The 72,089-nt window shown below is 41.9% G+C and overlaps 3 protein-coding genes and 2 long non-coding RNA genes across 6 annotated transcripts in view; 4 read left to right on the top strand and 1 right to left on the bottom strand.

The window, feature by feature from the left end:
• Positions 1–5,634: 5,634 nt before the first annotated feature.
• On the top strand, positions 5,635–8,843 carry LOC122651876 (laccase-12-like). The gene is made up of 6 exons (XM_043845438.1): positions 5,635–5,738; positions 5,829–5,980; positions 6,564–6,808; positions 7,260–7,388; positions 7,544–8,503; positions 8,597–8,843. Exons 1-6 carry the CDS (start codon positions 5,643–5,645, stop codon positions 8,725–8,727), a joined length of 1,713 nt encoding a protein of 570 aa, XP_043701373.1. The 5' UTR covers positions 5,635–5,642; the 3' UTR covers positions 8,728–8,843.
• A 3,005-nt stretch (positions 8,844–11,848) lies between these two features.
• On the bottom strand, positions 11,849–12,961 carry LOC122651878. The gene is made up of 2 exons (XR_006331527.1): positions 12,874–12,961; positions 11,849–12,105 (listed from the first exon to the last, which is right to left on the bottom strand). It is a non-coding gene; the product is annotated as an uncharacterized LOC122651878 (long non-coding RNA).
• An 8,448-nt stretch (positions 12,962–21,409) lies between these two features.
• LOC122651877 lies at positions 21,410–38,866 on the top strand. Its single transcript, XM_043845439.1, has 3 exons — positions 21,410–22,335; positions 23,127–23,211; positions 38,557–38,866. The coding sequence occupies exons 1-2, from the start codon at positions 21,445–21,447 to the stop codon at positions 23,172–23,174; spliced, it is 939 nt and encodes a 312-aa protein (XP_043701374.1). The 5' UTR covers positions 21,410–21,444; the 3' UTR covers positions 23,175–23,211; positions 38,557–38,866.
• An 11,353-nt stretch (positions 38,867–50,219) lies between these two features.
• LOC122652888 lies at positions 50,220–66,513 on the top strand. The gene is made up of 3 exons (XR_006331664.1): positions 50,220–50,385; positions 63,802–63,807; positions 66,502–66,513. It is a non-coding gene; the product is annotated as an uncharacterized LOC122652888 (long non-coding RNA).
• A 2,802-nt stretch (positions 66,514–69,315) lies between these two features.
• The window catches only part of LOC122651809, a 9,088-nt gene continuing 6,314 nt past the window's right edge, over positions 69,316–72,089 (top strand). For both annotated transcript variants that reach the window (XM_043845357.1, XM_043845356.1), the window contains exon 1: positions 69,316–69,569. The gene's annotated coding sequence lies outside the window, so the exon portion shown is untranslated. The remainder of the gene's footprint in view (positions 69,570–72,089) is intronic.

The following is a 72,089-nucleotide window of genomic DNA, read 5'->3' as shown; positions in this document are numbered from 1 at the left end:
TGGGCCGCTGGTCCACTGGGCATGAGATCTGAGTTCCTGTCTTATTCCTCCCTCAAAGATTTCTGCCTTGCTACCTTGTTTAATTATAAGCTTGACAAACAATCCTTGATATGATTTTTTGGGGTTTTTGTTATCACTTGTTATTTTATTTGGTCTGCTAGAAACAAGGTCGTGCTTGGTCTAGGGAAGGCGGATCCAGTATGGGTAATGAAGAGTATTGAAAAATAGATTGTTGATTTAGACTTATCTCCCCCTTCATTTTTGTCCCATGATGTTCTTTCTCATAATAAGGAGCAGTTGATCTTATCTACTTTTTCCCATTTGTTGAAATTCAATTACCTTGTTTTAATCTGTGCAGGATATCAGATACCAGGAGTGAATTCAGCAGGATGGGCTTATATATTTTTGTTGGATGGAAAGTTTGCTTTGCTTGCTGCAGGGAGTTTTAATTCGTCTCGTAATATGGAACCAGAATTAGTTAGTATCCAGACAGGTCTCCAGCATGTGTCCAGTCTAGGGATGAAGGTGAAAGAAATGTGGTGCTCCAATCTACAGATTGTCGAGTCTCTTCCAACTCCAACACATACTCCTTGGCCTTGGCCACTTCTCAAGGAATTTGTATATATAAATACCATAGGACAAGACATTACATTTAGTACTACAGGAGATCCTTTCTGTTTTGCGGTGGCTTATAACCTAGCTAAAAATGCTCAAACAAGGAACTACATCTTTGTATCTTTTGCCTAGTTGTAATATATTTTATTTTCTCATCAAAAAAAAAATACCATAAACATCCTAAGTGGTTTTTATGGAATTGGTTCTCATTTCTAAACCAAAATATGTTATTCAAACAATGCAATCGAATAAACTACATTTTAAAGACGACTGCTTGCTTAGTTGGTTGGTACCTTGCCAATAGAGTGCAAGCTCCTAGGAGGTCATGGGTTTGACCATCCAAGCTTTACCTTGTGCCATTTGCTACTCCCCCCCCCCCCCCATCTCTCATGTAGTTGTAGTTAAAGTTCCATTGAGAAGTTCGATAAGACAAATCAACAGAACTACAACTACCAAGGGGGGCGGGAAAAAGTGCCCTTTTAATTGCACAAATGTGACCAGGAGAGTCGAACGGGGGGGGGGGGGGGCAAGCACTTCAACTAGCAAGCCTCAAACCAACTGAGTAAACAACTGTTCACTGCTAGCATATACTTCATTTATGAGATTGAATTTAAAATGATTTTACCAAAAAATTTCAAAATGAATATCTCTTCATCTTAGAGACCACGAGAAACTCTACTCTTGAAATTTGTTCTAAATCTCAATTATAAAATAGTAATAGGGAAAAAGAACGCTACCTAATTGTGTGGCCCCTGCGTTTAGACAGAGAAGCACATGAAAGTACTGCACTGCCCCATGGAAAGGTGGAAATCCTGCACAAAGCGATGCTTGCACGTGCACTCCCATTGGCCAGCGCACCCGTGCAGGCTTGAGAGGCCCAAGCAGCGATCTCTTTCCCATAGTAATATTAGATTGGAGAACATAAAACTATTAAAGATAAACTTTTAATGCAAAAGATTCTAAATCAATGTCTGATATATGTTTCAGCCAAAATTACCAAAATGCACTAAAATGACCAAAATAAAGAAACGGAAATAAGTAAAGCTGAGAAACGGAAAAAAAAATCACTGAATCAGCTGTATCTAACCCAATTCAATTCATGCGGTTCTTGGATCTTTTTGGTTGGGCATGCATGTGTATGTTGAACCCAGTGTGCCTTGTTTACCAAAAATGTCGTGTGTTGTGGCATGTACTTGCACCCAGACACAGCCAGGTGCAAAATGACCGGCACACCCTGCCTTTCCATGGGGACAGAGCGGTTATTTCGCACCCGGTTGTGTCTGAGTACAGGTACACGCTACAACACATGATCGGGTGGCGTTCTTTCTCCCATGTCCTGATATTCACAACATTTCTCTCTCTCTCTCTCTAGGAGAAAGTTTTCCTCCACCGTGAGTGTTGGAAAAGTACAGTTATAAATAATCGTAAATGTTTGCCCCCTATATATGAATGATCAATAATACCCCCATTATTCCCCTATACATTATAGACATCATCCGAAGCCATCGGTCTCCTTTGCACGCAACAAAGTACCAAACAAGCCCCATAATATTTTTTGGCAAAGGGTTCCCTGAAGGTAGCATGACCCTTCACCAACACAGGGCCAATGGAAGCACATGCAAAAGCATCAACTGGGGTGGGATTTTTGCCATTCATGGATTTTGCACCCCTTTGTGTTTGAGTGCGGCCCAGGTTTATGTATGAGAACTATCTCATACGCCCCTGAGCCAACCTGATGGAACCCACAAAGTAGGGGCGTACCATTTCTCGTATGTGAACCTGAGCCGACCCCTTTGTGTGTAGGCGCAGGGGCCACACAGCTTTTAAGGTTCTTTTTCCCATGTGTTTATATATATCGTTTTCCATCTTAGGTTGTTAAGTCTGTAACAAAAGCTTCCATTAATCTCACCTAATTTACTCTTTGTTCCGTTCTACTTCACCCAGCCATTCTCTCTCTCTCTCTCTCTCTCTCTCTTAGGTTCCTTTCAAAGAAAGAGATATAACGGTCGCCACCCGCTTATATATAGACATCCTCTGGTCAGACAGACTAGGCTTGATGAGAATCAAACTACCTTGTGAATTAAGAAATTTTTATAACCTCAAATCAGGAAGAAATAAAAAATGATAATCTCATAACTGCTACCTTTTTAAAATTTCTCAACCATCATCAGGTTTTTAAAATCTTATCAAAAGATTATGCACACACCAACAAATTTAGCTTTGACTATTTAGCTTCCTTTCCATTTAGACTTTTCAGTATATAAATTGTTTTTTAAGCGCAGTCTGGGCCTAAGATTGGTCAGGCCCACCAATTTTTGGATTGAAATTATCTGATCACATGTTTTGGCATTCTCATAATGGGCCTAATGGGCCCTAATGTTGTCCTTACAAGTACGTTAAGACCGTGTTTGGTTGCATAGGAGGAAAGACCTATCACGAGACACTCTCATGGTGCCCGTCGTGCCTGCTTGCCGGTCACGAGCATTCGGGTGCCGATTCCTTTTCTTCTTTCCAGTCTATAACTAGAAAGAGTATCGGAGGGCATCGGCTTTAAAGCCCAACACCTACCCATTTGTAATGGACCCAAAATTGTTGCTAAAAATGGACCTACAATGAATTAAAGCCCAACTAGACTTCTAACTTCTTACATATTTGGATCACTAGGGGAGAGAAGTTTAGAAAACGTTGAAAACAAGTGACCAAACCAAAACTAGAACACTTGTGTTCCTAGAAAAAGAAAGAAATCTAAAAAAATTCTGAAAATCATAACCAGGTGTTCCTTTGATAGGCTACCTAATAATAAGAAAAGGGTATGAATTAGTAGATGGGAATCAATTTAGTGTATCGAATCGGGTCGTTAGCTTTAGGCACCTATAAATCTCTAACTAACTACTAACAATAAGGGGCTTTGGAAGACGATTGAGACAGTCAAACGTCTTAACATAAGAGAGAAAGATAGAAGTCTTAATTGATAAAGATGTTCACCTGTTCTTGTCAAAATTAGACAGGATTTGATATAATAAGCTTTGCTTTAGGCCCCTTGGAACCCAAACCAACAGACTCTATATGATGTATGATGTGAACGTGAAGAAAAAGTAAACCGGTGGAAGGAAAGTGAACTGTCAAAACTTCCTCTCTCTTTTTATTTTTGGGCTAAAAATTATCCTGATGGGATAGTGGTGGGATCGTCCTAACATATGCCTAGGGGTGTCTCTCATTCGGTTCGGTCCGGTTGAACCGGTTCTAATCTAATACTAAGCCAAACTGTAAGTAAAAAAACAGTTTTATTTTAGTCCAATTTGGATCGGTTTTATTGGGTTTACATAATAGGTTCTCATCGGACCATTAGCGGTTTGGTTTTGGTTTTTCATACATATACAATTAAAGAAAGGGGAAAAGAAAGCAGTCAGGTTGCGTGCAACATGGGGGCCGATGAGAGTGCATGAACAGGCATCTAACAGGAACTAGCCTGCTAGGGCAGGGTGGCCATTTCACCATCCTTGTGTCTGGGTGTAGAGGCCACACGACCTGACAACGATTCCCCACCCTTAAAAAAGGAAAGTAATGCCTCGTTATGAAAGCAGGGGTAAGGCTGCGTACATTATGACCCTCCCCAAATCCTGCAGTGGCAGGAGCCTCGTGCATTGGGTACACCCTTTTTTTAATGGTTTTTTTATTATCTCTTTCCAATTTTATTGGTTACGGTCTAGGTTTTATATTGCGGTTAGTTCGGTCCGATTAGAAACTGAAACAAAACCGACAAGGATTTGGCCTGGCTCGATTTGGGTGGAACCGTTGCTATAGATCGGTCCAACCGGTTCATGCTGTAAATTGGCAACCCTATATGTGCCATCAGGCAAATAAATTTAAGTGAAATCCAAAACACAAAAATGGATGTGGGGCCCACCCATAATACTCGTGCCTAATTTCAACAATTTGGCTGGTCTTATTGTCCTGATCTATGTGGCTTAAATCAAGCCCTTGATCTTTTGGACCTTAAAAAGTTAGACCAGGTTAGAACAACTACACCTAAAATGCAACCAACTTCCGACCCATGGTTTGAAACATGGACTCAACCGACCAAGCCTTCAATCAATTTGACCGGAGGGCATTATGTTCTGTTTGGTTTTGTTTACAAGGCCTACCTACTGAAAGGACAAATGGACAATACGATAACTCAATCCAAAACAGATTTAGGAATGTGACCCACATGTAAAGGGTCTCCCAAAACAGATAGGGACAGGGACAGTAGTAGTTGTACTCTACTGGGTCCACCATTTGTTACAAAGAACTAAGAAAAAGACTACTACCCCAGACAAGGGAGGGTAGGGTCTACTACTAATACGAATCAGGCCTTATACTATACTAAATATTACATTGACTTGGTTGCCTTTCCCTTTCCTGTTTAAGCCCATTGAAAGGTCAAATGGCATATTATAGAAGAAATCAAATATGAACCGCCTTCCTCCTTTATCAACCCTAACCAAACACTGACCTTATACACTTTTTCCTTTCTTCAAGAAACCACCTTGATCATAGATTTTTGTTAAAAAAAGGTAAAACAAGTGGATTTAGACTTGTGTGCTTTCATATGAGATTAGAAACTGAGCTAATTTCTCTTTAATTTCCTTTTCTGGGTATTTGAATAATAAGGCTTTAGTGTTCATTCTTATAATAAAAACAATCTCATAATTATGATATTTTCTGTTGTAATTCAAACCTAAAGAGACTTGTGAAGCAAGCATATATAATTCTTGATGAAATAGTAATCTTTCTGATAAACTAGTGGGTGCACCAACTCCTTCTAGTGTTAGACTAAGTTGTCAGGAACCTTACTATGTATGCCTTGGAATTAAAACCTAATCTGCCAAACTCTAAACCACCTTTCCTCACTCATCCATCCATCCCTTATTCCCCTATATAATTGAAAGAACCCTCTTTCCTTCAATTCACTCTTGCATTACCACTTCAACCTCAATTGCCTTACAAACCCTAATTAGTAGAGAGTTAGAGAGACTTCAAAGATAATGGAGGCTTACAACATTATTCTCCTTGGCCTTTTGCTTCTCTTTGCTTTGGCCACTTCTTTTGTTGATGCAAAAGTTCATCACCATGACTTTGTGGTATGTATATATATATATCTCTCTTCTTCTTCTTCTTCTTCTTCTTCTTCTTCAATTGGATTTATTTCTAACTTGTTTGGTTGGTTTCAGGTTCAAGCAACAAAAGTGAAGAGATTGTGTATGGCCCATAACAGAATTACAGTGAATGGAATGTATCCAGGGCCAACCTTGGAAGTCAATAATGGAGACACTCTGGTTGTGAATGTCATGAACAGAGGAAAATATAATGTTACCATTCACTGGTAAATGCAGACTAGAGATACACTTACTCTAATTATTAGTCACATACGTAGCATGATGGGTACATCATGTACCCATGCATATATCTTTGTCTTGGTTGGTGACGATAAAGTTAATTAATTATTATATTTTGTTGTGGATGATGCTTTAGTTTTATCTCATTTTTTTACGTATGTTTTCTTTGTTTAAGTTTCTCGTTCTGTTGTACATGAAGCTCACCTTTTAGCTAAAGGCACCTCCCGTTTCTCTCTCTCTCTCTCTCTCTCTCCTCCCCCGCCCTCGCCCTCCTTCCTTTCATTACCTCCTATAATTCTTTAGTTTGGGATTTATCCCGCGACAGACAGATTTTGACAAAAAAAAAATAAAAAAAAGAACTTGTGGAGGGGACATGCATGCATGCATGTCATGTTGCCATGAACATACGGAAAAATATATATTGGGAAAGGAAAAAGGTTGTCTAAGGCTGAAGGGTACACTAGCACCCTATCTTTCTCTCTCTAGTTTTTTTTATATAAAATGATGTCTCTGTGTTTTATATATGAAACCGTTTCATCGCTCCTTATTGGTGTTCTTATTACTCTTCAGGCATGGTATTCGACAATTGCGATCAGGATGGGCGGATGGGCCGGAATTTGTGACACAGTGTCCCATCCGGCCGGGTGGGAGCTACACATACCGATTCACAATCCAGGGACAAGAAGGGACATTGTGGTGGCATGCTCACAGCTCATGGCTCAGAGCTACTGTTTATGGAGCTCTAATTATCCATCCACAAGAGGGTTCTCCTTACCCATTCACTAAGCCCAAGAGAGAAGCTCCCATTCTTCTTGGTAACTACTAACAACCCCCTTTGGTTCCTGTTTGTGATGGTTCAAATTAGAAGCAATAGGATTTTTTGTTTTTTTTTTTGGTAAGGAGAAGCAATAGGATTAACACTAACAATTGTAATGATCCATTCATCCATTGTGATCATGGTTTTTAAGTCGATAAGATATCGATACAGTATTAGCACAGATTGGCTGTATCAGATAAGTTTACCCTTGATTTTCCTTAAAAAATGAGTTCTTTTTACTATATTACCCCTTATCTGTATCATTTCACGGATATAGTATCGGCCATATATCGATATCGATGGCCTTCAAAATTGTATAGTATCGGCCGTATCGAGCGATCGGGGCAAGATCCGATATCTCAAATCATGATTGTGATAGAGCTTTTTTCGTGAAACTAGTAGTAGTTATGATGATGATGATGATGATGATGATGTGTATGAATTATCAGGAGAATGGTGGAATGCCAATCCCATACATGTTGTGAGGGAGGCGACCCGAACAGGAGCAACTCCAAACGTATCCGATGCCTATACCATCAACGGTCAACCTGGTGACCTCTACAACTGCTCTAGCCAAGGTCAGCTTATAACAACTATTTGGCTATTTCTTTCTGTCTATCTAATATCATAATCTAAAGTTCTAAACCAAGTTTTAATTTCAAGTTAAGTAAGATTATCTAAGCTAACTACTCATCATGTATCCTGTATGTACATAAATGCCACACAACAACAGATACAGTTGTAATTCCGGTGGATTCCGGCGAAACAAACCTTCTCCGAATCATCAATGCTGCACTCAACCAGGAACTCTTCTTCACTGTTGCCAACCATAAGCTGACAGTGGTAGGTGCTGATGCTTCCTACACAAAGCCTTTCACCACTTCAGTAATCATGCTTGGACCAGGCCAGACTACAGATGTTCTCATCACCGCCGATCAACCTCCAGCCCGGTACTACATCGCAGCTCGTGCCTATAACAGTGCTCAAGGGGCACCATTTGATAATACCACCACCACTGCCATCCTTGAATACAAATCTGCCCCTTGCCCAGCCAAGAAAGGCCTCTCTACTCCTCCCATCTTTCCATCATTGCCTGCTTACAATGACACCAACACTGTCACTGCCTTTGAGGCCAGCTTCAGAAGTCGCACCAAGGTTGAAGTCCCTACTGATATCGATGAAAACTTGTTCTTCACTGTTGGCTTGGGACTTATCAATTGTCCGAAAGGAGTCAGAGCACGCAACTGTCAAGGCCCCAATGGTACCCGATTCGCTGCTAGCATGAACAATGAATCTTTTGTTCTTCCATCCAATTTCTCCTTACTGCAAGCCCACCAGCAAGGAATCCCTGGAGTTTTCACTACAGATTTCCCTGCAAATCCACCATTGCAATTCGACTACACTGGCAATGTGAGCCGCTCGCTCTGGCAACCTATTAAAGGGACCAAGTTGTACAAGCTGCAGTATGGTTCCAGGGTACAACTAGTATTGCAGGGTACAAGTATCTTCACAGCAGAGAACCACCCCATTCATCTTCATGGATATGATTTCTACATCATTGCACAGGGTTTTGGGAATTTCAATCCAAAAACTGATACTTCCAAATTCAACCTTGTTGATCCACCACTAAGGAATACTGTTGGAGTACCTGTGAAAGGATGGGCAGTGATTCGATTCATAGCCGATAATCCAGGTAAAAATGTTATAAACTTAAAATTTTTTCTTTTCCTTCTTCACCCCATCCCTATTTATCATATAACTTATGCAACTTTCTGATATCTAACAGGAGTTTGGCTGATGCATTGTCACTTGGATGTTCATCTCAACTGGGGTTTGGCTATGGCTTTTCTGGTTGAGAATGGGGTTGGAGAGTTGCAGTCTTTAGAGCCACCTCCAGCTGATCTGCCTGTATGTTAGTGTCTTCAGTTATGAACTTCCCAAGAGTAGGGTTTCGGCTTCAGACGGTTTCTAGTCCTTAACCTTATTTAGGTCGATGCAAGTTCTTCTCTGTCTTGTGCTATTAGTCCCTTCATTCATTGTCATGTTTTCCACTTTTCCTTTCCCAATTCTTTTTGGGTAGTTAGGCTGTGTTCAAAAAACAAAGCATCAAGGATGCAACATTGAAAGCACCCTGTGGACACAGCATAGTATTGTTTTAGGCCGCTTCATTTTTTCAAGGATTGTAAGAGATGGATTAAATTTTGAACATTAATTGTTTCTGTGTCATTCCTATTATATATTTGATCAGCAATACAAAGCTAAACATTGATTTCCTACCTCAAGTGCCTATAAATTGGAAGTAATGCACATTCAAGTCGATAGCTTCTACAATTCAATTAGTAGGTCCTTCACTTTCTTTTCCCACCTAACCACATCACCTTAGTGACTAGAGAAAACAATCAGGTGGAACTGAAGAAAGGATACTCAACAATCTAATAGGTAGGTCTTGACTCTTGACCAATGAGTTCTAATATGTACATCAAGTATACGAAACCAATGGATTTGTAAAATACACTAATACAGTTCCTCAAAAAAGATTACAACTGGGTTTTTTTTTTAAGAAGAAAAAATGAGGGAATGGGTAACAGAAGGTGTGCCATGATTCAGTGTTATTAACAACAATGTAACTCATAAAGAATTGAACTTTACATGTATAGGCATTTGATAGGCCTGGTACACATAAGGTATGTATCATTCACTGTGAATCTGCAGACCTGCAAAAATGGTGATGTTAAGCTTGGAGTTCCCCCTGTGGCCCTTAAACAGAAAGGAATGTACATTGGGTGGCAAGGATTCCAAATTCACCTGTTTTGCAAAGGAATGAAGATGAGGTTCAACAAAATGACAAACTCAAACAGGAATTTTTTTAACTGCAGAGCATGTACAGAGTCTCCCAGCTTCCTGCAAGAGTTCCTGGAATGTTTGTGGGGCCTTCTCGAGTGCTTTTGCCTGCCGGGTTTTTTCATTTTGTATTCTTAGAGTGCTTCTTTTGTGTATATATTATACCAGGAAGAAAATGGAAAATAACAAACAAAATAAAAGCAAAAAAAGATAACATGGAACAGATTTTTTTAGCAACTATGGAGGACTTGGGGCAACTTCTTTAAAAATTAATACAGGCAGTAGAAGGTGACCCACAGGTGCAATTCTTATCTTGATCAACTATCCACGATTAGTGGGTTTGTTTGTCAACACCCGTGATCATGAGTAGAAAATGAAAATAAAGCCCAAGTCATAACAAATTTACAGAGTCAATGTAGCTGCAACAACTCTATTGTGAATGAGTAAGCCAGATATGACTTTGATCAATTATCCAACCATCAGTAGATTCTACAAGTCAACACACGTTGAAACAGAGAGAGAATGAAACTTCAGTTATATCAGAGTTTGCAGATAGTCAATATTGTTCATAAAATAAAGTTACAGACAGGTCAATACAGGTCCAACAATTCATGGATGGAGTGGTCAGCCAGTCGAGCTTGAAGGATGCAGAAAACAAACTTAAATACAAAACCAATTCTGCAGTTAAAAGAAACTTAAGCCAATTGATTTAGAACTGCAGGCATTTTTTCCCATTTCCTATGGATTGCTTTCTAATATGAAAATTTTGAATTTAACAAAAGACATTATTAGGATAAGAGGTTCCTGGAATGGTGAAGGGATAGCACACTTAGGGTCAAGTCATTATTCAATAACAGATAGAGCTGTTGTATCAAACTTAGTAAATAAACACACAAATGATATTCCAATCTGGGCCTATGATTGGCAGAACATATCAACCCAACCATTGGCCTAAGGCAGATCCAAGACATCAAGACTCACATATCTGCAACATAAAGGCCTCAATCAAGGCTCCATAATAAAGGCTTTAGTATCCTAGTGGTTTTGATTGGTATGGAAGCCTCCATTTACCCACTGAGACTGAACGTTAACCGGTCAAGAGAACTAGCAGAGAGCAATGACAGTCCATGGAGCCACACTAGCTACGAATTAGTAGAAAAACTGGTTGTGTTCTGTTTCTCACTTGAATCATGGCATCCGTTAAGCAGAGGTGAGGCTGATACATTGCTCTAGAATCCAGTTCTGGTCAAGTGATTCTGACAGTATTGAACAACTTACCAAAAGGACTTGTATTCATCCATGAAAGAAAATTTTCAAAATGATGAGACAATGTGACCATGCATCAACTGAGTGTCAGAATACAGTTTTTAAGGTATCATACACATAACATAACCATGCTCAAATCTGTTTGGTAATGGTTTGTGTGCAATATTTTTCTGCCAAATCACAGAATACCAAGTATTCAAGTTTACTGAACGAAGGGTTTCATGTGTTCACCTCACCATCTCCTCAGATGGCAAAGTGTCAACCTGGTACCCTCCCATCATGTGTAATAAAGAGGTCCCTTTTCTTGCTAATTTTTTCTATTAAGTGAAGAAAATATTTAATAAGGGAAAACAGATTCTATGATTGGGGTATAGGGTGAGCTGGAAAGAAGACTATACACAAGGTTGATTTGGAGGTTCCATGCAAGATGGGTGATTTTGATTGGCCATGGCATCCTCCACATGGCTGAAACAGGGTTGTAGGTTCTGCAGAACCAATAGAAAGAATTTTTTCTTAGAAAATAGTTGTAGCAAGCTGCTAAAGAAACCAAAATATGGCAGGGCAACCTCTTTATGTAAGATGGAATACATTCTAAGTTAGAACAACTTGAAAAGGTGGATCCAAACACCCTCACAAGTAGCCACCTTTCAAAACTTAATGTGGTGTTTACATTGTCATATTTTATGTTTGATCGTTTTAGATAGCTATTTGGTGCAACACATAAATACTTCCAAAGTTTTATAAAAAATGGTTTTAATACATACATATTATGAAAGGGATTTAGAGATAGGAAAGCAAAATATGCACCAAAAAATATAGTCAGGATCAAGACCCAGATCATCAAAAGAGAATTTTATGGTGAAATTCTATAAGGAATGTGCAATGAGAATCTCCAAGTATGAGCCGCTGACAGTGAAAAGAAAACCCAGTATTGCACACTGAAACCTTTCTTTTATTTACATATTTAACTTTGATTTGAATTAGTACAATCAACTGTATTTCATAAATAAATTCTAAGGGGCAAATCCTATACAGCAAGGGCTTCTGTTCGAGAGATGGATTATACATTTTTTTAATCATCACAAGAAAGAGAACCAAAGAAATAACAAAGCTTTGGTCTTCTTCCTAACTTGCTCTGAACTGACTTGTCTTCAAAGATATATGCTTGTTAAGCTGCTTCCATATCTCCTGCCCAAAGTGAAAGGAATTAAACTACATTTCACCACTTTGCAAACTATGATTGGTTGATAATTTATCTGGATTCATTCATTAGTAAATAGATGAAGAGATTCACCAGATTTATTCAAGCAGAAGGTGATACAAACTTAGCATAAACTCCACTAGGGTTAGTGCATCAGTTTGGCAGCCGGCATCATATAAAACATTAGCCAAATCCTTTCGCATGGATCCTATAAGTTTATATTTTCGACCTTATACTAGGGCATACCCCCGGAAGCGATGAGCTGCACTATAGCCAACCCCATTTAGTAGGGAGAAGACTGAGTTGAGTTGTAAGGTGATAAAAAAAAACCTTTTTTTTTGGTAAGAATGGTGATAAAAACTTGAATGAGAAATAAGAGTAGCAGATGTAACCAATAGGATGAATGGTACATCAGGTCGGAGTCCTCCTCCATGTTTGATAGTTAAACCCTTTTAGATGTAAATTACTACAGATCCTATTTATGGGTTGCAATGTTTTTCATATAGTTGCCTTGACCATGATTCAAAAATTGGGATGCATGCTGGTCCTGCATTTTTATTTTCCAAAGCTTCAAGAAAAGGCAGGGTCTCCTAAAGAACACATTTCCAGGAAATCAGTAAACATGTAGAGGAAGAAAGAAATCCTATGAATTAAACTGACAGCGCTTCCTTTAGGATGTGAAAATGTACAAAAGACATAATTATAAAGAAAACGAATTTAAATTTGGCATCTTCGATGAAATGAAGAGCACTCACCTGCATTTGATTATCATGGCTCAAAAGGGCGGCAACCATTTTGGAGGCGACCTTCCTCATGGGCTTGATGTGCGAAGAAACGAACCAGTGCTTGAGTCGGTACAAGATAAGGCTCAGAATTTCAGTAACGGTTAAGGAATGAAGAAAAGAACAAATTCACAAACAATAGTAAACTGAAACTGAAATAAACCTTTCAAAACTTTAAATATCCATTGATCCAGAGTTTCTTCTTAAGAAAAAAGAGAAAACAGAAACAATCAAATACATATTAAAAAAGAGAAAATGGCCACTATCATTCAGGGTGGAAGTCGGCCAGGAAACGAGGTACACATCGTCACACCACTGTTCCTTTTGCCATCGGGGAGATCAAAGCGTTATTTCACTTTAGATTACATGGAAAAGTAAATGAATGAAAGCCAAAGAACTACATCAACTGCACCTTAGGAATAGTAAGGTAATTCCCCATCGGAAGTGTTTTCAAAATCGCCTTTCATCATAAAAACCTGAGCAAAAAAGAAGAAGAAGGAATACTTCAGTGGCAGAGCATCCTCAAGAACACTTACTAGCGTACGACAAGGTGAATACAACTTGCACCCAAAAAAACAGACAAGGTGAATACAACGTTCATTGACCAATTTTATACGGTCAACCTTGGAAAATAATCTCTTCAATTCCCTAAAGGGTGGAGTACGGCAGTTCAGGGTGGCGATGTTGATACTTGGCAGCTCGGACGTCCAATGGTATCAAGTTCGAAAAGAAAAAAAAAAAAAAAAAATTTGTTGGATGTCTGAGTTGTCAGGTGTCAACATCTCCACCTCGAATTGACGCACTACACACTTTTAAGGAATTGGAGAGGATTACAATCCGGTCAACCTATCAAACATAAGGCCTTTGAAAAAATTTGGTCCTTAGAATGTTGCAATTTGTCGAACCAAACCTTTATCGATTTACAAGAGGCCTATAAGAATCTAAAGCTGATCCTCAAGGTTGAAGAGCTTTTCTGGTTACAGAATTCTAGGCAATCCTATATCTCCGACGGAGATAAAAATACCAGCTGTTATCACTCTACTGCTAAACAGAATCTTCGATCCCAAAGAATTTGTTTTCTAAAAGACTCTGCAGGGCATCCTAACTTCTGCTCCTGCAATTCCACACTGTTTTGCTACTCACTTTCAGGAAATATTAACCTCTTCCAATCCACTTGACCCATCTTTCATTGGATGTTTATTTTCACCGATTCCATCCTCTCAAGCTCTCCACTCCATAGCTTCTCTGCCAACTGTGGATGAAATAAAAAATGCAGTGTTTAATATTGGAGCCCTTAAATCCCCGAGGATTGATGGAATGTAGGTTTTTTTCACCATTGTTGGGACATAGTTCATCCTGAAATTACCAGATATGTGCATCATTTCTTGTCTTCAGCTTATATTTCCCCAGGCATAAATCACACACTTCACTCTTATTCCAAAAAAAGATAATGCTTGTTTGGTAGAGGACTATAGACCCATTAATCTGTGCAATGTTTCTAACAAAATCCTTTCAAAACTTCTTGCCAACAGACTAAAAAGCTTTTTACCTGACATAATTTCCCCTTCTTAGTCTGCTTTTATCAAAGGTCGACAGATCTCTGCTAACATTATTATTGCCCAAGAAATTTTTCACTACTTGAAAAAGAAAAAGAAAGGGAAACAGGGTTTTTTGGCTCTAAAATTAGACATGTCCAAAGCTTATGATAGAGTTGAATGGAGTTTTATCATATCCATTTTGAAATTCCTTGGTTTTGATCGATCATGGATTAACCTTATTTCTTCCATTCTGAAGTGCTCTTTTTCTATTAAACTTGAGGGGAGCTGTTTTGATTTTTTTGAACCCCCTAGAGGACTCAGGCAAGGTTGCCCCCTTAGTCCTTATCTATTCATCATTGCCATGGAATGCTTATCTCGTATGCTTAAGACCTATAGAGATCTTGATCTTTTCAAAGGTATTAAGATTGCATGTACTGCCCCTGAGATAACTCATCTCTTCTTCGCAGATGATGCATTACTTTTCTGTCGTGCAAATCTTGATGATGTTCATACCCTGAAATCTATTCTCAATCTATTTGAGTCCTTATCGGGGCAACAATTGAACATGTCCAAAAGTGGAGTTTGCTTTAGTAATAACACCCTCAAATCCTTTCAAAGAAAAATCTGCAAGACTTTGGAAGTCCCAGTGATGGGTGACTCATCTAAATACTTGGGTACACACATCTTCCCTCATCGTTCCAAACGGACAACTCTTTCTCCTCTGATTAATAGAATTCAAAATAAGCTCTCAGATTGGAAATGTAAATTTTTTTCCCAAGCAAGGAGATCTCTTTTGATTAAATCAGTGCTTCAAGCTATTCCCACTTATCAAATGTCCTGCTTCCTATTCCCAAAAACAATTTGATAAAAATTAGACTCCATATATTGTGGTTTCTGGAAGGGTTTTACTACACCACATAAAAGATTTTCTCCAATCTCTTAGGAGAGTATTTGTAACCCAAAAAAATATAGGAGGTTTAGGAATGAGAACTCATTGGAACCATAACAGAGCTTTAATTATGAAATCGATTTGGTGACTTTTTACTGAGCTATCACGTTTATGGGCTTGAGTTCTCAAAGCTAAATATTTCCCATCTTCACCCCTTTTGTCTCCTCTAAAAAAATTTAAATTTGGCTCTTGGACATGGAACAGCATCCGAGCTCTTCTCCCTACTTTTAGACATATCACTCGTTGGTGCATTGGCAATGGTCACAGAGTTAATATCTGGGTTGATCCATAGATCCCTGCTAATCTACCAAATAGAGTTATGTCTCTTCTCGGTTTCCAAAACTCTTATTTCTCTACTGTTGACGAGCTCATTTCTAATTGCTCATGGAATACAGCTTTAGTTTCTTCATTATTCCCCAATCCAATTAGCCAATGTATCATCAGCATTCCACTCTTGCAATCTCCACATGAGGATAAATTCGTCTGCACTTTATGAAAATTCGGCAGGTTTTTCACCAAAGTGGCTGCTGCCTTCCTTACAAATGAGTCCACGGTTAATCATCATAATGACACCTTGTGGACCAAAATTTGGAAGTTAAAAATCCATCCAAAATTCAAGTTATTTTTGTGGAAATTTTTTAGAGATGGAGTGGCCACCAGGGATAAACTCCATTGGATGAACCTTAGCTCTCATTCTTGCTTGATTTGCCAGGATGCCAATGAATCACCTTGGCATATTTTCTTATCATGCAATTTGGCAAAAAGGATTTGGCTAGTAGGACCTCTTGGGTTGCACACAGAATTCCTTCATGGTGATACCATCAAAGAAGCTTTCTATAAATTAACCGACAATCTATCCTTATCCAGAAGCGATGTAGATCGAGTTCTTTGCATTGCTTTCAGGATTCCCAGAACTTAAGTCCTATTCCTATGTTGACTTCTCATCCCATGAAGTTCTATTTGGATCTCAATACCTAGGATAACATGATTTTGATTACAGACGGAAGTTATAACCAGAGTTCGAAACAAGGAGGATGGGGATTTGTACTTATCTACAACTATGAATTATATGCATCATCTATGGATTATGGAAATGCAGGAACAACACAGGAAACGGAGCTCAAGGGACTCAAAGAAGGGCTCAAAAAAGCACTTCTATTGGATTGCAAGAAGCTGACTATCTAGGCAGATTCTAAGGAGCTGAAGAACCGGACAACATGCCAGGAACAGTATCCTTGGCCAAGGAAACTCTTTCATCTTTTGACAGATATTAAAATCTTTATGGATTCATTTCAATCTGTAAATATTATTAAGCAAGCTAGACATCTGATACAACTAGCTCATAATCTGGCAAACTAAGCTAGGATAGAACATTGTTCATCTTCCTGCATGACATTGAATATTTCTATTATATTTTAATTTATCTTTATTTCATTAAAAAAAAAAAAAAATCCGATCAACCTTACCTCCAATGTTTAGATCCTTGGACTTCATCTTGACCCCAGTTTAGTATTCGTGCTTTGATATTCTCATGTTAAGTAATTAAAAGATTCTAATGGTCAATGGAACCTTCTTCTCATCTCCTCCCTCTTCTTACCTGACATTGTCACCTCTATGCTCAAAGTAAAACTCTCACCCGATGTTACTCTTCTGTCCCTTCTCTAAGACTGGGCTATTCCTCACAAAAATTGTTGTATTTTGTCTAGATAATCTACAAGCTAATCGTCATCCTGCTTTTCTCCCATTTCAGACATCTATTTGGAAGCTATTGTGGAAATTAAAAATGCATCCAATGTTTAAACTTTTTCTGTAGAAATGTTGCCACAATGGTCTTCTTACCCGTAAATTCATTGACAAGTTTTACCCTATTGATACCAAATGTTTACTTTGTCAATCAGAGGAGGAATCCATTTGGCATTTAATTTTTGAATGCTCATTCTCTCGAATAATTTGGTTTGGTTGCCCTTTGGGATTACAAATTTCCTCTCATTCAACTAACTCGTTTGCTTTTCTGTTTTCAAGTCTTCTAACTTCTTCTCCATCAAAGCATGAAATTAAGTATGTCTTGGAAGTTACCGCTTTTGTTTTATATTTCATTTGGATGGAAAGAAATCATATTTTTCATGAACAGGATCAACCAAAACCCCATCGTGTTCTCTACCATATCAACCAATGGGTGTCCACCTTAGACCACAAATTAGCTACAGTTCAAATTGTAGTTTTATCTCCATAAGATAGAAATCTCACCTTATTATGTCCCACAATCTTGTCGACTACATTCCTCTCTTCTTGTCACTCAAAAGATCATGCAATCTTTCTAACCGATGGGAGTTTCTATTATGTATCTACACAAGGTGGATGGGCATCTATATTAATGATTCATACATATTTATTTGCCTTCTCTTTTAATTATGGTAACCTAGATTTTGCAAATGAAGTAGAAGGAAAGGCAATCGAACAAGGAATTTGGACAGCAAGAGAATAAGGCATCTAATGCCTAAAATTTGGACAGACTCGAAAAACCTCGACATATGGTTGAAGAAAAACAACTCTTGTAGACGGTCATGGGAGCTTTATCATATATTATTTTTTTTTATCATTAGTCTTTTTTACTTTATTTATTTAGTGGTTGTACATAAGGTAAACAAGGACAACATTTTATCTGCCCATGCTTTGATCACTAAGGCATGTACATGGAAGTTAGTAGACAGGGGTATTTCGTAATCTCTCTGAAATGTGTTCTCTATTTTAAGTTTATTTTAGTTAAAAAAAACTTATCTCCAATGGGAATGTCTCACTTTTCAATCATCCCAATAAGGGTTTTAAACCCCAAATCCATGCCGAAATCAGTCCCTACAGATTACTGATTCAGATCGGATCAGAATCGGCCAGAATCGGTCCGATTAATCCTAGAAATGCCTGAAAGGGCATAAATCAAAGAATCTCAAGGTGAATGTTCTTCTTTAGAACGGCAAAAATTGGAATTGATCCCAACCGATTCTGATACAAATCGGTCCCGACCAATTCCGATATGAATCGATCAATTCTCGACCCGATTCACCGATTTTTTAAACCCTAATCCTCATGTGTCCCAAGACCATGCGATCCCAGACATGTAGGTCAGGAACAAAGAGATGAATACCCTTGACAAGTAGGGGGAGCAGAGAAGTTGGTTTATGTTGTATGATTGGTGGTGAGAAAGAGAACATGATTATATATAAATTTCATATGCACATACGTGCAGGTGCACGTACGTGTGAGAGGTAACCACTTATCCCATTTTTGTCATTTACAAGGGGAGGAGGGGTATTAATGGAAACAAAAAGGACAAGTGGTTACCTCTCACATGTACGTTACCTGCACGTATGTGCAAATGATCCATTCTCTAAAAAGAGAGCATGATTAGAGAGCAAACTATTGAGATAAGGCATTGGACAAAGACAAATTGCGAAGATCAGAAATGGTCAAATGGTAAGAGGATACGTGGAAACCTAAGGTCGATGTATCTGAACCCCTCCCTATCCCAGACATGATATCCAACAGAAGAGAGAAAATCTCCCATGACCAATGAGATGAGGAGCAATTATCCAACCAGTCCAAATGTCTATAGTTCATACTTGTGTCTGCTAATGATTTTGCATCTTGGAGTCCTTGGATAGAAGGGAATGGGGGGCAACAATGTACAAGTTGCAAAGGAATACTTCAAGCACCTCATGATGCTCGAACATGACACACTCAAATAAGTGTAGTTGATGATGGCCTTTCGAAAACTCAAATTCATGAGTTAGATTGATACAATTTAACCCACGGGATTGAATTGGACTAATTTGTAGCCATTGAGTTGTAGGTCCCAAATGGGTTCAACCTAGCTTGGCCCATGTACAATTATCAGTGTATTAGCATAAGAGTGTCAATCTGGGACCAGAATCGAGAACTATCCTATTAAAACCTAGTATCGGACTGTCCCATTAATAAACGGGATGATAACGAAATTTGATATTGATACCAAATAATAAATGGGATGGGACGGTTCTGAGATGGGATTCCCAATGATACCAGTACTGAAATACCGGTTAGGTACCAAAACTGCTTGTTGTTGTTGAAATCCTCCTGAGGTTAACCAACACATGGAAAGCCCAACAACACAACGAAAGAACTAGTTGGAGTGAGCTCGAGGGGGGGGGGGGACTCTCCGATGCTTAAGTCGGATCTCAAAGAAACAATAGTGAAGACAGAGTCGAAAGAGCAATAGGCTTAAGATTGTATGATGTCACCTGTATACTTCAATCACTATAGTTTTATTTATAGGATGAGGAAGGAATCGTTGAACTTTAGATCATCTGGTCCTGAGCTTATGTGAAACACGTTCTCTAGGGTTTAGGTGGGAGATCTGAGCGGGAACTGTTGAACTGAATTGCAGCTAGCATCGTGGAGAGTCCCAAGTTGGTTGGCCACGTGGAAAGTTCCAATCACAAGTTTGGTGTGAGGAATCTTGGTCATAATGGTTTTCTCGTGACCTCAAATTAATCACGTGCAAACTTGCTTATGTGTCTTCAGGCTTGAGTCCCTACCACATGACGTTTATCTATTAGAGAGTTGATCTTACACATATCACCACTTTTTATGATTGTAGTTCAATATATTTGGGTCTCATTTTCTCTTAGGAGGTTTCACCGAATAGACCTTTAGTTTTGTTTCAATAAACTTCTTTAGTGATGACACTGAAATCATTTATGAGCTTGTTTATTTGGTCATGATTAATTCTTATTTATCATTTTGATAAGTTTACATGTAATCTTATGGAGTTTGAAGAAGTAAAACCATGAAATTCATTATGATTTCGTTTTCTAAATTGCTTTCTAATGTAAGGGACACCTTAGATATCACCACGGTGAAAGATCCAACAATAATAATGGAATAAAGTTTTACTCTCTCTCTCTCTCTCTCTCTCTCTCTTCTACGATGCTTAGAACTGTTTATAAACTAATACCACCAGTCTTGTCCCATTAATAATCGGGACGAGGTCCTAGGTTTGGTCCCGTTGACTAAATGGGACAGGTCTGGATTGAAATTGGAAGTTTTGGTATTAGTTTTTGGACAAAGTTTTTCTCCACCTGTAGAGGACGCTTCACCCACCATCTTAGGGTTTTTATTGTTCCAAAATACCCTCCCGATACCCATTCCCACCCTCTCCCGCCCCTCGGTGAATGGGATCCTATTTACTGTGGTTGGAGGGTGTTGTGGCGAGATCCGAGCTAGCGTTCTCTTGGCTGACCTGTCCTACACAAGAGAACAACACAAGACAAGGGAGTGTTGACCTGAACCGGATAGAACGCTCCGATGCCTAAGTTAGATCTCTACAATAGATAAAGACTCAAATCCAAAGAGTAAGAAGTGAGAGACCCCCTTACTTGGAGTAAGCCTTGGTATTTATAGGGTAGAGATAGTAGATCGGTGTATGGTTTCCTGGATTGGGGACGGTCGAGAGCGTCCCATATAGGGTTAGGTGTTGGCACCAAGGTGAGACACCTGTTGATTTGAGAGTCACATGGATGGTGTGACCTTAACTGACTTTGTACTCTGGTCAGGTCTTTACCGATGCAAATCCGGGTCTGCCCGTATCAACCCAAATCGGTTGATTTTACGCTTAGTTTTCGCTAAAAATCAGTTTATTTTACGATTTTACCCTTGATCTGATACAAATTCCCGATCCAAGATCTGCCAGATACCGATCTGATCAGGCCGATCCGATACGAATAACTCATTTCACGCCAGTACGGCAGTACCAGACTACCATATGGATCAGGATCCGAATACCGGAATCGTCCGATTGACACCTTATAGCATTCTCGTGACTCGTCCAGCACTTACTACACCATCTGCAGTCAGCACAGAACAGCTAGGCTTCCTGAATTAAATCCCGAGTCCTGTCTCCTGACCGGTTTACCATTCTTGACTCTTCTCTCTATTTGCTTTGGCTTCCCCCCCACCCACCAAAGCACCCCTTGCTTCTGCTTGCTCTCTCTCTCTGCTCTGCTCTGCTTCTGTGACACGGCCATGGACGACCCTCCGTTACAGAAGATCGCCATATCGGGCCCCACCCTCGCCTCCATAATCCAACGTTTCAACTCCTCAAATGGAGACGTGGACGGCCTGCTCTTTGGCCACGTCACTGACCTCACCCCCTCCGATCTGCCGGATGACGACGGACCTGACCTATCTTCGTCTCGCTCGGACTTGCCCACTCTCGTCGCCACCATCACAAGCTTCTTCTGCTCCGGCACCGTTAATAGTTTCTACGATTCACTGGGTCGAGTAGACCTTAATGCTATCCGCCGATTTCTTGATGACGGAGGACCTGGCCGGTCCTTGATCGGGTGGTTCATGGGGAGGCGCAGAACCCCTCTACGGCCCTCCATGCGAGAATCTTCAGTCACGGCCTCTCTCTCAAACAAAGCCCTTAACCTGGTTTCCCATGTCGATCCACTCTCTTCTAGTCCCAATTTTCCTCCTGGCGTCTTCATCGTCTTCTCGACGCCCTTCTCCGATCAATTGATTCACACACACGATCACCGAGCCTTCCAGTTTCGTCAATCGACTGGTGTCTTCGAGCCCAAATCAGTGGATGTCGTCAACATTGGACCGGCGTTTCGGGGACATTACAATGCGTTTTCACCTAGCTCGCCCTTCCCATGGTTGTCTTGTGGGTGGAGCCATTCGGAGGACAAGAGTAGCGAGAGCTTAAATCAGGTGACACGGATATCGAAAGAGCAACAGGGTTTGGATTTATGTGCTGAGGGGTTCGAGAGCGGGAGGTTGAGTCGTTTGATGGGTTCGGAGGCGGCCAACTATACTTCCGAGTTGGAGGGTTTATATGGCAAAATGCTTGCGAAGCTCGAGGGATTGGCACGCCTCGTCGAGCAGAGTTCGGCTAGGGTCCTTGAACAGGTATGTTGGGTGAATAATTTGGAGAGCTTTTCTTTCTTTTATTGTTTTTTATTTTTGAACAAACGCTCTTGAATTGGCTTGTTCTTTGCTATGCCTCTATTTGTGATCCAATTTTGATTAAACCTGCTTACTACACGACCATTCATTTCTTAAGATATTATCATATCTATCTCCAACCATTCGACTTAAAAATGAAAGAGGGGATGGGTGATGAAAGGATCATTTTTCTCTTTGAGATCTTTTTTGGATGCTCGAGTTACTATTTTGGTTGGGACCTAATATGGGTAAGCATTGAAGTTGATTGTTTTGCCTCATTTTTGAGGCCTAATTCTTGAACTATGAATGGTTTAAGGATTTCATTGATCTCTTGGGCCATTTTCTGTTTTATGTATACTTTTGGGAAATTAAGTTGGTCTTAACAGGGCCATTATTGTTGTTGTTGTTGCTTTCTTCCTAAATTTTTGTAACATTTCAAAGACAACTTAATTATATATAGGTTGTTTAAGTGAATGTATAGAACTAATCATCAACCAAGTTTTTGGTGTATACCACATTGTCTTACAAATATTGTGGCTTTGCTACTTTTTCTTTTTGTTTGGTTACTTCTCTCTTCATTCTCTCCGTGGTGCTTCTTCTTCCATGTTTTTTGGATTGTAGATAACAAATAATTCTTATTCAAGATTCCCTGAATATTTTAATTCGGGCTTTCATCTTAATGCTAGAAAAATTAAAGTGGTTTAATGACAACCCCCCTCCCCCCCCCCCCCCCATTTACTTCCAATTTTGTACAGGAAAACCGAACTGTAAAGTTACGGTTGAAAGTCGCAGGCTTGGAATAATATTGGGATCCTGGGATGACCTCTTTTGTTGTGTCAGGTAATATTTCCATTCCGTATTTTACTAAGTTGGCAGTTATATTTTATCTCATTTGCATGCTTACAATTGCAATCTCACTTTAACTAATCTCCGCTCTTCTGATTAAAGAAAAAAATTACACGAATAGTTTCTGTGTTAAATTGTGACTGGCTGATCCAACATTTAAGCTCTTAAGGTTTCTCCTTAAAAAAAAAAAAAATTTTGAACAAAAAGCTAGCAGAATTTTCTTTCTGGAGTTGATATAATCTGGTTTCATGTTGTGGACTGTGGAGGATACGTCTCCCTGATTATGCTGGTTAGGTTACAATTTACAATACCAGTTGGACTTAATCCACGTGTACTTTCCTTATGTGGTTCTTGATTTGACTCAGAATAGCCAACCGGCTTTAAATCAGGTTGGGTCAGGGTAAAGGCCCTGTGCAACCCAATTCTATCTAAACTCAGATTCTTGTTTCTGGTTTAAATTATCGTGTATTTGAATCTACGATGGAATGGAAAACATTGAAATAAAACTGGGCTTGTTTGTAGAAGCCTTAAGGAGGTTGTGTGTTACACCTTTAGAATTAAAATGTTATTCACATTATTTATATGCAAGTACACACGAGAAACCATCATTCGGAGGGCGGGCTTTTTAGAGGAATTTTATCTGTTGCCTTTTAAAGGTAGATAGGGTGACTGTCTTAATTCGATTCGACTTGGCTTGATTAGTCTTCTGATTTGTTCTTTGATAAGCCCAAGAGAGTGCAGAAGGAACATAATTCAAAAGGCCTTTTACACCCAAATTGACTCATCCTGACTGCCTTAAGTCTACCTCACTTGGCTTGGTTAGTCATCTATTTTGTTCTTTGGTAAGCCCAAGAGTGCTAAGGGACCTTATTCAAAATAACTTTCCTCTTGGACTCAGCTGAATTCAATTCAAGGGCACTTCAATATCGTTTTCAACTCCAGTGGCTGCTCTGACAATCTCCCAAAGAACTCCATGTAATAATGTCGCATGATTGCTGCCATGTTACACTTCAGGAATAAATGAGCTTGCTGTCTACTCTTCCTTAGACATATTGGCTGGCAGCTTGATCCTGCGTCTTTAAATTGATTCATGTTAGCAATCTGTGTAGGGACAGAACTATATGTTCTGAAAGTTCTAAATCATGAGTTCATGAAGCAAACTGAATGTTCTAAGTACAACTTTCATATCATGGTCCCTCAGTCTGATGTGGAGTTTCAGGCGAGCTTGAAGTTGTCCTGATGTAACATGTAAAACATATATCTTATAAATGTACTTTATGTACATTATCTTTTTATTCTAATTGTACTGAGCAGTGAGCACTTCAATAAAAATAATCATATATACCAATGAGTTGGTTTTGTATTTCACTTTTCATTTCTACTATGCAAGAACTCCATTTTGGAGCATAGACCTAGATGTTGGTGTACTTTGTATTGTTGGCAATCTTGATACCGTTGGATTCTATATTTATCATGTATATCATTTTCAATTGCCAAAAACTGTTAGTTAATCCTTAGTCCTGTCGGCCATTCTATTCCCTGTCTTTGATAGAGAAGCTACTATTCTAATTTTGTCTCTCAGCCAGCCTCAATATGTGGTTGTAGAGGCATTTAGAAAGCCTTTAATTTTCGAATAGTGAGATATATGAGAACCAAGAGCAAATAAATCACTACTAAGAGAATGGTGGTTGTTTTACCTCCTAAATCACCAATTGCCTATGTTACACAGATTTACCCCTACCCTGGACGAATTGCGTGTCCATATGTATAGATATGGATCTGCATGCAGCATGGAATCGAAAGGTTGGTTTGTCCCTTGCCAAGTTCCTCTATTTGTCATTAAAAGGGGGGAAAATGAAAGCAGGGACACAGAACTCGAGGAGGGAAGGAGATAACAGAAAGCAATCAAGTAAGGAGGGTGAGGAGGGAAGGACACATGCTAGAGATGGAGAGGAGGCAGAGGAAGAGCAGCAGATATTGGAGAGGAGAGGAGGAGGAGGGGGGATGAACCATATCGGCGATGGTGACAACAGTGAGAGACCAGAACTTCGGAGTCGGAGAAGATGCTCCCTTCGTCTTTGTCCCACACCATTTACTCTCTCTCTCTCTCTCTCTGCAATATGACTATTAAAAGGGGAATTTTATATGCCAAGGACCACAACAAAGGCTATGGACCTCACTTTAGCTGCATGGTTTGAGAATTTGAGTATCTTAATTCTTACATAGCTTTAGTTCCCTGCATGATAGAACAGGGCATAGGTTCCACACCCAAAGTGGTGGACCTTTACTAAGAACCCTTAATCTTAAATCTTTCCATGTAATAATGAAGATCGATAAAATATATTATGTTTTGAGTTTAGATATTTTTAAACTTAATTTGTCCTCCTTAGTAGCACCTAAAATAGAGTTTTTATAGTATAAAATAACTAATACTTGCCCAAGTCCATGAATCCTATCATTTGGGATTCTGACACACTCACCTGCTTCCAGGTAATATAGTTAGTTGCGCATTTCAATTAATGGAAACATCTAAAGGTCCAATAATATTCTGTTTTTCCTTGATATCATCGTACATAGTCATTACCTATCAATGTATTAGCTGCAGATTGGCGGTAAAATACTCCAGGATGCCTCCAACTGCCTGACTTTTAGAATATGTTCCATCCTCCCATGCGAGGTAGCCTACCTCATGAATGCTACATTTGTGGATCGTGATTCATGTTTATGGTAAGGGTGTAAAATTTTGTTTTTAATAGAACGGGGTGCTGAATTGTTTTGGTTGGGGATCAACATTTCAACATTACAACAGTCCAAGGTGTATTAGAAATATAGAGGAAAAATTACCCTGATCTGCTGGATTGTGAAAGTAATTGATTAAATCACCATACTTTGAATTAATTTACTAGGACACTGAAGGTAAGCAAACTAATCACCTACAGCTCTACCCTGTCTTACAGTTGTGTTGAGGATTTATGTAATTGTTTCTTGGCAAAGGTTTCCTGAATAGCCTGTGGGTGATAAACTTATCCAAACAGCAAATATCTTCCACTTGGCAGATTGGATGGGCCAAAATTTTGTGGACGGTAACTCCAAGATTGATGCAGGAGCACTTCCTTGGACCAGCCCAAACACGTTGGGGAACCCAGACTGAGAACCGGATCCAAATTGGGTCTTTGGTCTAGTAGGATATGGTTTATTTATTTATTTTGATATATTATATGGATTCATCTTGTAATTGTTTGTTTTACTTTGAATAGGCTAGGTAGCGGTGGAGTTTGATTCCATTATAGTTTAAAATTGGTTTGAGAATTAGGAGATGGAGTTGGAATTTACTTTTATTTCAGCATTAGATTACAATTAAGAAACTTTCAATTTCATTTTATAAATATGCTTGTAACCAAACTCAGTTTTTAAAGTTGAATGAATAAAGTTTGCAGTTTACCTCACAGGTTGTGAATTGTGTGTGGCCAGGTTGGTCAAATCCTCCTTTTGCCCTCCTTATTCCCTCTATTTCCCCTGCTTCTCCTTCTTTGTTCTTCTTTTTGTCCCTTTTCCTTGTTCCTGATTGTCTTCTTCTCTCTTATTCTTCTTTTCTGTTGGATTGTTTCACTTTATTTATTGCTGCCCTGTTTCAACATGGGTTTGGGAACCCATAGAAATTGATAGAACCTTCTGGTTGTAAGACCGTTTGATTTGAAACTTTGAAATTAATCTCGGTACCCTAGGGCGACCCAACTCCTAGGATTTGTCCTCCCAAATCATCTCTGTGGTGAGAATCGCAACCTGCAAGCAGACTCTACTGAGTTCTTCCACCAGAGTTAAGTTCAGCAACCTAACTTCACTCAATGACTGATTAATAGGCCTGAGTGTTACTTGCATTCTAGAGGTTTATGAGTGCAGAACCTCCCTTTAATAGGCCGACTGTTTAATAGGCCTGAGTGTTACTTACATTCTAGAGTTTTACGAGTGCAGAACCTCCCTTTAAAACTTCAGATCGATTAAGCCCCTTTGGAGAGAGAGTTTTCACAATCTGAAGAAGCCTTAGTCTACTGTCCTGGTTCCTATCGTGAGAATGAAGGAGATGAATAGTTATTAAATTCCAAATAAAGTAACAATTTTTTTTTCCAAGCTTCTTAAGTTCCAGATTCATCCTTTTCTCCTAATTTTATATACCAATTTGCCTCAACTCCTATTTTTCTCTTCAAAAAGAGTCTTAAGCTGTTCTGAATATTTATGAACCTGCCATTGCAACTTCGAAAGTGATTTCACTTGTCATTTGTGGGCCCATAAGCGAATCCAAAGGGGTTTTTGTAACCCAGGTTCTGCATCAAAGTTCCTCTGCCAATATATGTCTAGTTTCAGCTGCAATGGTGTTTGCCTAGTGACAAAATAAAGCTTTGAAAATCTAAAGATTATAGCAAGTGTGTGGACGTACATGGACAGATGAAAAATACAAGGATGCATAAACTACATGAGAGGGTATTGAAATTTGAGCCTTCAATTTAACATATGGTTAATTCAAAGTGGGTACAACTAATCTAATGGTCAGTTGGCCAAAACCAACTGTCCACATGGTTCAAAGTGGTGGGCTGTTCGGATAAGGTTATTTGAATAGGCGTGTAAATTAAAATTTTCCTTTTTGAACATTCCCATTTTACCTGCATAGCCCAGTCTACCAATCTCTATCCCATCATGAAACTATAAAGATGCAGGATAGGTTTCTTTCCTTGTATAGCTGTAGATATTTTGAGTAATATTTCTTCCCTTGTATAGCTCTTTCCTTGTGTAGACCTACCTTCTATAGGTCCATTTTGTGAATTCAGCTAGAGGGGGAGGGTGAATAGGTGAAATTAGTAGGTAATAAAATCTTTTGCGGAATTATAAGTTATTAATACAAATTAAAACAATTGCCCAAATAACACAAAGATTTTATAGTGGTTCAACCAAATCTTGCCTACATCCGCTCCTCTCTAACTTAGAAAGAATTCCACTAATTAAAACAATCTTGATAGAGAGCAAGAGGACTCTTACACAACTCTTGATTCCGAGCAAGAGAACTCAAACAACTCTTGATTCTGAGCAAGAGGACTCAACCAATCTTGATTCCAAGCAAGAGGACTTAACCAATCATAAATAACTACTAAGTAAAAGTGTTACCTCAATCTTAGTAGAAGTGTGTGCTTGGTATGAAAGATTGAGTAAGTTTTTTCTTGAAAATGGATTTTTGATGGGGAATATTTACACAACTTTATTTGTTAAAAATAAAAGAAATGTTTTAATTATTGTTCAAATTTATGTAGATGACATAATTTTTGGTTTTACAAATGAAGTACTTTGTCATGAATTTAGTCAAACTATGAGAAATGAATTTGAAATGAGTCTAATCGGAGAATTGAACTTCTTTCTAAGACTTCAAATTAGACAAACCCCTAATGAGATCTTCATTAGTCAAACTAAGCATCTTAAAGAACTTTTGAAAAAGTTTGACATTGTTGGACAAAAATCTTCTAGTACTCCTATGAGTACATCGGTTAAAATGTCCAAAGATGAAGATGACACACCTGTTGACCCTACAAAATATAGAGGTATGATAGGAAGTTTACTATACTATTCAGCTAGTAGACCAGACATAATGTTTAGTGTCTGTGCTTGTGCTAGGTTTCAAGCCAAACCTATGCAATCCCATTTAAGTGCTGTAAAGAGAATGTTCAAGTACTTGAAAGGGACTCTAAGCAGTGGCCTTTGGTATCCAATGAACCAAGACTTTGACCTAATTAGCTTCTCCGACGCCGACTTTGCCGGGTGTCATGTTGATCGGAAGAGTACAAGTGGGACTTGTTACTTCCTAGGATCGTGTTTAGTCTCTTGGTTTAGCAAGAAACAGAACTCTGTTGCTTTGTTAACCACTGAGGCCGAATACATGGCAGCCGGACGGTGTTGTGCCCAAGTGTTATGGATGAGGCAAATTCTCCAAGATAATGGAATAAAGTTTGACACTTCCTCAATCAAATGTGATAACACAAGTGCTATCAATCTCAGCAAGAATCCCCTATTTACACTCTCGAGCAAAACATATTGACATTCGTCATCACTTTTTACGTGACACAGCTCGAAGAGATGAAATTTGATTTGATTTTATCGAGACCGAGAAGTAACTTGTCGACATTTTCACTAAACCCCTAAGTGAAGAAAGATTTAGCATGTTAAGAAGAGAATTGGGCATTTGTAACCCTTTTGAATAAATATATTTATTAATTCTGTCTAAAAATCTGAAATTTTTTGCTGAAATACCCTATTCGGTATACCGGATTTGGAAACGGTATTCTGTTTCACAGTTTTTATCAGATATATGTTTCTCGAGAGGAAATGGCGCACGCCGGATTCTGATTCGGTATACCGAATCGCAAAAATTAGCCGTTATTCTATCCGTTAGGCACTGTTTTGGGCCTGTAAAAGGCATTCTCTTGCTCATTCTTTTGCATCTTTTTCACCCTCTTATCTCCCTTTGAGATTAAATTGATCAATCCTCCTTTCGTCCTATTTCTTTTACTCTCTAACATCTCTACCTCTTTATTTCTTTTAAAATGAGTAGAAGAGACAAGTAACCTTTGGTTGAAGAAGATCAACCCTCCAAAAGAGGTCGAACAGGAGGAAGATTCACTCAAGTTCGTGGAGGTTCTTCAAGACATCAAAGTGGCACTATTGAAGATCAACCTATTCAACTCTTTCCTTCACCCGATTTTTGTGAAACTTGGCCTCTTTTTCTCTCAAGAAAAATTGAAGAAGGACGAGAAATTGATGCTTTTTCTTTCCATAGTCTTCGAGTTGAAAGAAATTCAAAGACATCAAATGGGACTCTCTCCTTCATCTCATGGAACCATGTTACCCCACTCTTGTCAAGTATTTCTACAACAATCTTCGATTTAGTGGATCGGAGAGAACTTTGAAGATCACTTCATTTGTCAAAGGAGTACACATGGAAATCTCCATTGATGATCTTACAAGGATTCTCCGCATCTCAAGTGAAGGTGAGTGTATCTTTTGAACTCCAAAGAATACCAATTTTGGAGAACTCATCAATCATGAAGAAGTCTACTCCATCATTCTTGAAGAATATCTTGGAAATGAAGCCTCCGTTCCCATTGGAAGGCTCAAGTTAATTCCTCATGTCATCTCCTATATCATTCAACACAACTTCATTCCAAGAGGAGGTGATCGAAGTAAGTGTTTGACTCTTCAAACTTACCTTACTTATTGTGTCTTTACAAACACACCTATGTGTCTTCCATACTTCATTATGTGGTATATGGAAAAGATTGCTCACCCTCAACGAACAACAAATCTTCCATATGGGTGTCTTCTTACCCGCATTACCGCATATTCAACGTCTTTCATATTAATCTTGATCGTGAAGTGGAATCCAATTCAACTTCCCTTCTTATAACTTGGAATTCATTTCATACCATCAACATATCGGATATTCATGAGCTTTGTGAAGAAGGCAATGATGAAGATTCAAGCAATGAAAACAATGAAGAAAGAGAGCAGTCACCTCCAAGAAGGCAACGTCAACATCGTTGGGCACTAGAAGCTTTTCAAAATTGGGTTTCCAATATGGATGAATACATGGAAGAAACAGATACAAGGGTCATGGAACTTGAATTTGGGTAACAACAACTTCAACATGATGTCACCTTGTTGCGTCAAGAAATGAAGACCGGTTTTGAATCCATGAATTCTAGACAAGATAACATTCTCAAAGCTGTCCAAAGTCCAAACCTTGTCTCTTAACCTTGGTTTTGTCTCACTTGATACTCCGGGTGCTACTCCTCAAGCTGCTCCAACTCTAGGCTTTACTCCTCAAGGTTTTCGACCACCTTATAGGGCACCTTTTCCCGGAGAAGCATCTTCTATTCCTCCATTTCCCGGGATACCTTCTCAAGACCAATTTCATCCCGATGCTCATAATCCATAAAGTTTTTGCTTGCATCACCCCGCTTTTTGATAATGCCAAAGGGGGAGAGAAGATGGATATGTAGTTTTTTTTTTATGCAATGAATTTGAATCTATTTTTTTTTATGCAATTGATGTTATGAAATTGTGCAAGCACACATGTATTGAAACTATTGTTTTTGCAAATTGCATTATTATTGGCTAGTATTTGTCATCATAAAAAAGGGGGAGATTATCAAGGAAAAATCCTCACACAAACTCCATCATCCATTGTGATGATATCAAAGTTTTGATGATAACAAATAAATCAAATTATACCAACTCTTATTTGAGATGCATAGAATCCCTATACAAGAGCATGGCATCAAGTGAGGGGGAGCACTCAATTCAAGAGATTGATGATCAAAGCAATTGAAGCTATAGTCCAAGCTTTCAAGACATCAAAGAATCATGAAGTAAGAAGAACACATCATAAAGACAAACACTCAAGCGAAGCAATGAAGTTCAAGACTTGAAGTGTATTGAAGACTTAACTTTGTATTCATTTATTAATTTGTTCTTAGGTCACAAATTGATGTAATGCACACACATGGGCATGCATACATATAGAATAACCTTAGGAGGTTTATTTGAACCCATTCCATATGGCCAAGACCAGTGGAATCACCCTTAGTCAGTCCAACAAAGGACTTGAACTTTTTTAGCAAAAATGCTGATTCGGCATACCAGATCCAGAAACGGTATACCAGTTCTATATATAACCTTAGACATGATTTTCCCGAGAGCAAACAGCTTGCTCTGGATTGGATCCGGCATACCGGATCATAAACTCATTCCGAATCATGATCCAGCATACCGAAACTGAGAATCTGACCGTTGAACCAACAGCTGGATTCCTAAGTGATTTTGACAATTTGGCATACCGAATTGGAAATCGGTATACCGAATTAGTGCTGTTTTTTAATCCGAACTAAAAAACAGCTCACTATTGGTTTGAGCTCTCAAGTCTATAAATAGACACTTTGCTCAAGCTCAAAGAAAGGCTATCACCATTACTAGGAGACAACATCATAAGCACTATCATTCTAAGTGCCATAGTCTCAAGTGAGCATGCACTGATCGCAAGCATTCATTGATCACAAGCTCACACACTCAAGCTCCTCTACCACATCAAGCTTCAAGCTTCAATGTTGGAAGGTAGCACACACTTTTACTAAGGTTGAGGTAACACTTTTACTTAGTAGTTATTTATGATTGGTTAAGTCCTCTTGTTTGGAATCAAGATTGGTTGAGTCCTCTTGCTCGGAATCAAGAGTTGTGTAAGAGTCCTCTTGCTCTCTATCAAGCTTGTTTTAATTAGTGGAATTCTCTCACTGGTTTCTCCCTAGTTCGAGATCGATTGCAGCCAGGATCAACACGGTAAGGATCTATTAATGGTGTGTAACAACAGCAAATCTCATCCTAGTTGGGAGGAAGGATGCTGAGATTAGGATCTTGGAAACAATAGCAGAGATTAGGAAACTGATGCAGATGCAAGTGTGGAAAGTAGTCTTCTTATCCTCTGGACAACAACAACAGATTCAATTGTTGTTTAGGATGCTTTCTAGGTCGTCCCAGATGTAGTAGTAGGTAGCAGCACTTGATTGCAGTCACATAACCGCAGGAACAGTAAAGAATTGAATAAGAGAAGAAGTAGAAGATAGGAGAAGGGACAAGGAGATTTGGCTCTCTCATCCAGGCTCTTTCGGCCCTAGGATTTTGGCTCTCTCAGCCAGGCCCCCAGCCCTTCATGTCACAGCCATTGGACAAGAGAATCTTTTGCTTCAAAGCAATCTTTTCATTCAACTATTCAAATCGTGGGGAGGCTGAGAACAACCTTACAATTAAAAAGGAGCAAAAACTTGCTTCCCAAGAAAAGACAGAAATAGAAACTAAGTATTGACTAAATCTTAAGAATTAGAAACTACTCTAACTAGGACTGAAATAAAATTAGAAACATAAGAAAATCTTCTAAATCTTCTTAATTCTTCAAATATCCCTTGTGGGACCCACTTGGATGACTTAATTGTTGCAGCCGAAATCTCCAGCCTATGGTCCCCATCAGTTCAACTTATTAGCTTTAGAAGAATGACAAAAGTGCCCTTCACTTCAGGACTTGAATAACTAATACTTAAAAGACTAATCTGCCCCTACAATTTTTTCAAGAAATATTCTCATCAAACCAAAATAAGGGGCTGTGACACTGTTCACGTAATAGTAACGTGAACAGTGTTTTGGCCTATTCTTCTTCAGGTATTGATCTACATCAAATTCGGTATGCCGAATTGCCAAAATCACTTAGGAATTCAGCTGTTGGTCCAACAGTCAGATTCTCAGATTCGGTATGTTGGATCATGATTCGGAATGAGTTTATGATTCGGTATGCTGGATCCAATCCAGAGCAAGCCGTTTGCTCTCGGGAAAATCATGTTTGAGGTTATATATAGAACTGGTGTACCGTTTCTGGATTCGGTATGCCAAATTTGCATTTGTGCTGAAAAAGTGTAAGTCCTTTGTTGGATTGACTAAGGTCGATTCTACTGGCCTTGGCCATATGGAATGGGTTCAAATAAACCTCCTAAGGTTATTCTATATGTATGCATGCGTGTGTGTGTGCATTACATCAATTTGTGACCTAAGAACAAATTAATACAAATTTAAGTCTTCAATACACTTCAAGCCTTGAGCTCCATTGCTTCGCTTGAGTGTTTGTCTTTATGATGTGTTCTTCTTACTTCATGATTCTTTGATGTCTTGAAAGCTTGGACTATGGCTTCAATTGCTTTGATCATCAATCTCTTGAATTGAGTGCTCCCCCTCACTTGGTGCCATGCTCTTGAATAGGGATTCTATGCATCTCAAACAAGAGTTAGTATAATTTGGTTTATTTGTTATCAACTTATCGTCAAAACTTTGAATCATCATAATGGATGATGGAGTTTGTGTGAGGATTTTTCCTTAACACATTTTTGTGTATTTGTATTTCCTTCTACATGAATGCAAGGAATTTTACCAACTTACATGGTATCAAAGCAGATCTTCATCTCCGGCAGTGACAATCTTCGCTGTGGCTCTCCCCTACAACCTTCTGCAGCCAAGCTCCATCGCCACCCTTGCAACCCGTGCTCCATCGCTTGTTGCCCCTCGTGCGCCTCAACCCTCCCCTGCAACCTGTGCTTTGTCACTGCCCCTACATCCGTGATCACCAGCATCATCAACCCTAATGCTTCACTCCCCTGTGACTCAACCCCCTACGCCAATGACACCATTGCGCCTCAACCCTACTGCAATGAAACCCCTGCGCCAACGAAACCCCCTGCTACATTGAACCCATCCACCAAACCTCCCTGCGCCAACCCCCTTCCACCAAACATCCCGCACTGTCAACCCCCTTTGCTCCACCGCCCTCCCCAACTCTACTGATCTGCTCGAGTGATCCCCAGTCCTTCTGTGATCTTTCCTGTGACCTTTTGGGTTGAGGCAGCTCCACTGCAGTATTTTTCATTAATTTCCTTTCATCATCTATATTACAAAAACAATCTCATTATTGTTTATTTGGTTTTATTCCTGACTAATCTTTAATTCGGGTTTTTGGTTCTTTCTGTTTTGTTCACTTAGCTCCGCATGAATGGACCAAATCTTCTCCTCAGGACGCTATGCGTGTGTTTGTGAGGCTATAGTTCTGAGCATAAGGATTTTTTATGTTATGATCCATCTCTTCGTTGCTAGCGCATCTCTCGTCATGTTGTTTTCATGGAGCATATTTTTTTATTACACTGATCTTATACGTTCTCATGTTTTGTCTGTTTCCTTTCTTCCTGTCTTTGATCTCCCTTCCTCTTCATGTGTATCAACACCAACGACAACGGACGACTCTAGTTACAATGCCCCTGCCTTTGCCTCTGGTGCTTGGATATGCTCCTACATCATCATCAGTTTCTGCTTCTGAGGTAACTCCTGTTGATCCTAATATTTCTTCACCTATTGTTCCTCCTGTGGATCCTATGGTTTCTTCTTCTAATCCTGTTTTATGTCATTCCACCAAGGTTTCTAAGCCTCCTCATTGGTATGGATTTTCAGCAATCACTTCTCTTGATCCTTTTACTTCATTTTCTCCGTTTTCTCCCTTGGATCCTATTACTTCTCTCTATCTCTTTAGATCCTGTTTCTCTTCCTAAATCTTACCAGCACGCATCTCATCTTCCTTGTTGGTAAGAAGCTATAGATTCTGAACTTCAAGCTTTAGTGGAAAATGATACTTGGGATCTTGTGCCTACTCCTCCAAATACTCCGGTTGTTGGGTGTCATTGGGTATATTCTGTGAAGCTCAAGTCTGATGGCTCTATTGATCGTTATAAAGCTCGTCTGGTTGCTTGGGGAGATAAAACAAGAATATGGCATTGACTCATGTTGCTATGACAACCGTTCATGTAGTCTTAGCTCTTTCAACTGTCCGCCAATGGCCTATTTTCCAAATGGACATTAAGAATGCTTTTCTTTATGGTCATTTGAAGGAAATGGTTTATATACACCCCCTTCTTTTCTTTCTTATGATCGATCTATGGTGTGTAGACTGAATTCTTTATATGGTTTGAAACAAGCTCCTAGGGCTTGGTTTGAACATTTTTCAGGAGGTGGTTATTCATGTCGGTTTACTAGGAGTTATTATAATTAATCATTGTTCATTCATTCTTCTCCTAAAGGTATGGTGTTTTTTCTGTCGTTTGTGGATGATATTCTTTTTGCTGGAGATGATACTGAGGCTATACAATGCTGAAATCAATCCTGAGTTTTTCTTTCAAGATGAAGGGTTTTGGTCCTCCCACATATCTTCTTGGACTGGAGGTTCACTACTCTAATTGCTGTTACTTGGTTAACCAACACAGATATGTCTAGGATCTGATTGAACTGGCCAATTTGACCGATGATAAAAAGGTGGATACTCCTATGGAATTTAATGTTAAATACTCTTTGGACGCTGGAGAACCTCTTTTTGATCCCATTACATATCGTCCGCTTGTGGGAAGCCTCATCCATCTTACAATGGCTCGTCCTGATATTGCTTATGTGGTCCATATTGTAAGCCAGTTCATTTCATCGTCTTGTCGGTTGCACTCACTGCTGCTCACTGTATTATTCGCTATTTGCGAGGTACACCAACCCAAGGTTTATTTTACTCATCCTCCTCTTCACTTCAGCTGTGTGCATATGTTGACACTGATTGGGCTGGTTATTCGGATACTCGGCATTCTACTTCAGGATGGTGTGTTTTTCTAGGCGAATCTCTTGTTAAGATGTGTACCCTGATAGGGACACTCCCCCTATTGGGGTACACATCTTAACCATAGTTGTCACGGCGTCTCGGCGACCCAAGGCGGTGGGGAGGATCCAAATTTCAGGCGACACCAACTAGGCGACCAAGGTGTCCTAGGCACCTGACTAGGCGACCAAGATGCCCAAGTCGACCAAGGCACTTGGACGCCTAGGCACGCCTTGACAACTATGATCTTAACATCTCTTATTTCTTGAAAATGTAAGAAGAAACATACACTTTCCAAGTCTTGCTGAGATTGGACATTGTTCCATATCTTCAGTTTGTAGTGAGATTGTTTGGCTTCATGTGTTATTCCGTGATTTCTCTATTTCATTTTCAAGGCCTACACCCCTCTATGCTGATAATACCAGCGCCATTCACATTGCTTCCAATTCCATATTTCATGAGCGCAGGAAGCACATTGTGGTTGATTGTGACTTCATTCGTGAAAAATATCCTAGCGACCTCATTTCTCTTCCCTACATAGCTTCTGCTCATCAGATTGCAAACATTTTTATCAAAGCCATGTCTTCAGCTTGCCATCAATTTCTTGTAACCAAACCTATGTTGTCACTTGTCCAACCAGCATCAGTTTGAGGGAGAATGTAAAGATGTAGGATAGGTTGGTTTCCTTGTATATCTGTATATATTCTGTGCAATGTTTCTTCCCTTGTGTAGCTCTTTCCTTGTGTAGATCTAACTTGTATAGGTCAATTTTTGTGTATTTGAATTGCCTTATAATGGATACGAGAGAGAATTTTACCAACTTACAAAAACTACTTAATATACTGCTGCCAGCTGCATTAGAAAAAAAATAGATTTAACATCTGAAGTATTATACATTCACCTGACTGTGAACCCTCTTTTTTCCGCTGAGTTACAATTTGGCAAAGAAGGGTTGGTTCATCCAAGTCTCTGTTATGGGAATGATGTTCCTTTATATAACAGTTATGGCAGTTGTTTTTTACAGCTGTAGTGCTTGTATCCTGGCAGAGGACCTTTTGTTTTGGTGGGTGTAATACTAGCAGTTGAACCCATTTTTTCCTTCATAGATATTGTCAATGTGTATGGATTTTGAAGTGAGGCTTGGTCAAACCTGGTAATTAAGTGGGCCTACTTTGGGTTAGATTTAGATCAATGAGCCAGCCTTCTTTGGTTTAGATTTAGGTCAATGAGCCATTTCTTGTTTAAGAGCAGCCTTAACCATATTTTTCCCCCCACCAGTGTTGGGGCAGAGAGGGACAAGTGTGCTTAGACCAAGTGAGAAGTGAGAGTGACAAGGCTATTTTTGTTTCTTGATCCCAAGATCATTTTGGTTACTTCAGTCAAACTTAGTCTGGTTGTGAGTAAAGCAAGGTTCCAAGACATGAGCATTCTTTACAGGAACTTTACAGTGTTCCTTCTTCAGAAGTTTTGAGAATACAAAATTGTATTTTGCTGCTGAAATTTTATGCCAGCTTTTAAGTTGTTGTAATTTATAGTGCCCTGCGGATTCAAGGAGGACTGTAGCTATCAGTTTTTCCTTATTTTTCGTAAATTTTATCGTTATCTAAATAGCTGCTTGGATTTCTAAACAGATTGTTTTTGTTTCTGGTCTTCTCATTTGTAACCTAAACACAAAAGTATCAAAGCATGATTAGAAAAAGAAACCCATTTATCCTCTCTATGTAATACCGTATCAGAACTTTTCATTGTTCGCTTTTAAACTCAAATTTCTTTCTGAGTTGTTCCATACAACCTCTCGAATAACGTCCAACCAGTCAAGAATTAATTACACCTACATACCCCTTCATTCTGGCTCTTTGAAAGTAATGGGACAACATTATTGTCTGTGTGATGAGTATTGATGTTGATCATAGTTAGCTCTTGAAAATAATTGGATGCAATTTTAGTAAGACTTTTTTGGGGTCCAGATGTCCACATGACTAATGATCAATAAGATGTTACTGTGCTGTCATGTCCTTGATTTGGATTGCATTATTGTTGGTTCCCTTTTTAATGTTGCAGAGCTCATCTCTTGCTTTGTCTTTCAGCTGGTGCAGAATCCAGTGTAGTGGGAAGAGTGCTAATAGGCCTTTCAGTGGTTATGTTTTTTGTGTTATGGCTCTGCATTCTGAGATCCTTGGCCTGTTGCTGGCTATATTCAAAGATTAGCATCAAGGTTAGATCTATGATGTGTGAACATTGACAATAGTGAGAAACCGAGACCGGTGCTGTCTTGGACATGGCAATCACTCAAAATCAAGAAATGAGGACAAGCCTTTGTGTATTTGATTGATCAGTTCTGCTTGACATGTTTTTGAATATCGGAAAAATGGGGAACACAAGTTCCTTCTTAAAAGTTAAACCTAAAACATTCGGAAATCAATGGTAGAGTACATTTTTATTCTCTTGCTTTTGTGAATGTTGGATGACATTATAGTATGAAGGTGAAAAATAAATCACACTAGCATATGTATGGAGAAAGCAAGTGAAAGGAAACAGCCAATAAGAAATTCAAGATGGAAAGCATCCAAGTAGGCCCATTTTGATCTAACCTGTAGGTAGGGGCAGGGTTTTAAGAACTGGGGTCAGATCGGCCGGATCAGGCTCGTCCATCTGATCCTTGTATGGAAATTAGGGTTAGGATATTAAAATACTGATTCTGGTGCTGATCCAGGCCGATTCTGATCCTGTTTCAGTTTCCGAGTTTTCAAACCCCGGGTAGCGATAACCACTAAGTACTGATTCCTCCAATGAGGAGAGCAGCATTAGGCACTTAGCAGGGGGAAACCTCTGTTGCTATAACATGATAGTCATTCCTAAGACATACTAATTGAGTCATCCTGCTGGGCTCAAACATTTCTACTCTTATCTATACTCCCAACACCCTTCTTCTCATATTTCATGGAAGTTGTGAAATGTGAACTACTGAACTAGTTTGTAAAAAAAAGCAGTTTTGAGAGTTAGTTACATGGAAATATGATCAGTAATCCACATCTCATAAAGTCATAATGATCCTTAGGTCTAGCAAAACATAAACATACAACTAAAACATTTTAGCCATTCAAACTGAAAACAACTCGTCCATGTTGGAATCCTGATGGGAGTCTTTTTTTTTTTTTTTTGGTGAATGATGGGAGTCTAGTTATTATTACATCATATATAAAATCTTATTGTGAGGGCAGGCCTTGGTGCAGCGGTAAATGTTGTTCCATTGTGATACGTTCAAGTTTGGAAACAGCCTCTTTGTGAAAGCAAGGGCAAGGGTAAATCTGTTAACAGATGAGTTTTGAGTGTGAATTTTTCTGGTTTTTTTGTTTTTTTTTTTAAATCCTTGATAATAATAATAAAGCAGAGGAGATGAGGAGAGGATCCTATAACATGTTCCAAGTCTTCCCATGCTGTCTCATAATATAGGAACTGTGGATTGAAGTCATGTGCGTTGAGTTTAAGGGTGTCAAAACAAAACCGAAACCATTTATCGAAATCGAACCGAACTATTTAAACTGGAACCGGCAGACAGTTTAAATAAATGGTCTGGTTATGGTTTCAGAAATGCCACCGTTTAACTAAATGGTTCGGTCTGATTTTAACCGATTAATCCAACGGTTTCAGGCTGTTTAATCCAATTACAACCGATTATAACTGTTTAAACCAAACATCAAAAGATTCAGAACCTAACAATAGCAACAACTAAGTACTAACCACTAAGTCACTAACTTACTAAGTCACGTTTCTTCAATAAATGATTTCTTTTTTTCAAAAAAAATAAATAAATAATAATTTCATAATTAATAACTAATTACTAATAATTAATTAGTATTAGTAAATAGAAGGTAAACCGTTTTCTACCCAAAAGAAAAAAAGAAAAATGGGTAATTCATGGGATCCATTGAAGGTATTACTAATTAAACGAGATGCACTACAGGCTACAACCCATTTTCTATTAAAAAATGCAGGAGGTTTGGTTTGAAAACTATTAAAATTATTCAGTAAATCAGGGATGTTATTCATAACTAGCTAACCCAAACCATGTAAAACCGTGTAGAACCATTTAACCGAAAAATCGTGTATAACCATTTAACCGAAACCGTTTACTAAACGGTTATGGTTTTGGATATGCAACCGTTTAGCTAAACGGTCTGGTTATGGTTTCTACCCTTAAGCAGTCAAAACCGTTTAACTGAAACCGGACCGTTTAACACCCCTAGTTGGGTTCCTCTTGGCTGATACTGATCCAGATCGCTCCGTATCGGACGGATATTCCCTTAGGTTCATTTAAAAATTATTTTTTTTACCATTTTACCTTTAGCCCGTACTAATTCACTGTTATAGAATCAGCACCTACCAATACCGTAATGATTGATCCAACCGATTACTAAAAGTCTAAAACCATGCCTTGACACAAGGATGTCAAAATCAAACCGGAACTGTTTACCGAAATCAAAACAAACCGTGAAACCGTTTAATAAAGGGTTTGGTTATGGTTTTCACAATTGAGGCCGTTTAGTTAAATGGTTTGAACCAAACTAAACCGTTTAACACTCTTAAATGTACATAAATGTGCCAAAATCAAACAGAAACCGTTTATCAAACCGTTTAAAATCGAAACTGTGAAACCGATTAATAAATGTTTCGGTTATGGTTTCAAAAGTTAGACCGTTTAATTAAACGGTTTGAACCGAACTGTTTAACACCCTTACCTTGACATGTATTTGCAACATGTGTTTGAGATTCCTCAAACACGGTCCCGTCGTCCAGTTTGCTTTGTCGCTGGTCAACCGTTGGTCCCTATGGGACCCCTCTTGGGCCCTCTTCGCACTATCACACCCCTCAAGTCATCTTGAGAGAAAGAGAGAGTGTGTGTGCGCGTCCGAACGTGCGGGGGTGTGCGTGACTCACCAGCAATTCATATTTCAAAGTATCAAATACCATTAGTTGTCCATAATGTCCCGGCTGAGTGTTTTAATCTTCACTGCATTCGCCTCCGACTTCTGATCTGGGTAAACCTCTGGAGTTCATGTTGAACCACGACGAGTTGGGGCTTTCCTCTAATACGGCCTAGGTCAAGATTGTCATTGACAAAAGGAAGCCTATTGTCACCAATGCCCTTTTCAAGATTTTTGATGGAAGCTCTGTCTCTGTGCCTATTTTATATGAGCTACTTCTCCTTTGCTCGTGTTGCGGCCCGCATCTACCATAACATGTCTCATTGCCCTTACATTCGGGGTTAGGTGGACTCCCAACTTCCACCTCTGGGGTTTTTCAACAATACTCTCATGCCACCGCTTTTGATCAACTCGGCTACGGGTTTACGACGTATTGATCCCTCGGCTTCATTGTCACACTCATCCTCTGATATGGATATTTCCACCTCGACCTCTGCTCCCATCCTGGCACCCCTTGAGAAGAGCCCATCGAATCCTACCCCATCTCTAGCAGGCACATCTGTTTCCTGGGTTATGGATACTAGTAGTCCTGCTACTCTTGACACCTCAGTTCTCACTCCTGTTGGTGGCATCTACACCATACCCACCCCGTCGTTGTTCTCGGTTGCTGAAGAACTACAATGGACCGTCCTTGAGCCGACTCCTGCACCTGCTATTGCTTTTCCTCAAGCTGTTTATGGTGGTCCCACCCCCCTCTCCCATCATTGGACCTTTTTGGGATTAACGCTGCTTTCTTCGGTGCTCAGCTCCCCGGCCAACCGATGGCATCTCATGTCTTTTCTTCCAGTTCCTTTTGCTCCAACGAGTTTATTGGAAGTGCATGCAACTTGCCCTCCTTGAAGAAAAGGAAACTCTCCATGCTGACCTGGAATAGCTCCGTCTTGTTAGAGTTTTCTAGCATCAAGGATACTCTCTCCCAGTCACTCTTGTCCTCGTCTGATCCTCGCGCTCTTATCACTTTGCTCAAGGATTGGTTATCTGAACTCTCTCATCCTGCTGCTGATGATGCTGCCCCTAACAATGTTGTTGCCCCACAACACCCTGGCTTCATTGTCAACGATCTTACTGCACCGAATCCGATCTAGGAGTTTCTGAACCCGCTTCTAAATTAATCCAGTGGCAATTTAACATTTTGATAGATGGTCAAAACTTTCTAACAGATGCAGGTTGCTTAAGTGTTCAGGATCCCATGGAGGCGGAACTTTTTGGTTTTCTTCAAGGATGGGAAAGAGCTACCAAGGAGCGGATTCTCATTGGCCATGTCTAGTTATGCAACAAGGACCTCTTTCAACTTTTTATTTCCACAGACTTTTATATTATACCCTGGAACCTGTTACAGAATTCTTTTTTGTTTTAGCTGAAAAAACTGACAACTTTGAGAACATTACTTTTCACTTTTGTAAGTACCTAACCTGGACCAAGACTCCTCCACCCTTTGTACTTGACAGTTTAAATTTTATATATATGCTTTTCATCCAAAACAAAAAATACCATTAGTTGTCCAAATGTCAAATTTAGCTAGTCCAATTGAAATACCTTCTTCCAACTGCGCCTTTTTCCAACAACTTGTTTTACTTACCAATAGGGGTATTACGGAACACAAGTAGTAAGTGTAAAACAAAGTCAAATAAACCTACTTGTTTTGTAATACTTTTTCTTATCTAGTGGATCGATGTAATTTTCTCGTTCATATGACACATAGACGGAATTACACGAGGAATTATGGATAATGAGGCGTAAGGTCTTATTCTACCGTGAGACTTGGGATTAGTAGCAAAGCAAAAGTAACTTTACCCCAAGTCCCATATGAATTGGAGGCATGGTTTAAAAAATTAGGAATTGGATTGGTGAATTCTGATTCTGATCAATTTGACACGATTGATTCATGCCAAGAAGCTTTAGAATTGTTGAGCTTTCAGATTTAAAGGTCTATTATAAGGTTTTTTGAGATCGATTCCTTTCCACTTTAATTTAAGGGTTTTTTACAAATGCCTCCTTGAAAATGCCCATTTATCCAAATGCCCCCTCACAACTTTTTTAATTGCAAAATCTCCCCTACTTTCAAAACAGTGTAGCACTTTGGTCCAACCCGTTAGTGTGAGATGTTAGAGGTTAGTTTTAGGTAAGGGTGTCAATTGGGACGGTTCCCGATATTTGGGACGGGATGGTACTAGTACCGGTACCAAAAGTGCCAATCCCAGTACCATCCCATTTAGTTAACGGGACCAAACCTAGATCCCAGTCCCAATTACTAGCGGGACAGGACGGTACCGGTTCTTAAACAGTTCTAGGCACTGTAGAAAAAGGGAGAAGTTTAATTGTTTCTAACGAGATGGGTTTATTAGTGTTGTGGAATTTTTTCACTATCTTGAAATCTAAGTTGTCTACTGCTTTTTATAAAGCAACTTAAATTATGAAATCATAGTTTTACTTCTTCAAACTCCCTAAGATCACATGTAATAAGCTTCTCATTTTTTTAAATCTAGAGAAGTCCTACAAAATGGAAGAATCCTGTTGTGCAAAAAGGAAGAACCTGGTAGATGTAGTTGGTCGAGGGAGTAGCACTGTAGCAGGTTCTGTGAGGAGAGACTTCAAGGTACGGCTGTTGACCTGTTGTTCCTCTTCGTATTCAAAAGGCAATTAGTGAAACCCTAATGAGTCGTAATTCTTATACCCTTTTTTAAAAAAAAAACAAAAAAGATCTTATATACTCTTTTCTTTTTAAACGGTACTAGTAGTTTTGGTACCATCCGGTACCTAATTGGTATTTCGGTACTGGTACCATTGGGAATCCCGTCCCAGAACCGTCCCGTCCCATTTATCATTCGGTACCAAAATCAGATACCAGTACCGTCCCATTTACTAATGGGACGGTCCGGTACCGGGTTTTAGCGAGACGGTATTGGGACGGTTCCCGGTTCCGGTCCCAAATTGACACCCTTAGTTTTAGGGGATTTAATGACCAAAATGCCCTTATGTTAAAACCAACAAAAAAAAATAAAGAGTAAAGTGACCAAATTGCCCTCATCTTCCCCAAATAGTATAGGTTTGAAATTGAAAATTGAAAAAACCCTAAACGATTTCAAACCTCTCTGAAATCCAATCTTTAGGTCTGCTATTCAGGTATTGGTTTTGATAAAGATTTGGAACATTGCTTGTGTTAGTTTACCCTTCGCTACACCGTACATCTTTTCTTTACTTTTTTTCACAGTTGTTTGTTCATCATCGAAATCTCTTCTTCGTCGCTGCAATTTTTGGCATATAGTTCCTTCTCCGCCTCGATCCACCGATTGGCGGAGGGTAACACCATTTCGAACATCAACGGTCCAAATTACAAAGGAGAAAGAGAAGGTTGTATCACTTGTAGATTAATCAAGGCTAGAAACGAGAGTGGAAGAGAGGGAAGGGTATTGGGCGTTGAAGGAGAAGTTTAGGGAAGGGATAAACGCACAGGAGAAGAAGAAGCTGGTGAAGGAACCCATGAAGCTTTTCATGGAAGATGGAATCAACTAATTGTCACAACTTCCTCTTGAAGATATCGAGAAATCCAAGCTTTCCAAAGACGACGTTACAGTGCAGGATGACGTGGAGGGCCAGGCCAACAAGGTTGCTGATAAGGATGAAGTCACGCAAATAGCAACGTTGCGAAGGAGCATGCAATAGAGGATGAGGCCTGTAACTTTGAAGGATTATAGGTGAAAACGGTTAGAAGGTGTGAGTTGTCAGGAGAGAACAAGAGGGTATCCGTTGTTATACTAGAATGTAAGGATCACTATAAAAGGAGAAGAGAAAGGAATGAAAAGCATGAGACAATTTCTATCTTCTCTATTCTTCTTAAGGAGGTTACTACCCTCGAAGTAGTATTATCAGTTCCCCTTCCTTGACCCCTAACAATTTGGTGCTTTCATTGTGCCTACAACTCCCTCTCCCATGGCTAAAGGTACTCGCCTCCATCAGCTTGACGAGGCTATCAAAACTCTGAAGGATACTCTCTCCACGCAAGGCCAACAGCTCGACTTCCTTCAGTCTAGCTTCACCCAACAACAACAATCCATTTCTGATCTCATTACCAGCTTTACGGCAATGGATGGCCGCATCGAACATGCCTTCCGTCTTCCCACCCATTCCCTTCCTGAATCTCCTTTGGGCCAATCTTCCACCCCTCCACCACATGCCCCCCTTCCCATCCAGACTCACGCCGTTCATCTCGAGTTTCCTCGTTTCGATGGTGTTGACCCTCTCGGTTGGATCTTCAAGGCAGAGAGGTTTTTCGACTACCATGGCACAGTTGATGAGCAACGTATCATCGTCTCCTCCTTCCACATGGATGGGCCAGCTCTGCAATGGTTTCAATGGATGCACCATAATACCCAATTCCCTTCCTAGCATGCCTTCACCAGAGCCCTGGAGATTCGCTTTGGTCCTTCTGAATTTGACGATCCCTAGGGTGCTTTGGCTAAGCTTACCCAGACTGAGTCTGTCGTGGAGTACCAGACGTGTTTCGAAACTCTGGCTAACTGCATCTACAACGTTTCTCCCTCGTTTTTGCTTAGTTGTTTTATCTCAGGATTGAAGACTAAAATTTGCAACGAGGTTTTAGCGTTTCGTCCTGCTTCCATGGCGCAGGCGGTGGGCCTAGCCCGTCTTCAGGAGTCCAAGTTCAACGAGAATCGATGACTCCAGTCTCGTTCGATGACTCCACGTGGCCCATTATTATCCTTACCGGCACCACTCGCTGGATCGGTGACCTCCTCTATTTCAAACCGCTTTTTGATAAAGAGGCTCTCTCCTTTTGAAATGCAACAACACCGCGACCGTGGGCTCTGATATAATTGTGATGAGAAGTACTCTCTGGGGCATCGCTGCAAGGCAAGGCAACTTTTCCTTCTGGAATACAAGGATGACAAGGATCCTTCGCCTCCCACCATTGACGAGGTGGATCTCGCTCCACCGGAACCACCCCCAGCGGCTCTGCCTGAAATGGAGATCTCCCTCCACGCGCTGCACGGCCACTCCTCCCCCACGACACTGCGCTTCATCGACTTCATCACCGACACGCCTATTTAGGTGTTGGTGGACGGCGGCAACACCCATAATTTTGTGCAATCCAACATGGCTCATCATCTCAGCCTTCTGATTGAAGAGGCAACCCTAGTGAAGGTGCTAGTGGGGAATGGTGCTCAGCTTGCCACTGAGGGCATTGTACGACGGTTGCAAGTTCTGCTTCACTGCCACCCTCTCCTTACTGATGCTTTTGTTTTGCCCTTGGCAAGTGCCGATTTAATTTTAGGTGTACAATGGCTCTCGCAGCTTGGTCTAGTGGTATTTGACTACCGCAAGCTCACCCTGCAGTTCCACAATGGCGACAATACCATTCTCCTCCAGGGGGAAGCACCACCATTGTCCTCCCAGCTGCAGCTTCATCAACTCCATCGGTTAGTTGATACCGATGCCCTGGCTGCTTTTCTTCACCTAGAGCTCCTCCGATCTATAGCCTTGCCACTTGAGCACCCTGCCGATGCTGCTTTGGAAGCTCTCCTCGCTTGTTACGCCCCTGTTTTTGAAGCTCCTAAGGAACTGCCACCACACCGACCTCAGGATCATGCGATCCACCTACAGCCAGGAGCCGAGCCAGTCAATGTGAGGCCATACCGCTATCCCCATTTTTAGAAGTCTGAGATCGAGCGTTTAGTGGCCGAGCTGTTGTAGAGCGGTGTCATTCGCCCCAACACCAGTCCATACTCTTCTCCGGTACTGCTAGTGCGCAAACGTGATGGAACCTAGAGGTTCTGCGTGGATTACAGAGCTCTTAATGCAGTAACAGTGAGGGATCGTTTTCCCATTCCCATTGTGGATGAATTGTTTGAGGAGTTGCACGGTGTTGTGTTTTTCTCTAAATTAGATATTCAAGCAGGCTATCATTAGATTCGCGTCCGTGCCGACGATGTCCACAAAATGGCTTTTCGAATCCATGATGGTCACTACGAATTTCTTGTGATGCCATTTGGGGTTACAAATGCCCCCTCCACCTTTCAGGCCACGATGAATGACATTTTTTGGTCGTTCTTGCAGAAATTCGTCCTTGTTTTCTTTGACGATCTGCTCATATATAGCCCTTCTTGGTCTCATCACTTGGATCACTTGCGCACTGTCTTACAGACCATGGTTGAGCATTCACTGTTTGCCAAGTGCTCCAAGTGTGTCTTTGGACAACACTCTGTTGAATATCTGGGCCATATCGTCTCCTCCAAAGGCATGGAAATGGGTCGAGTGAAAATTGCAGCCATGCTAGACTGGCTAGTTCCAAATTGTCTCAAAGGATTACAAGGATTTCTTGGACTCACGGGGTACTACCGTCGGTTTATTCGCAGTTATTCCAACATAGCAGCTCCCCTAACTAACTTGCTGAAGAAAGGGGGATTTGAATGGAACTCTACAGCACAATGGGCCTTCGAGGCTTTGCGTACTGCCATGGCGACAGCGCCTATTTTGGCCTTACCAGACTTCACTGCAACCTTCGTTGTAGAGACTGATGCCTCAGGCAGAGGTATAGGAGCAGTACTGTCCCAGCAAGATCATCCAGTCGCTTACTTCAGCAAGAAACTCTCTCCTCAAATGCAGGCGGCATCCACCTATGTTAGGGAGATGTACGCAATTACGCAGGCAGTGCTGCGTTGGTGACAATATTTACTGGGCCGTAAATTCATCATTCACATGGATCAGCGCAGCTTGAAGGAATTGACAGCACAAACGATTCAAACCCCTGAACAGTAACAGTGGTTATCAAAACTTATGGGTTTCGTGTTCAAAATTGCATATCGCCCCGGCAAGGAGAACGCCACGGTTGATACCCTCTCTCGGCCACCATCCACTGATGAGGCCCTACTTGCTTTCACGTCTGTAGTTCTATATTTTTTGCCTTAGCTGCGATCGAAAGTTGCCACGATGCCCGAGCTTCAGAATATTTATCATGGCCTACAGACTAATCCATCGGCCTATAGTGGTTATTCCTTGAAAGATGGGCTGCTCTACTACAACAAGAGATTGGTTATTGGCTCCACTTCCTCTCTTTGCCCCATGTTCTTAAAGGAGTTCCACTCTTCTCCTACTGGAGGCCACGCCAGATTTCTTCGCACCTACAATTGGGTTGCCGCTAATCTCCATTGGAAGGGTATGCGCCAGACCATTAAGCAGTTTGTGGCACAATGCCAAGTTTGCCAGCAAGTGAAAGCTTCAACCACATCCCCTGCAGGTCTTTTGCAACCCCTCCCCATACCCGAACAAGTTTGGGAAGACGTGGCCATGGACTTTATTACTGGGTTACCCACCTCTATGGGGAAATCAGCAGTCCTAGTGGTGGTTGACAAGCTTACGAAATACGCCCATTTTTGCACCTTGGTTAGTGGGTTCACCAGTCACAAAGTGGCAGAGGTCTTTGCCACACAGATCACTAAGCTACATGGCCTTCCTAAATCCATTGTGAGTGACCGCGATCCACTATTTCTGAGTTCATTTTGGAAAGAACTGTTTCGGCTGCAAGGAACCTCTCTTTCCATGAGTACGGCATATCACCCTCAGTCGGATGGATAGACAGAGGTCCTCAACCGCTGCCTTGAAATGTACCTTCGCAGTTTCGTTATGGATACACCCAAGCAGTGGGCAAAGTTCTTAGCCTGGGCTGAATATTGGTACAACACCTCCTACCATCACTCCGTAGGGATGACCCCTTTCCAAGCCCTATATGGTCATGCCCCTCCAACCCTTATCCGATATGTACCTGGAACTGCGGCGGTGGAGGTCGTAGAACATGACTTAAAGACCAGAGATGAGATTCTCCATATGCTCAAGACCAATCTTCATCTTGCTCAAGCTCGTATGAAACATCAGGCTGACAAAGGGCGCCTTGACAAACAGTTTGAAGTTGGTGACTGGGTCTTTGTGAAATTGCAGCCAAATTGACAGCAATCAGTTGCCTTACGCCTCAATTAAAAGCTCGACCGCCGTTACTTTGGGCCATTTCAGGTGGTGAGGAAAATTGGCAAGGTGGCTTATCGATTGGAGCTACCCTCAGAAGCCAAGATACACCCCGTATTTCACATTTCGCTTCTCAAACAATGTCACGGGGATCCCACCTCACAATCACTCCCCACACCTCTCTAAATTGCTGCAGATGATGCCTCACCCACGCCCCTCACAATTCTCAATTTCAGGCGCATCAAACGCCAAGCTCAGTAAGTTTCCCAGGCCCTGGTTCAATGGCAAGATCTCACCTTAGAGGAAGCCACTTGGGAGGACAGTTCCTAGCTTCAGCACCTCTACCCACATTTGAACCTTGAGGACAAGGTTCCTTCCGAAGCAGGTGGCAATGTTACAGTGCAGGATGACATGGAGGGCCAGGCCAACAAGGCTGCTGATAAGGATGAAGTCACGTAAATAGCAACGCTGCGAAGGAGCATGCGACCGAGGATGAGACCTGTAACTTTGAAGGATTATAGGTGAAAATGGTTAGAAGGTGTGAGTTGTCAGGAGAGAACATGAGGGTATCAGTTGTTATACTAGAATGTAAGGATCACTATAAAAGGAGAAGAGAAAGGAATGAAAAGCATGAGACAATTTCTATCTTCTCTATTCTTCTTAAGGAGGTTACTACCCTCGAAGTAGTATTATCAGTTCCCCTTCCTTGACCCCTAACAGACGATATTGACACCCGCCTTAAGTGGCTCGGCCTCTTCCACTGTAAAAAGTACCATTGTTGTTTTTCCTCTCTAGGGATTAGAAACAAAGTATAATTGTGGTTCCCACTCGTACGGGTCACCTTTTCCAGTTTTTAAAGATCGGACATGGAACCAGGTCTAAGCTTGGGAGAGGGTTGAGTGACCGAATTTGGTTTCTTGAGAGAACATGAAGACCTGAAAGCTTCCACCTGCATTTGTACTTATGGACAATTCTGGAGTACAGAACATGCCCTAATATCTTTAGATCAATCCTTTACTCCTGCAACCCAAATTTCAAAAATTTCAGACTACTCGATCCAATTCTGAAAAAATCTCAAGTGTGACAAAGAGGACCACTGACACTGAGAAAGAGAAGAAAATCGGGAAAAACTTAAAATCTGCAATTCCTTATCACGATCTTAACTATGCCTGGAAAGATCCAAACTTCCTAAAGGTTATTCCATTACAGAGTCTAAATTTCGATCTTCATTCAAAATAGATAAATCAATTCAAAAACGTAAACTCAGGTAAAAAGAAGAAAGGGAAAGCAATGTACCAAATCTTTATCAACACCATTACCTGAACAACAGACCTAATTGTTGAAGAAGATTGGATTTCATAGAGGTCTGGAAACCATTTAGGGTTTTTTCGATTTGCAATTTCGAACCTAAACTATTTGGGGAAGATGAGGGCAATTTGGTCACTTTACTCTTTAATTTTTGCTGATTTTTATCATAAGGGTATTTTGGTCATTAAATCCCCTAAAGCTAACCTCTAACATCCCAGACTAACGGATTGGACCAAAGTGCTACATTGTTTTGAAAGTAGGGGGATTTTGCAATTTGAAAAGTTATAAGGGGGCATTTGGACAAATAGGTATTTTCAGGGGGGCATTTGTAAAAAACCCTTAATTTAAATCTGAAGGAATTAGCTATCACTGATTCCAATTTTGAGACAATTTCTCAGAGGTTGAAGATGTAATATAACCTTGACAAAGTCAATCAGTCAAAAGGAGCCTGAAGTGAGGCTTTCAAATTTCCAATCTATACTACCAAAAATGTACCTCTCTCTCTCTCTCTCCAAAATAATGTTCCCCTTAATATTAATTGCATTCAGTATAAGTTCAAGACACAACTTTCTTTTTATATCAATATATAGTTAAGTCATCCTATTACATACTTTAAGTGATAAATTTAGAAAGTTAATGAAGAAAGAGAGGTGAAAGTTTGATTTATTGGGGGAATCAAAAAAGAAATGTTTTATAGAGGAATTTGGTATAAGGGTTACGAAATGTCAAATAGGGAGTATGTCATTTCGACCTCCTATTGTGAGAGGAGGCCGTACGTTAAATATAGGTTAGGTTTAGGAGTCTGATAGAAATTTCCCCTTCTCACAATTACTTCCATATGCATTGAGAAAAAAGGGAAAAAGAAGATAACAACAGCTACCAAGCGCAGCTGGTGAGCTGTTGTGCACTTCATGCCCATGCTCACTAGGAGGTCTTGAGTTTGAGTCTTTTGACTGTTACCTACCCTCTCCCCAATCCCCCCCCCCCATCCCCACCACTTTAAGACTCTACACCATGAACTCACGGTTTAACTAATCGGTCTTCATAAGCCAGACATGGAACCTACTTATGATTGGTCTATTGATTACCGATCTATAATTGGACTCATGCCAAATGGGCCATAAACAATGTAATTAGTTCGGTTCATATTCAAGCCAATTGTGCTATGTTGTTTTGGTTCATAATCATATCAATAGGTCATCTTCTAGACATTCTTTAATGGGCTCCCTATCTAGGCCCTTAAATTTCTCAAAGGAGTAATTGACAGGCTAACGACCCTAACCCAAAATCTGAATTTTTTAGTTTCGGGCTTAGGGCTTGTTGTGCAAAGAAAGAAGTAAAATTTCCCTCTCTGTCACACAAGAGATTGTATTGGACATGAAGAACTTTGCAAAGAAGCTTTATTGATTGATTCAGTCCTTGATCCCTTCTTCTGGCACTATGGCCTCTATTTATACATGTTTCCTCCACGATTCCCTTTCCAAAGACGGGCGAGCTTGCTTTCCTTCTTCTCCGAATGATTGAGTCCTTCTAGGTTTTGGATTCCCTTTGAAGGAGTGATCCCCTCCTAAATTTTAGCCATTAGGAGTCTTTCCATCTAACTTTGTTGATGTGTCCCTCTACATTTTCTTTGCCTCTTATGATGTAGGAGTCTTCGAAGGCATACGCTTCTCAGGCCCAACGTTGCCATGTGTCGCCCTACAACTGATTGGATACAATATGGTGTATCAGTTCCCATTTTCCATAATCAGGCCAATCGGTTCAGTTAAGGGTGGTTTACAGCTGGTCACTAGTCTCGATCAATTTCAATCGGGTTTATGTTGGACTTATGCTGAGACCGAATCTTTTTGATTTTGGGCTTTAAGCGTCAAGTCTGATCAGCCCTACTAGTGTGGGCCAACTTTTAACACTTCTACAAAAAAAACCATGTGAGGGAGTTATAATGTACACTAGCATTGTGGGAAACTTTTATTATTATTAATATGGGAAAAAGATCTCTGTTTGGGAGTGTGGCCTACGCCAGCACTCCCATGAGTCTATCTCTCTCTTCCCTATGTGAAAAGACACCTCTATCCCCTAGTTTTAAGGAGGAGAGAGATAGAAACATGGGAGTGCTGACGTAGGCCACACTCCCGTACAGAAAACTGCTTCCCTATTAATATTTTCTTTAGCACTAAATACACCTAAAATCGGGAAAAATGCAAACTTTTTTCATTTCAACTAAAATCCTCTCAATAACAATTGGAGGAATCAGTATTAGATCGCCAAAAATTGGGTGATTCATATCAAATGATCCTGTATAGGTGAATCGGTATAGACCAAAGGTAAAAAATAAAGAAAAACGATTTTATTGAAAATTATAGGCAAATCCGTCTGATATGGGCCTACTGATCCGAATCGGTATCGACTGAGACCAATCTGTATCCGATACCAATTCCTAAAATAGTGGTCTCAATACTCCATGACATATGGGGCTCGTGAGTGGGGTTTAGGGTCTTTTTGGTAACATTTTTCATTTTTATTTTGTGACAATTTTTTCATGTGTTTGTTATCATCTTTTAAACTTGTTTTTATTTAAAATAAATGAAAATCCCCAAAAACCATAATAGAGTCAAGAGTCTATTATGGATTATGGCCAAAAACGTTTCTTCTTCATTTTTGCGCTCAAGTTTAATGTGCACATGTTCTAAATGTTCCTTTTTTTAGTTTAAAATGATAAAATAACAATCTAACAAATCATTCTAGTTTTACTTGGCTCAAACCCTAATCCCTCATTTTTTTTTTCTCTCTTTTTTCCTTCATCTTGTGTAAGGGTGTCAAAATGGATACGAAACCGAATATCAGAATGAAATCGACCGTTTATGATCGAATTGAATCGCACCACAAAAAAATGATCCGGTTTTGGTTTTATAGGTTCTCTTTCCGGTTCGATTTTATAGGTTCTCTTTCTGGTTTTGGTTTTATAGGTTCTCTTACTCGAATACTAGACCATGCATTCAATTGGATTAATTAATAGCATAATAATTAATATAATAAGCAATAATTATTGCATCATACTTGAATAAAATAAGTAAAATATCTTGGGTTAATTATACATTTTATTTGTTCAAGTACGAATTGAAAATGATGGATAGTTTTAAAATGGATTAACAAAACCCTACTTGCTAATAGAATAAATAGTTTGTTTATCATATAAGAGTGGAAAAGAAAAAAATGGAAAAACAAAGAATAGGAAAGGAAAAAGATAGGTGAAGATGGGAGTTTTTTTTTAAAAAAAATCACATAGACATGGGAAATATGATGAGAGTAGGAGTCCGGAAGAGAATGGGGAAACACAGGAATATCTAGCTCAAATCCTACTCCAACCACTTTTAATGCCGTTATTAATTTTTATTACCTAAAGTGCATTCTTAAAGACAAATGCATTATTAAATTTTAAAAATATTGACTTTAATATCAAAAATATGATTTTGATTGAAATAGTATATAGTAGGGCAATTCTATAATTATTGGTAACAGTATAAGAACCTGTTTCCGAAAACAGAGTTTGTCAAACACCATTAGTGTTCTAATTGTGTTCTGGAAACGTTTTCAAAACAGGTTTTTCAAACGCTACAAAGATTGTTTCTGAGCACATAAACAGAAAAAAACTATTTATGTTGTTTCCTAGCACAGAAACAACATAAAGGTTATCAAGCGGCCCCAAGGTTGTCTTCATTATTGTTTCTCAAACCGGCACTACACAAACCGCATGTAAACGATTTGTGAATCGGATAATGAAAACCGAATAGAAACCGATAAATCGGATCGTATGCAAATCGATTCTAATTTTAACTGATTCCTATCCGGTTTGATTTTGATTTTAACTTATCAAAATGTAAACCGCACCGCAACCAAACCGAATAACCATAACCGCAGTCTATCAATTCGCCTCGATCTACAATTCCCTTTCAGGATAACCTCCTCACCCCCTTCTTCATCCTGCACATGGCACCTAGAACCTAGTCATCGCTAACTGGAAAAAAAAAGCTCACGATTGTAAATTCTATGTCAGAGACAAGAGGATAAAGCGGGAGTTCGCAGTCAAGACTCAAGACACTCAAGATCGTAATTCTTGTGAAGGGTAATGGGTCGCTGTTGTGTGTGAAAACCTCCGATGCTTGGTTCGCCTACGGATGAGCCTGCAAAAACCAAGCGATGAGCACAAGAGAACCGGTGTGGCTCCGGCCTGGGACTCTCCGATGCTCAAGTCAGGTCTCCAATGCAACAGCGTAACTGCGTAGTAAAAAGCCAGATGATCAATGGTGTTCTATACCTGGGTATTTATAGAGTGAGGAGGAGATGACGCGGTTGGGAGAGTCCTAGTATGATAGGAGTCCTTCTTTCGGAAGGTTCTCTCGCGTAGAGCGGAGTGGAGAGCTATTTTCGGGGTCGGACTCTTATTAAGGTAAGAGTCCATGTAGAGTACGATTCCGTGTTGCGCTGGGATCATGGCTCGATCCTTATCCCGTGATTCTCGGGATACGCTGACGTGGCAGAGATCCACGGTGGGGTGCTATGGCAGTTTCAGTGGAGGAGGGCTCGGCCTCGGAGGTCGGCCCAGGGGGTCGGCAGAGGAGGTCGGCAAGGGAGGTCGGCAAGGAAGGTCGGCAAGGGAGTCTATGGCTGACCTGTATGAGCTCGGCTTCATCCACCGGCTAGCTCGCTCGAATCTGGCTCTGTCATGGGACTTATCGAAGATGGGGTCGGCCCGATCTCCCGCTGGGCCCAACTTGGTTCTCGGACTGAGGTCGGGTCGGCCATGTGGCAGCCTCTGATAGGTGGGGTGTTTTATGCCTCATCACAGGCCCCCCCACTCATCAGGGGTCGGCTCGGCACTGATGAGTGAAGTTTCCTGGTCGGTTCTCTTGTGCTCATAGCTTGGTTTTTGCTGGCTCATCCGTAGGCGAACCAAGCATTGGAGGTTTTCACACGCAACAGCGACCCATTACCCTTCACAAGAATTACGATCTTGAGTGTCTTGAGTCTTGACTACGAACTCCCGCTTTGTCCTCTCGTCTCTGACATAGAATTTACAATCGTGAGCTTTTTTTTTCCAGTTAGCGATGACTAGGTTCTAGGTGCCATGTGCAGGAAGAAGAAGGGGGTGAGGAGGTTATCCTGAAAGGGAATTGTAGATCGAGGCGAATTGATAGACTGCGGTTATGGTTATTCAGTTTGGTTGCGGTGCAGTTTACATTTTGATAAGTTAAAATCAAAATCAAACCGGATATGAATCAGTTAAAATTAGATAGGTGGGGTGTTTTATGCCTCATCACAGGCCCCCCCCACCAATCAGGGGTCGGCTTGGCACTGATGAGTGAAGTTTCCTGGTCCGCTTGTCTAGAAGATTTTTGTGGTCGAGCCGAGCTTATTTTTTGCCACGGATTTGACATTGCAAGATCTGACGGCTGGGTGTCAGTGCCACATCAGCAGAGTCATTATGGCAGGCTCAGGAATTCGAAACGTCCTTTGATCTGGGCCATTGAATCATGCTGAGCTCTGGTCGGCCGTTGGATCAGTAAAACCCAAGGATTATAAATAGACGACTCCTAACTATTCATTCCTCACTGCTCTAAGTTATTGACTTCTCGGCAAGCTTGGATTCTTCAGCTCGGTAACACTCGGTGTCTACTTGTTCGTGATCAGCTCGGCCTTTGCTTCGTTCGCGCTCAGCTCATCCTTAGCTCTTCTTCAACCAGTAAGTCTTCTCCACCCAGTATGTCAGTTGGTAGTAGTCCTATGGGCGAGCTGTTCGCCGAGGCGGCAGAGGGCGAGAGTCCTAGCCGAGAGCTCCCCGCTCGTTCTCCCACCATAGACCTGTTGGGCTCGACCTCGGATGAGCCCGATGTAGTGGAGCTTCGTCAAGCCGAGGTGGTCGACCCTCCGTTACTCTTGGAGTTTGACCACGCGGCCCACCCAATCGCCGCAGATCGAGCCGAGAACTCTGGGTCATCCTCATCCGATGAGGAATCAAGTGAGGGAGATTCGTCTGAGGTGGGGGTTGGCTCGGTCAGCTCGTCCGCTGACACCCCTGAGCCCGAGGAAGGTAGTGTCGGCACCGTTCCAAGCACGATCACGGAGGCCGACCTCGACTATCTGTGGATGACCTATGCCATCCCCGAGGACATTCAGCTCCGAGTTCCTAACCCCAGGGAGATGGCCTGCTTCATCAGGCCCGGCGAGGTAGCTTTGTACGAGACGCCCTTCAAGTATACGTTCAGGCTCCCCGTTCTCGGCCTGATGGACTAGATCTTGGACCACTTCCACCTATCTCCTGGTCAACTGGTATCGAACTCTTGGCTAGCCGTGTATGGCTTCTACGCCTTATTCTGCGAGATGGGCCGAGGTGCGAGCGTGGCGCTTTTCTCTCGGCTCTTCTTCTTGAAGAAGTCTCCCGAGAAGGGGTGGTACTATTTTTGCCGCCGATTGGGGAAGAGTGCGGCTCTGGGCGGCCACAAATTTTTGGTCGGCACGCCGACCTTCAATAAGTATTGGAAGCCTCATTTTTTCTTCGCTTCCATTCCCAATAGCCCTCTCCGAACCGAGTGGAAGGAGATGAACTTAAACTACGTCAATAGGGTACTACCCCTGACCGAGAAGGAGATGACCTCGCTTGACCTGATCCTCCAGCGTCAGCCCTTCGATGTCCTCCAGCTTCAGGATGAGGGGTTTCTTCAGAGGTGGCATATGACCCCTGGTAGGAGCCCGAGCCGAGCCCTTCTCTGTGGTCCGAGCTGACCCCTTTACTTAGTCTTCTTTTCTGTTTCTACTTATTTTTTATGTTCTCAATTTCTCTTGCAGTGGTTGGCCACATTCCCCCTATAGATACAGCTCGGCTAAGGGCCGAGACCCTTGCAGATCGAAGGAAGAAGAATATTGAGAAGAAGTCCCGGGGCGAGTCTTCCAAGGTCCCCAACGACAAGGCCGTGATGCCGGGACCGTCGGACGCTGTGGTCGGCCTTGAGGCCGAGAAGAATATGGGCCCAGCGGGGTCTCCGAGGAAGGGGAAAGGCCGAAAAGGCGAGAGGAGCCCGCCGAGAGACATCAAGCGTCAGAAGCTCTCGGTCAATCTGACAAGTGGTGGTCTTCCGCCCGTGGCTTCACCCACCAACATCACCCGATACGTCTTGGGGAGGGCCTCGGCCAGCAATGTTCCTGTGAGGCCGACCTGGGGCCTCTTCCCAGGGGACTTGGCATTGACGTCAGCCACACACGCCAAAGAATGGTTGGATGCAAGTCGGCCTCCCACTGACAAGGAGAAGCTCGAGGCGCTGTCTGACCCCGAGCTCCTCTCCACTTTGTTCCAAGATTTTAACATGGTAAGTTTCCTGGTCGGCTTTTGTGATTAGATATGATGCGTGTAGTCGGTCTTGATTTTTGTTCTCATGCTTTTTTGTAGGGATTCGCCAAGGCAGTGGAGACCATGCTTCGCTTTGAGCAGCTCCTGACCGAGAACCATTCCTTGGGCGTCCAATGCAAGAAGGCCTATCAAGATGCCCAGGATGCCGTTCAGAGGCGTCGAGAGACCCAAGAGAAGCTCATTGCTGCCGAGGCCGAAGTGGAGAGCTCTCAGGCCGAGGTGATCAGGCAGAGAGAGAAGGTCCGGGCTCTGCAGGTTCAGCTTGTTGAGGTGAGGGAGAAGGCCAAGGAAGATCTGGCCATGGCTCGGGTCGAGGCGATCAGCGACTATCTCCAATCGGAGGAGTATGTTGATGTGTGCCATGAGATCAGGAAGCCTCCATATGCCGAAGGTTTTGAGGCAAGCCGAGCTGAGCTTTTGGCCGAGATCAAGGCGACGTACCCTGATCTCAATCTCTCCCGGTTTGATGATGACGCGACTACCTTCGCCGGGGAGTTGGGAGATGAGGAGGGAGCCGAGGTCACCCAGGCTCTACCCTTTGAGGAGCCTCCCCAGGCCGACGTCTTCCCTCTGGATGCTGGACCAAAAGACCCTCCTGCCGAGCCTACTGCCGTGGACACCGCCGAGGTCGCCTCCAAGTCCAACGCCGAGGAGATCGAGATGTAATTTTTTTTTTTGGGGGGCCGAACTGCCATCTTGTAACCATGCCGATCAGTCGGCTTATAATGAATGAAAAATCTATTTTTGCCAGAATTTGTCCAAGTATTTTAGCTCAGCGCTCTTAACCTTCTTTTCCTTGTGTACTCTGTTCTATTTGTGGCCGAACTGCCGAGTCGTTCCGTTAGCCGAGCTTAGGAACTTGTCTCTTTTTTAACCCATGCTTCACGTGATCGGCGGCTCGGCCATGCCATGCCCGAGGTCAATGTGATCCTCGCTTTGGTTGGTTAATTCGTCGTTCCCTTCGGTCCGATTGGACAGGTTATCATATAAGCGGACGCGTGGCCGAGCAGCCTTCCTGGCCAAGCGTAATGCCTTAGCTTAGTTTTGAACTTTGTTAGGCTCGGCCAAAGGGGGAGTTTGCTCTTGAAAGGTCGGCCAGGTCTATGAGAACCGGTCTTACGACTTGGCTGCCGATCTATGAGGGTCGGTCTTTGAGGTCGGCCAGGTCTATGAGGACCGGTCTTGCGACTTGGCTGCCGACCTATGAGGGTCGATCTTCGAGGCTGGCCAGGTCTATGAGGACCGGTCTTACGACTTGGCTGTCGACCTATGAGGGTCGGTCTTCGAGGTCGGCCAGGTCTATGAGGACCGGTCTTACGACTTGGCTGCCGACCTATGAGGGTCGGTCTTCGAGGTCGGCCAGGTCTATGAGGACCGGTCTTACGACTTGGCTGCCGACCTATGAGGGTCGGTCTTCGTGGTCGGCCAGGTCTATGAGGACCGGTCTTATGACTTTGATTTAGGAGCTTGCAAATAGGTTAAGTGGTGGAGAAAGACTTTATTGAATCAAATGTCGGAGCTAAAGCTGAATACAAGCATGCTCAGTTATTGAAAAAACTTCTTCAAATTTTCCGAGTTCCAAGGTCTCGATACCTTCTTGCCCCCCGGAGTCTGCAAGCGATACATGCCAGGGCGAATTTGCTTGGAGACTATGTACGGGCCTTCCCAATTTGGTGCTAACTTTCCTTACTGCCTCGGCTGGGATGCGCTGAGTTTTCTGAGAATGAGGTCTCCTTGACGGAAGTGCCGCTCTTTTACTCTTGAGTCATAGTACTTTGCCGTCCTCTGTTGGTATGCCGCGTTCTGGAGTAGGGCATTTTCCCCAACTTCATCGAGAAAGTCAAGGTTGGCTCTCAGTCCATCTTCATAGGTCTTCTCATCGAAGTTGAACACTCGGTACGATGAGGCCATAATTTCAACCGGGGCGAGGGCTTCAGTCCCATAAGTGAGGCAAAAAGGACTCTCCCTGGTTGGAGTTCTTACTGTCGTCCGATATGCCCATAGGACACTTGGGAGTTCTTCCACCCATCTCCCTTTGGCCTCATCCAACCTTCTCTTAATGCCGGTGAGTAATGTTCAGTTGGACACTTCTACTTGTCCAATTGATTGCGGGTGAGCTACCGAGACGAGTCGGCAGTCAATGTAGAAGTGTTCGCAGAACTTTCGAAAGGCCAGGTTGTTGAATTGTGTGCCATTATCTGTGATGAGTACTTTCGGTAGCCCGAACCGGTAGATGACCTTATCTCAGAAGAATTTCTCCATGTTCTTCTCGGTGATGGTTGCAAGGGGCTCAGCCTCGTCCCACTTGGTGAAGTAATCGATCGCCACTACCACGTACTTTCTGTTTCCCGATGCCGGGGTGAAATCTTCGAGAATGTCCATTCCCCACATAGCGAATGGGATTGGGCTCAGCATTGAGGTCAACTTTGTTGCTGGTCGGCTTGGGATTGGTGCGAATAGTTGACACTTCTCGCACGTCTTCACGTACCTCATGGCCTCTTCTTGCATTCTTGGCCAATAGAATCCTTGTCGAAGTATCTTGTATGCAAGAGCTCGGCCACCCATGTGACTCCCGTATATTCCCTCATGCACCTCGGCTAATGCATACTCGGCCCCCTTTGGTCTAAGGCATCGGAGAAGAGGGGCTGAGATTGCTCTTTTGTAGAGCACTCCGTCGATCATGGCGTACTTGGCAGCTCGGATCTTGACCTTTCTTGCTTCGTCTCGGTTCTCTGGGAGCAGGTTATTCTCCAAGTAGTTGACAATGGGGTCCAACCAGGTCGGCCCGTCCTCTTTAATATGTTTTACGCTTTCTTCTTGTAAGGAGGGCTTCTCCAAGATTTCTATGTATACTGACCGGCTCAGATATTGGAGGTCGGCCTCGGCCAACCTGGACAAGGAGTCAACCGCGGCGTTCTCTTTTCTCGATATTCGAGTCATCTCAAAGTGCTCGAGTTCGGCAATCAGATCTCGGGCTCGGCTCAGGTAAGCTATCATCCTTTCATCTTTCGCCTCATAGTCTCCGTTGACCTGGTTGACCACGAGTTGGGAGTGTCCTCTCGCCTTTAACCGCTTTATGCACATTGCTTTGCTGACTCGAAGTCCAGCTAGGAGGGCTTCATATTCTGCCTCGTTGTTTGAGGCAAAAAATTTGAACCTCAGGGCATATTGGATCAGAAACCCTTCGGGGCTTACCAGTATCAGGCCGGCCCCGCTTCCTCCAGAGTTGCTTGAGCCGTTGACATTCATGGTCCAAGTAGGGTCGGCCGTAGCCCCGACCTCTTCTACAGTCTTTTCTTCCCCGACCTCAAGGTCGGACCCTGTGCATTCGGCGATGAAGTGGGCAAGGGCTTGTCCTTTTATCATCGTCCTCGGACGATAGCTTATATCGTATTCACTCAGCTCAACCGCCCAGGTAATCAGCCGTCCCGAAACGTCGGGTTTATGCAATATCTTCTTGAGTGGCTGGGCGGTCTGTACCGCGATTGGATGAGCTTGGAAGTACGGCCTTAGTTTCCTTGCGGCCGTAACAAGAGCAAATGCTACTTTCTCGAACCCGGAGTACCTTGTCTCGGCATCGACAAGAACGTGGCTGATGTAGTATATGGGTCTTTGAGTTCGACTTTCTTCCCTGATCAACACCGTGCTGACCGCTACAGGGGTAGCGGCTAAGTAGACTTGAAGATCCTCTTTTGGTTCGGGTCGGCTGAGAAGAGGTGGGTTCTCCAAATATTTCTTCAGCTCTTCAAAAGCTTCCTAGCATTCATCCGACCAGATAAAGTCCTTTGGGTTTCGGATATTCTTGAGGGCTTTAAAGAACGGTAGGCACTTGTCGCCCGATCTCGACATGAATCGTGCCAACGCCGCCACACGTTCGTTTAGCCTCTGTACTTCTTGGATCATTCTTGGAGGGCTCATCTCTTGGATGGCTCTGATTTTTGTCGGATTGGCTTCGATGCCTCTGACAGAGACCATGAAGCCGAGGAACTTTCTCGAGGTCACGCCGAATGCACACTTGGCGGGATTCAGCTTCATTTGGTTCTTCCTCAATACGCCAAAGGCTTCTTCCAGGTCGGCCAAGTGGTGTTCGGCCTTCAAACTTTTCACCAACATGTCGTCCACGTAGACTTCCACGTTTCTTCCGATCTGCTCGCGGAATATATAGTTCACGAGGCGCTGGTATGTCGCTCTGGCATTTTTTAATCCGAACGGCATGACCTTGTAGCAAAAATTTTCTTGGTCAGTTCAGAATGCCGTGTATGACTCGTCCTCCTTATGCATCATGATTTGGTTGTAGCCGGAATACGCGTCCATGAAACTCAGCATCTCGTGACCTGCCGTGGTGTCAATCAAGAGGTCGATTCGAGGTAGCGGGTACTCATCTTTTGGACAAGCCTTGTTGAGATCGGTGTAGTCGACACACATTCTCCACTTCCTGTTCGGTTTGGGGACCATGACGACGTTAGCCAACCAGGTCGGGAATTTTTCTTCTCGGATGAACCCTGATCGGCAAAGCTTCTCCACCTCTTCTTTGATCGCGGTTTGTCGATCAAGTGCGTAGTTCCTTCTCTTCTGCCGGATTGGTTTTCGACCTGGATCTACGTGTTACCGGTGCTCAGCTATATGCCTGGGTATGCCCGTCATGTCGGCAGCCGACTAGGCAAAGACATCGGCGTTCGCCTTTAAGAAAACTTCGAGCTGATTCCTTTGATTTTCATTTAGTAATGATCCGAGCTGGACCACCTTTGTTGGGTCATCTTCGCTGAGATGAAGTGGGGTCAGGTCTTCCACGGGTCATCCTCTCCTCTCGATAAGCTCATCCCGCTGATCCTCGGGGAGGTGCTCGACTCACATTGCCATTCCTCGGACATTACCCTTATTTTGCTTGACGAAAGTAGCGTAGCACTCCCGGGCCTTCTTCTGGTCGCCTCGGACCTCACCGACACCGTTCTCAGTGGGGAACTTCATCTTCAAGTGTGTCGGGGAGATGATGGCTTAGAGAGCGGTCAATGAAGGACGACCGAGTATGGCGTTGAAAGCCACTACCGACCGTACCACCATGAATTTTACTTGAATCGTCACCTGGCATGGAGCTTGCCCAATCATGACCAGCAGGTCGATTGAGCCTTTGATGGTCACGACAGCTCCCGAGAACCCGTGAAGTGAGGTGCCTTCCGGCTTGAGCGCTTCGTCGCCGAAGCCAAATTGTCGGTATGCTTCTAGTGACATAAGGTCCACAGATGCATCGGTATCAACCAATACACGGTGTACGGGTCTGTTCGTAATTTCTACCTACACCACTAAAGCATCATCATGAGGTAAACTTATACCTTCGAGGTCGGCCTCGGTAAAGGAGATCGTCGCGGCTGGCTTGAGTTTCTTGGCGGGCATCTCGGCAACTCCGATGAACCGCGGGTTTGCCTTAGCCTTTCGAGGATAGTGTATATGGGGGCTCCCTTGTCCCTGCTCGGCCCGGACCCGTCCTCTTTCTTCTCAGCTCGGACTTTATCTTCCTCTCGTTCGACTCGCCTATTGTCGGGCCTCGGCTCGGCTCTTCGTTGATCCCGCTCTTCAGGCCGCCGACCCCCACGATCTTCTCGGCCTCCTTTGACATATCACTTCAAATGGCCCGCTTTTATCAGCTCTTTGATTTCTCTTTTTAGCTGGTAGTAATCCTCGGTGTCGTGACCGGTGTCCTTGTGGAACTGACAATATTTATTGGGATTCCGAGATGACCCCGCTTGCATCGACCGGGGTCGGCGGATGTACCCCCCTTTCCTGTATTTGCATCAAGATCTCCTTGCGCGAGGTGTTCAGTGGAGTGTAGTCAGGGCTCCGAGCTCGGTTAGACTTGTCAGCTCAGCGATCCGTCCTGGGCCGTTTGTCTTCCCTACGGTCTTCTATTGTCGGCCTTTTCTTGTCAGGCCGGCCTTCGTTTCCCTTCCGGGCCTGGAGGACCTCGGCCATATTTGCAAATTCATTGCATCTCTCTAAGAGCTCGGCCAGGTTTCTGGTCTGCTTTCGGGCCAAGTCCTTGATGAGGTCCATGTCGGCCAATCCATTGCTCATAGCCGTATGGGTCGTGGCCTCATCCAAATCCTTGATATCTAAGGATTCCTTGTTGAAGCGGGAGACGAATGCTCGGATCGATTCGTCGGGCCTTTGCTTCACGCTGAGGAGGTTGACTATTGTCTTCTTGTGTTTCATACTGCTCTGGAAGCTCGTGACGAATGCTCGACAGAGTTGAGCGAAGCTTTTTATAGAGTTCGGCGGCAACTAGGAGAACCATGAGGTCGCCGCACCCTTGAGGGATGCGGGGAAGGCTCGACAAGAAATGATCTCGGTTCCCCCGTACATGGTCATCATCGCATTAAAGTAGTTGATGTGATTGGTCGGGTCGGTCGTCCCGTCATATCGGTCGAACGGGGGAGGTTTGAACCCTTTTGGTAGCGGCGCGGTCATGATCTCGAGAGGATATGGGTGTCGCCCGACCAACGAATAGGTATCCGGGTCGCTTGTTTCCTCAACCCCTCCACTTGCTCCGCCAAGTCTCGTAGCTGCCTCTCCAGCTCTGTTTCAGGTGCTCGGCCAACCGGCTCCTCTGCCCGGGGTCGGTAGGGTCGGCCGTCCCGTTGTGGTCGACCATTCTGGTCAGCTCGATCCTCACCGTCCTTCCTTGTTCTTCTTTCCTCCTGGAAGTTGGACCCACGGGGGCTCCCCTGCTGTTCTTCTCAGGCAGGCGAGCCTTGACGCCGAGGATTATGACGAGATCCTTCTCCTTGTCTCGCAGCGCGTCGTTCATTCAGCTCTTTCCCTTGTTCTCGGACTCTTCTCTGCTATTCGTCCTCTTTGAGCCGTCCAGAAAATACCGACCTCCTCGCTACCGAGCCGGCTGGTTATTTTTCCTGCCCTGTTCGCGGGCTTTGGCGATGCTCTTGCTCATCCCGCCGAGCTCCTCTACTAGGGCGTGGAGGTGGAGTCTTCTGATGAGACGGGTGTGAGGACGCAGCTCGGCTAGGCTCGGCCCTACGCCGGCCACCATTTTACTATATGTTCCTCTCTGCGCGGACCGGAGCTGGAGGGGGCGCGGCCAGTGGTTGGCCCATCAGCCCGCCTCGGGTCATCTGGTTCATGAAGGTGCGCAGCATCTTGTTGGTGTGGAGCATCTGCAACTGCAAGTCCATAACCTGTCGATTATTTGCCGGGGCTTCGAGGTCCAAATTCTCCTGCAAGGGTGGCGCCGCTGGTAGGCCCATCCCGTCCAAGCTTAGCTCGGCCTGTATCCGGCCAGCCGCGGCCGTGGTTAGCACCGCTCCCCCATTCCCGCCCTCCGGTGGGGGAATGGTGCCCGTGATGGGCTGCGCACCCCCTGCCCGAGGGGGTCTTCTGTTTATCCCCTGCCAAGAGGCTTCAGGGGGCGGTGATCGCCTCGTCTGCCCAACGGGTTGCGGCTCGTCCGTTCGGGAAGTCGAGCCATGCTGCCCTGACCTCGTGTGCACCATTATTATTGCTCTTGGAATTGGTAGAAACGACGATGCTTGCTGATGTCGTTCCCACAGACGGCGCCAAATCTGTTGCGTGTGAAAACCTTCGATGCTTGGTTCGCCTACGGATGAGCCTGCAAAAACCAAGCAATGAGCACAAGAGAACCGGTGTGGCTCCGGCCTGGGACTCTCCGATGCTCAAGTCAGGTCTCCAATGCAACAGCGTAACTGCGTAGTAAAAAGCCAGATGATCAATGGTGTTCCATACCTGGGTATTTATAGAGTAAGGAGGAGATGAGGCGGTTGGGAGAGTCCTAGTATGGTAGGAGTCCTTCTTTTGGAAGGTTCTCTCGCGTAGAGCGGAGTGGAGAGCTATTTTCGGGGTCGGACTCTTATTAAGGTAAGAGTCCATGTAGAGTGCGATTCCGTGTTGCGCTGGGATCGTGGCTTGATCCTTATCCCGTGATTCTCGGGATGCACTGACGTGGCCTGGAGATCCACGGTGGGGTGCTATGGAAGCTTCAGTGGAGGAGGGCTCGGCCTCGGAGGTTGGCCCAGGGGGTCGGCAGAGGAGGTTGGCAAGGGAGGTCGGCAAGGGAGTCTACGGCTGACCTGTATGAGCTCGGCTTCATCCACCGGCTAGCTTGCTCGAATCTAGCTCTGTCATGTGACTTATCGGAGATGGGGTCAGCCCGGTCTCCGGCTCGGCCCAACTCGATTCTCGGACTGAGGTCGGGTCGGCATGTGGCAGCCTCTGATAGGTGGGGTGTTTTATGCCTCATTAGTCGCCTAGTCTTCGTGTCACCGCCTCGTTTGATTATATTTTGAAGGGACCCAACACTCTGTTTGAAGCCTTTAACTTGTAGGTCGCCTTCATAGCTCGCCCTTATTCGAGTTTTTAAATGGAATTCCATCAAGATCAGCATAAATATTTCAAAACCAGACAACCATCACTAGTGTCGAAAACCCTTACAATTTTCATATAGAATTAGGGCTTTACTAGTTGGCATTCTTCCATATTTGTTGTCGGCTTTATTATTTTCTTCTTGAATACAAGAATCATCCGGGGGTGGGGTAGTAGTGTGATCTCCTCTGGTTGACACTTCGAATCTCTGGTAACAATGAACAAAGCCTGATTGACTGGAAGTCTCAAACGCCGTTTAGGGTAGGAAAAAAGGGGAGTTGCAAGACTTTTGGATTTGAAGAAAGAAATGGGAAAAATTATAACAAATTACCGTTTTGATTCATGGAGACACAGAAAATCTCTTCATATATCACTCGAACTATATAATCATAATTATATGGGCTTTGGATCCATTTCTTCAAAAATTCACCAACATAAAATTGTAAAAATTTATTATGCATAAGTAGTTACCAAACGATTTCTCATTCTACACTCTATTGTGTCTAATGGTTATCAAACAGTTTTCATTCTTACCAAAAAAAAAAAAAGTATTAATTTTTTATAATTTTTTTATTAATGATTTTTTAAAAATAAGTCCTAAACAAAAAGAAGGCCAAATATTCTTTGTGCCGGTGGCACAAGCCTTTGTTAGTAAGTTCGAGAATGACAATTGAATGAGAACGGATACGTTTAGCAATTAAACGGACTAGATAGCAATAATACTTTTAAAAAATTCGACATAATAAAACGCATACGGCAATAATACGATCGATTTATAAGAAAAAATACGAGCATATATTCACTATGTAATAGACATGCACCAACTAATAAACAAAATAATAACATATAGACAATGATTTTATCAAAAAGAAACCTCACAACTAAAATAAACACAATATAATATCCCCTATTACATCTCATAAGATTATCATTTAACAAATCAAAATATCAATAAAAGTATCTCATTAGACATAAAATAATAATAATAATAACAATAGGACATAACGTGTTCTAGAAATCATCTCTAAGATGAGCTCACATCAATGAACTCATCTCTACGATGAACTAACATCACCAATGGAAGTTCATGTACCTTGGTAGCAGGTTAAAAATTTATATAGTCATATGTAGAGCTCAGATGACCTGCTGCCAAGCTTGTGCTTAATGGTCTACTACTTCTCAGGACATTAGAATTATAGTCAATGATCAATTGCATCAAATAACAGTTTTGTCAACTCATGTTACTCGAATCATATTTGTTTATGAAAAATTTGTTCCGTAAATTAAACCACACAAAGATGAAGCTAAAAAAAAAAAAACAAAAAAACAAAAAAACAAAACAAAACAAAAAATAAGAAGAGGAATAAAAGAGACGAAGAAGAGAGAGCCTCAGATTGAGTGTTCCCACCACTGCAACCGTTTGGCGAATGGAGATGGAGAAGAAGAAGAGGAACAAAGCTTATCAACCTCTGCAATCACCGACTTACCCAGCTGCTCACCAACCACTTGAATTGAAATGGGAACCGATAATAGGAAGGGGGCAGGGGTATTCAACCTCAAAAGGAAGTCTAGCCGGGCACCTGAATTGAAATGAGAACAGAGATGAAGACGAATGGAATGGGGGTAGTCGGCGGCTAGGGTTCGAAGAGAAGAAGACCAAAATCGTATTATGCGAGGGTTTTGTTTTGCGTTTTTTCTTCTCTAAGTTTTGAGTTTTTTTTTTTTTAATTTTCACAAAACTAAACTAAAGTTAAAAAGTATTAAAGTGGTTAATTCGTGTTTAATATGTGTATAATACGGGTGCACTTACAAAGTGAGTATTTTATCATATATATGAAAACATACGGTAAAAACACGTTTTTTTGAATTAAAAGTTTGGACACGCGTATAATATGCGAACTTACTAACTAAGACGCAGACTATGCCCAGACACATGGGGTTGGGCAAAATGACCACCCTACCCCCCTTGAATGGCAAGCCCATGTGTCTGGGCACAGAGCCATTCAAGGGGGCAAGGTGATCATTTCACCCACCCCCATGTGTCTGGGCGCAGCTTGGTCTCGGTGGATCCAGATCTTCTACGGCACGGGCTGCCCGTCCTGTCGTGCTGCGCAGACACAAGGCGGTGCACATTGATCGCCTTACCCCTGCCCAAGCGCCTTGCCCAAGTGGGGGTAAGGCGATCATTGCGTGTGGCCCTGTGTTTGTGTAGCACAAAAAGGACAGGGCAGCGCACCATAGAAGATCTGTGTTGGACCCAGCAGAGTGAACATTTGACCAAAGAAAATATGATACCAAAAAGACCCTTAGACTTGTAAAGCCTCTACTATACACAGATTTTTTTGCTCATGCGCAAGCGCAAATGCTTCGATGCGCACTGATGCGAAATGCGCAGACCCCACCCACGTCCGTGTGTACTCACCTAACTTTCGAAGCGATTGCCTAGCAGACTCGAAATAATGACTTTGAAAAAGTCGATCGATCGAGAGAGAAGACTGAGGAAATCCTGAATAATTGATCAAAAATCTTACTTTTTTGGTTATTCCACCCATTGGATTCTTGAATCATAGAGTAGATCATCTTCCTCAGTACCTCACAATCAAAAAAATTTCGATCCTCTCATCCTCTGCTAAGTCTTAGACCTTACTTTTCATTTTAGTTAATTTCAAAATCTTCCACCATTTCATTTACTGGACTCTTCTCTGTTGTTAACATCTCTCTTTAATTTTTGACGTTTTATGATTGCATATTTCAGCACTTTCGTTCCTTCAATGCCCATCGTTTCAATACTCAATTTTTGGAAATTCTTTCTTTCCAGTTTCGATCTCTCTTTTTCAAAATTCAAACCTAGAAATTTGCGCCAGGTTTCTTCGATCCAAAAACTCTCTCTCTCTCTCTCTCGCTCGCCGCTTTCCTTTTACTGAATTCGTGAAGGCACATCTGGGAATCAGAAGCTGCAATTCAGGACATATCTTGATGGAGGTTACACTGAAAGTTTAACAAGTTTAAGGACAGATGGGTGTCCCCTTTGTTTATTTTTCTGGTAGTATTTCTAACTGTTGGTACGTCCCTTTGATGAAAATTGTCTTGATATAATTTAAGATAGATTCGTTTGTTTCCTCTTTAATTTTCATTGTTTGCGGAACTTTTCTCGTTTCTGATGATTCCAAACATGGTTTGCTTAAGTTCTTCTCATTGTGCGCATGTTTATTTCAGATAATGTAGACAAGAAGAGGGATAAACTTCATGTCACACATAATAGACGTATTTGGAGTGTTCCTTAATATGAAATCAATCCTATGATAATCTATGTGGTATCTTTTGCAGTACAAACGAAAATTGAGACTGAGTTAAAGAGGTGGGTTTTTTTTTTTTTTTCCTGTTGGGGGGGGGGGGGGGGAGAGGATAAGGGCGATGGTTTTAGGAAAAATTAATGTTAGGAAACTTAGAATAGTGTTTGGAGAGAAGAATGTGCAAGGTAAGGTAACACATGTCAGTTTAAAGGATCGTTAAGGGAGAACTAAATGAAGGTTTTAGGACTTATTGGCGTGGAATTCTGGCTTAGGCATTGTTTCTGGTGTTGAAATAGAGGTTCCAGGCAGATGGTTGGCAGGAAGCTAGGGTAAAAAGAGGGTTCTAGAAGTTAAAGACCAAAGCTTACAGCTTTCTAAACGATCTGTTTTATTATGGCCTTTTGGTGACTCTTTGAGCAGACTTTTTATGCACAAGGTTGAAATATTACGGTTGAGTATATGTGTGGTTCCTATTCCAGTAAGCATTGGTCATAGGTTAGTTGATTTTCTTTAATTCAAGGGGGGGGGGCTGCATGATGAGTAATTGAATATCCTAAAGTCCTTGAGGGCTTTGCAAATTCTATTCTATTGGTCTTCCATCCTTGAGGTGTTCAAAGTCACCTTGTAATATTGTATGCAAAAGCTTAGCGATCATTGGAGTCTCACCTTCCAGCTATTGATAAATTAAATAGAGGCTATGGTCAAACACCACAGTTAAGAAATTACGCTGCAAGGAGAGCCATGTGGAAGTGCCCCCTCCCCTGGGCGTTCTCAACTTCAACCCACTTGAGCATGTCTTGGGATTATTGTAAAATGTCATTCTTTCAGACTTTCTCCAATTGATTGACACACCGTTATTTTTGTGCCTCCTTGACTATGCCTGCTTTTCTCTCTCTGTCCTGGTTGTGCCATTGCAGTCTATGGATGAGGGACCTTGATGGTTGTCTCTTACAATGGAATGGTTAATGGGTGAGAAAACTCTCAAGGACTAATGTAGTCCTAGATAGGTAGGAGACCTACTAGGAGCCAAACAACAAGATCAAACAACATAAGGGGCTGCTGGTTCGAATGGACAGCACTAGGATTTTGGTCAATTCCTAGGGTTTGGGTTGGATATTGGGAAAGGGGTTTATAGGGTATTAATGGGCAGATCTAGGGGGTCAATATGGTATTAAAAGATTAGGGGTTGGATGAGTTTTGAAATTCTGTAATTCTGGACAGAATTGGATTTAGGGTTTTAATGGAGGTTAGGGTTTGATGGATGGAGGGGAGTTTGGACTAGGTCTAATGAAGGGGAATGGCTGGACAGATTAGAAGAAGAAGGTTTGAAATCAAATCTCAGATTGAAACTTACTGGATTTGCAGAGATCTTCAATGGTAGCAACTTTGAAGATGAACAATGGGGTCTCCCGATCTACAAGATGCAAGGAGATAAGTAGCAGCCTTCCCGATCTTCACAATGCAAGGAGTCGATTGGAGATCCACCAATCCCTTCACCTTGATATTACTCACAAGACAACCTTGATATTACTCACAAGGCACACTCACAATGGAGCAAAGGCAGCAACAAAGGCAGCAAGCATAAGGTTGAGTTTTTATTAATCAAAATTCGTGTACAATGCTGGCCTCCCTTACAAACTTATATAGAAGACTCAAAAATAGACTTAGACACTAAAAAAGAATGGCCTAACCTTAACCCTAACCTATTAAGCAACTTAAACTGACTAGGAAACTCAAATAGACTCAAAATAGAGTCCTAATGACTTAAAACAACTTAAACTACTTAAAATAAAGAAGATTCCCTAGTAGCCAATAGGATATAAGAACCTCTTAGCCAATAGGATCACTTCACTTAAATTAGACCAATTGAACCAATTGAACCAATTGGATGCAGCCAATTTAAACCGGTTCAATTAAAAACACAAAATAAAAACTAAGTATTGGGCTAATCCCGTATGCAACCTATATACCCCTATTTCAGGCCCACTAAAGTGGCCTAATACATAGAAAACCCTTGGGAACAAAGGCCCAACATATATATATCCCAACCCTACACTTATTCCCAATGAAACAAGCCCTATTTGATGATGAATCTGCATCAAGGACTGTCAAATTCCTTCTTGATGGCATTTTGACTAGGAAATTTGGAGTGGTTTTCATATAAAAATGCTTTTTTGGCCTTATTCCTTTAACTAAAATTCAGATGGTTAGATTTACAGAGGGGAATTCTGAAGGTAATACACATCGTTTTGGATTTTTGCAGCATTGTT

This window comes from Telopea speciosissima, chromosome 2, assembly GCF_018873765.1.
Source record: "Telopea speciosissima isolate NSW1024214 ecotype Mountain lineage chromosome 2, Tspe_v1, whole genome shotgun sequence".
In the NCBI taxonomy this organism is placed as follows: Eukaryota; Viridiplantae; Streptophyta; class Magnoliopsida; order Proteales; family Proteaceae; genus Telopea; species Telopea speciosissima.
This window is presented reverse-complemented; position numbering and strand designations above follow the sequence as displayed.

Excerpts from the sequence above, each read along its gene's own strand:
- LOC122651876 (XM_043845438.1), top strand. The coding sequence starts at position 5,643 with ATGGAGGCTTACAACATTATTCTCCTTGGCCTTTTGCTTCTCTTTGCT. Across the intron at positions 6,809-7,259 it reads AGAAGCTCCCATTCTTCTTG|GAGAATGGTGGAATGCCAAT; the intron begins GTAACTACTAAC and ends ATGAATTATCAG. Across the intron at positions 7,389-7,543 it reads CTACAACTGCTCTAGCCAAG|ATACAGTTGTAATTCCGGTG; the intron begins GTCAGCTTATAA and ends ACACAACAACAG.
- LOC122651877 (XM_043845439.1), top strand. The coding sequence starts at position 21,445 with ATGGACGACCCTCCGTTACAGAAGATCGCCATATCGGGCCCCACCCTC. Across the intron at positions 22,336-23,126 it reads CGGCTAGGGTCCTTGAACAG|GAAAACCGAACTGTAAAGTT; the intron begins GTATGTTGGGTG and ends AATTTTGTACAG.